The sequence below is a fragment of the Mustela nivalis genome, assembly GCF_964662115.1.
Source record: "Mustela nivalis genome assembly, chromosome: 8".
Taxonomy (NCBI): Eukaryota; Metazoa; Chordata; class Mammalia; order Carnivora; family Mustelidae; genus Mustela; species Mustela nivalis.
Genome location: NC_139027.1, coordinates 81,620,547 through 81,692,635, shown reverse-complemented (window position 1 = coordinate 81,692,635; position 72,089 = coordinate 81,620,547). Strand labels below are relative to the sequence as shown.

The window sequence follows — 72,089 nt, the reverse complement described above, 5'->3', positions numbered from 1 at the left end:
CGTTATGTTTTGAGAAAGGAAGGAGGACCTGGAATGCTCAAGCCACAGGGAAGAGGAATCCAGTGAGGCTGGAGCAGTAAGGAAGGGGAGCAGGGAGGAAGAGAAAACATAAGAAGTGTGTCACCAACTGAGGGAGACTCGACAGGGAGATCTTCCTGGCCTCTGTAAGGACTTCATTTAGCTTTTATTCTGGTTGGGACAGCGGGTGGGTCTATAGAGGCTCGAGGAGTGTGATCTAAAATCTTAACTAGGTATTAAAATCATTACTTTGGCTGATAGATTGGGAAGGGGGACTAGAGTGAAAGCAGGAGTCACAGCTGGGGACTGCAGCCATTTAGATGGCAGCCTGGGATCAAGGTGGCTGGGCGGCGATCACGAGACGTGGTTCCATTCCAGATAGAATTTGAAAGTAAACCAACAGCAGATGCCATTGGATTGAGTTTGAGTGTGAGGGTGAGAAAGAAGGAAAGGGAGCCCCTACACCGTCAGCCTGAGCCCTTGAAAGATGAAACAGGCCCCAACAAGGTAAGAGAGGCTGTAGGTAGGGAAGGTTTGGGGATGGGCTGTTTTAAATATGTTAAGTCTCAAATGTTTATTAAATATCCAAGAGGCAAGGTTGAGTAGACAGTCTGAAGCTCAGGGGAGAAGTCCAAGCCAGAGATATAAATTTAGGAGTTTATCAGCCTATTGATTTGATTTTATGTCATGAAGCTATTTTTAATTCTGGAACTTTCATTCCATTTTCTATGGTGGCTCTACCATTCTACACTCCCACCAACAGTGTGCAGGGTTTCAAATTCTGCACAGCTTTGCCAACACACGTTATCTTTTTTGTTTTTGTTGTTTTGGGTAGCATCCACCATTATAGGAGTAAGGTGATATCTCACCTCAGGTGAGATATCAAACCCAGGTGTAGGTTTGATTTGCATTTCCCTGATGATGAGTGAGATCACAGAGAAGCTCCTACCCAGGGTTCCTCGTTGAAGATGAGAAAGCTTCTTTGTTTGATCCAACATTCGTCAGGCTCCTAAACCTTCTCCTAGGCCCAGCTGTACACTTCCCTGTGAAGTAGAGTTTTAGCAAGAATATGGCTTCATTATTTACCAAGAAACCCACACCCTCAATATCTGATCACCTCAATAACTGATTACCTCAGTGTCTGACCAGGTTTGTCACTCTCCGCCCTTCCCCAAGTGATGTCTGATCCAACTCAGGCCTGCCTTTGGCAAGATTCCCATTGGATGGGCTTAGCCAGAACTCTTCCCCATAGCCCTGATGTTTCCTCTCAGTAATTTTCCACCCACTCACCCCCACCCTGTTCCTGGGCTCTAAGGCCCAACTTGCCCTTGTTGTGTGAGAGGATGAGCACCATCGCTCCCACTCTGCAAACCCGCCCTGCACTGGGCCCTCTACCTATCTCAGCGATTCTGAATAACCTGCCTTACTGTCTTGAACAAGTGCCATTCAAAAATTTTTTTCTTTAACAAAGATGGAGGAAGAGTTTCAGAGAAACCAGGAAAGGTCTTCAAAGGTTAAGGAGGGGCAAGAGATAGAAACAGAATTGGAACTTTATGGGGGCTTGGGGAGCATGAGCACCGCAGACTGCGGGAGATAGGGTGATCTGAGGTGTGTGGCATTCCAGTGATGGACTCAGGTCGAGGAAAAGGGGTGACAGGCTGAGACCCGAGGTCCCGAGACAGACAGTGGAGGTGAGGCCTTGAACTAGGGAGATGAGAAAGGGGGCAGCCAGGCACCATAGGAGGCCTGGGGGCAGGGGGAGAGACAGTCTTACTCCAAACACACGGGTCCCCTTCTCACCCCCAGCAGCAGAAATCAGTGGGCCTGGGAAAGTAGTCTTATCCCAAGGGGTCACTCCTGACCCAAAAAGCTCAGGAGGCAGGAAGGCCTACAAGAACTGCCCCAGAACGCCATGCAGAAGCTTTCAGGGAACTGTCAAGTGTGGTATTTGGGGTTCAGTCCCAAATAAAGCCTCCTGTACTATCCCCTAAAGTAGTCATGCTTTCAGTCCCAGCCAGGTTACCCAGGCCAAAGGCGCAAAAAGGGGAGTGCGAGTGAAGTGTGACGCCCGCAGTGTAAGGAAGCCTAAAGAAATGGACAGGTGAGAGAAGACGGAGTTAATAGGACCCAGAAAACTGGAGATTCCCCTAGAACCAACGAATCTGTGACTCATGAGCTGAGCTGGGCTTAGTGTGTCTTGAATATAGGCCAGAAATTTGAATGCACGAGCACATCAGGGAGAGGGTGATGATGGTCAGGGGAGCTGTGAGGCACCTGCACGGCTGAGCATGGGGGGAGGGGCTGAGCACTGAAGGCCCAGCCACCCGTGCTCCCCTGGATTTCTCACAGCAGTGCCACAAATAACAAGACAACCATGAGATAGATCTCAGCAAAGCCTGGCCTTGCGACCCAGACCACAACCCTCCTTCTGCCAGGAAGGTCAGCCTCTGGAGCAACCATCTGCAAGCTTTGGTACAGGCGCTCTACACCTGTGTTTGGAAACCACTCCTCTAGCACCATGCGGAAGCTCTGGGTTGTAGTGCTTTTTTTCTTTTTTTTTTTTTTAACGTTTAAATTCAATTAATTAATATACAATGTATTATCAGTTTCAGAGGGAGAGGTCGGTGATTCCACAGTCTTATATAACACCCAACATTCATTACCTCATGTGCCCTTCTGAATATCCATCACTCTGAGTTATGTTCTTATTAAGAGCAATTAAATGTCATTACATCCCCATAAATGTCTAAGAGTGAATTGTGTCTAGGCCCTGGGCTAGCTTTCAGGGAACTAATTGTGGGTGTGGTGACAATGACAGACGTTAGCCTAGACCTGGGACAGCGAAGCCGCCCAGGGTTCAAGATGTGGGCCACGACAGGGCAGGGTGGGGGTGAGGGGCAGGAGAGCTTGGCCCCTGTTGCGGGGGGAGGGGTACTGAGGAAGGCCACCCAAAAGCCCACATGTGCTGGCAGGATGCTGTAGACAGGCACGAGGCCATGGCCACACGAATGGCCAGCAGCAGGACAGGCCTAGCTGCAGGAGCAAGGTCAGGGCCTTCAAGGATCTACCCAGAGCCGTGACAGAAGCCAGAAGCTGAGAAACAAGGCAAAGGCTGACGGGGTTTTGTGACTCTGGCATGTTCTTCCTGCATCTGCTTTACATTGCCACATGCACGATGAAGCATCAGGTATCAAGAAGGCTGAGAATATGACTCCCTTGAAACGTTTTGGAGAGCCTCCCAGGCCCAGAGGCTTGTGATATGATGTGATGAGAAGCCGCCTCCGTCTCTGAGCCCACGTAGGCTGCTTGCTTTTCATGACCCCATCCTGAGACAAATCACCCAGAAGTCCCCTTGAACATCACACGCTCTATTCTCCTGTTCTATTAACCACTATTAGCTATCGCTGGCAGCAAGCTCGTTGTACGACAAAGGCTGTACTAACTAACCCCTTAGCTTCATTATCTCCTTTATCGCACAGGAGAAAACATTATCCTGATTTGTAGATCCAAAACCTGCGCTTAATATAGTGAAATAATGGTGGGGGTCACGGGCACGGGGAAGGAGGCAGCAGGGGCTGAAAACTCCGGTCTCCTCAGCTCACACCCTTTCTTGTTATTGTGATAAAACAGACATAACGTAAAAGTTACCATTTTGGCCATTCTGGGGTGTACGGTTCAGTGGTATTGAGTCCTTTCATGCTACTGTATAACCATCACCATTCTCCATCTCCCAAATTTGCTGGGCTCCAGGCTCTGGACCCATCAGAAATACCTTCCTGTTCCCCTCCCCAGCCACCAACAACCCTGTTCTACCTCTGTCTCTATGCCTCTGAGGTTTCTAGGTCCCTCACAGAAGTGGGGTCATACACTTCTTGTCCTTTTGTGACTGGCTTATGTCACTTGGCATTAAGTCCCAAGGGAAAGCAGAACCATAGCCACGGGTGGTTTTAATCCCATAAACCCAACATTTTGGCACGGTGCCTCTCTGTTGACTTAAGCAAGAGACAGTGTTCTGGTTACATTGTGACTATATTTGAAAATAGGGCCTTTAAAGGGATAATGAAGGTTGAATGAGGTCATGTGGTCGGGCCCTCTCCCAATAGAACTGATGTCACTGTTAGAAGAGAGACATCGGGGATGGGTGCACGTGGAGGAGAAGCTATGTGAGGGTATGAGGGTACCATGGGAAGGCTGCCATCAGCAAGCCACGGAGAAAGGCTTTCCAGAGAAACCAAAGCTGCCAGCATCCCGGGGATCTTGGCCTTGTGGCCCCCAGGGCTATCAGAAAATGTCTGTTGTTGAGACCACCCAGGCTGCAGAATTTTGTGACAGCAGCCCGAGCTGACTAATGTGAACGTGGCTGGCTGTACTTGCAGACACACGGTACCAGGTCACACAGTGGCCTCCTCTAACTGGCAGCAGTCCCTCCTCCATCTGACTTGTGGGCATGGAGCACAGTGGTTACCGGAGTCTACATGTATGCCTCATACCAAGAAAGATGTGGTTTCTAAGCCTGCCCAGGAGCTGGCAGGGGACGACCTTTCAACATGTTACGTTTCCAACACTGCACCTGGTCCCCATGGCCACGGTTTCAGTGGCTCCAAGAGGTTTGTTTTCACCAGGGGCTACACGTTCCCATGGCCTGCAGCACCACAGAGACATCAGGGCTTCACCAACTCTAAGAATGAGTCCCCTCCAGCCTCTGGGACACCAGGAGGGGCCACCAAAAAAACAAAAACAAAAACAAAAACACCTCACAAAGAAAGTCATGTGTCAGGAGAAATGAGCCTCCACTTCCTGAAAGGAAAGTTACTCATCTGCTTCATAAAATTATAAAAGTCTTTGACCTCAGATTCAAGTAATTGTCCTACACTTTCTAATACTCTGTGATTGAAATTGTCACTTTCTGATACCATCATCTGTGTGTCATTTGCTTTTCAGCAAAATGAGTAGAATTTTTTTTTTTTTTTTGGTTCTGAAACCTATAAATTCTAAGACAGCCTACAGATGGTCTGGAGAATCTGGTGGCCCTGAGAGAATTTTCTGGAGGGTAGAGAGAGCTGGGGGTAGAAGTGTGTATTCAGGGAGCAGGAGAGAAAGCCAGAGATCCTGCCCAGAGAAGGTACCACGAGAACTAAGCAATTGCTAGGAGAGGCTCATCAGGGGCCACCCAGGAAATTCAATGAGGAAGATGACACCCCACAAGCGGTCTTGGAAATGGATGATCCAACACAGGGAAACTGAGTAAGAGTGAGAACACCCATTACTGAAAATGAAATTCATGAATTGTCATGAAAGAAGAAAATATCAGTCATGCCACGAGGCCACGGGTTTCCAGACTGATGTTGCAGCCGGAAGCCAAAGAGGGTCGAGGCAGAGATTCCAGCAAGGTCTTCAGGCTTCAAAGACGAGAAGAGAAATAGGGGCTGGTTTCAGGGAGTAGGGAGGAGGCTAAAGAGAATAGCTGGGTGTGTGATCGGAGAATAGAAACTAAAGGTGAACTAAAAATCAAAAGGGAAAATCTTCCTGCAAAAAGATCAAGCCAGTGGCAGCAACCACGGCCCCTAAAAAGGGTGCTCACAGAACTGGGGTGACAGAGGGTTTCACTTGTGGCCAAGCTACAGGAGGCCCTATGGCCTGGATCAATGCCAACCCAAGGTCACTTGTACTAGGAAGGCTCAGCCCAAGTAGCAGGACTCGTCTGTGCCTGTCATGGGTTGTGCTGTGGTCGGTAGACCAGCTGGAGAAAAGGAAACCAACAAATAGGAGAAAGTGAAAAATCTCTGTGTTCCCTGGGCAAGATCTCTGCCTCTGTAATCATTTGAGAGTGATAATGGGGAAGCTCATGGACATCAACAGCAAAGGAACTCTGCCGTCGGCAGTGGACCTGGGGTGGGGTTCCCATCTGGTCATGCCTCTTCCTGCCCCCTAATCCTGTTTTCTCTGCTGGTTACTGAGTAAAAGTGGTGGCCCTTGTGTTACGACACACAAGTGCCCTGGAAACACAACAGTCAGAGAAACACAGGCTTCTCTGTACCAACCAGACAAAAGCAGTGGCTCTTCTCCCAGCATCCACATGGCCACATTGCCCAGCTGCAGTGGGAGGCCTGCCACGGTGTGCATCGACCCTTCTCTCCCCTCTACCCCCCCGCACCCCCGAGCCTGTTTCCCTTGTGTTCTCCCATAGCATCTTGCCAGATACGCACTTTGGCTTAAAAATCCATCCTGGAGTCTCTCCACTGGTCCTGTTTCCCAGCCACAGAGGAAAGGGACACCATCCGATGGGCCATCACTGTCTGTCTTCCCCAACGCCAAATTTCCGGAATCATCAACCATGTCCTCCCTCCTCCCCACTACTCCTCCTTCCTGAGAAAGATGACTTTTTCTCCCCCCCACCCCCCAGCTATCACCACCCTTTGTGTGTTTTCCCCTTGTGTAATCTCTCAATCTCCCCAGCCCTGAGTGCCATCTTACCTCTTAACGGCTTCTGCCTTGTCTCATTTTCCTGTGTCTACGGGCACCCCCCCCCACACTCTCTACAGGTGGTGTGGACTCCCCCCGCCCTAACGAAAGCCTTCCCTTACATTCACTTTCCTCTGCTACTGCTGCCCTCTGCCTCTCCTTCTTTCCTGCCCAAGTGCTTGCTTAAGCCCTGGCCCAGCCTTCACCACCCCCCACTGCACACCCACTCCATAACCCTTAGATTCTGATTTCTGCAGTCTTACGTGAATGGCTAATTAAAAGGTAACTGAAAGACCTTTCAAGTGGCATGTTCTCAATTTTCATCTACCTTCCACGGGGACTATTTGACACTGTGACCACTTCCTCTTCGAAACTCCAACTCACAACCCCACTCCCTTCTTGCCCTCCCTCCCACCGCTGATGGCTCTTTTTGGATTCCCACTCTGGTCCCTCTCTCCCCCTACAGCTCAAATGCAGGCATGGTCTCAAGATCTGCCATCACTTCTCTCTCCAGGAACTCTTGTGGATTCCCACAGCTGCAATCATCAGCACATCCAGGTGGACCATTGTCTCAGCCCCCTCCTTGCTTCATCTTACTGGCAAATTCTCGCATGCCACCCACGCAATATGCATTGTGCTCACCCACTTCTTTTAGTACTCGCTGACATTACCCTGATTCAGGCCTTCTCATCTCACCAGCACTACTGCAATGGCTTCCTCATTACTCTCCATGTTAGCTGTCATCTTAGTGCAATTTAGTTTCCTTCTAGAAAACAGGTTCACACAGCCCATAGAAGGTGTCCAAATTAATTGCTTAAGAGTCTTCACTCTGGTGCATGTCCCTGCTCCAAAAGAGCTGCAAGACTATGAAGAAATTATTTGCCTTCTTTGAACCTCACAGTGTTGTTGTAGGAACAGTTGCTAGGGTTGTACACTGCGACAAGTGTGCCCAGATGCTGAAACAAGTTGAATCTAAAATCCAACTCATGATCCAATCACCAAATCAGTGGCCTAGGCTGAGTTTCAGTCTGGTCAGAGTTGGAAGAAGACTTTGCCTAATTTCCCCAATGCTTCAGTTAGGATTGCACTTACCAGATTTCTTCTGCAATACACATATATTTCTGCTGCTACTTGATACTCAGAATCAAATCTTTTATTTTTCCCAAGTATACCAAGTACTTGAACAGCCCAGAGTATATCTCCATCATCTCCATAACAATTTGTTCCCCAATTGTGCACCTGGGGAAAAGCTCATTCTCTAATATCGCTCAGTCTGGGAAGGCTCTGTGCATCCCACCAAGTTGGAACCCTCTCTTTAGTCCACATCCTGGTAACACAGTTACTGAGGACTATGTCACTCTGGCTTGGATTTTGCTTTTGGTTGGAAATCTATCTCCTCCACTTGTTTTTGATGATCTGACAGCAAAACCCAGAGCAGAACCCATTCACATTTGTTGTGGTTAGCTCAGTATTCCTGACAAACATGAATTTGTAGTTAAGCCCTATTGGGTTATATCTGGAAAACAAAAGGATAGAGCAGAGTTGAAGGAGTAACATCTATATTTCGAAGGGGCCAGGATAGAGAATGACTTTATTTTATTTTTAATTTTTTTATAGATTTTATTTATTTATTTATCTGACAGACAGAGATTACAAGTAGGCAGAGAGGCAGGCAGAGAAAGAGGGGGAAGCGGGTTCCCTGCTGAGCAGAAAGCCCGATACAGGGCTCGATCCCAGGGTGCGAGGATCAGGACCCGAGCCAAAGGCAAAGGCTTTAACCCACTGAGCCACCCAGGTGCCCCTAGAGAATGATTTTAAAATAGCTTTTTAAATTAAAGCAATCAAGCACAATGGCCCTAAGTAAATTAGAAAAAACACAGATATGCACAACAAAATAAAAGTCACTCTTAATCCCACCAGCCACAGATGACCATTGTCCTTATTTTGCTCTGTAATTTTATAAATGTTATTACATACTGATGATTTACTTTAAAAATGAGATTTATGTATTACCTACTTCTTTACTAAGTATATCATAAGTGTTTTTTGACGATATAAAATATTTCCTATGGAAATAGCATTTTTAATGTCTATATAGTATCCTGCTGGGTAATTGTACCATAATTTATTTAAATACTCCCCAAGTAGATAGTCTTTCATTTTTCTCTATTTTATGTAATACTGCAGTCTACATCCTTGTCCCTAACTATTGAATACAACATAAATTTTCTCTTAAGAATAAATGCCTGGGGCACCTGGGCAGCTTAGTCCTTAGGTGTCTGTCTTCAGCTCGGGTCATGATCCCAGGGTCCTGGGATGGAGCCCTACATCGGCCTCCCTGCTCTGTAGGAAGCCTGCTTCTCCCTCTCCCACTTCCCCATCTTATGTTCCCTCTCTGGCTGTCTCTCTCTCTGTCAAATAAATAATAAAAAAAAAAAAAAAGGAAGAAAGAAAGAATGAATGCCTAGAAATTGAATTGAATCACTGGGTCAAAGGTCAAGTACATGTTTAAGTACATGCTTTTGACATTTGTAACTAAACTGGCTTAGAGAATCACCATACCCACCTCATCTTCCCATTTGAGATCAGTGACTTGTCAATTTCACCACCCTCACCAAAATGGTTGTTTCCCATTACAGAGTTTTAAAGCTGAAAATAACCTAAGAGATGATCCACCACGAGGGTCTCCCCTGTCTGACACTGGAATCCCTGGGGACCAGGCAGGCATGACCTATTTAGTAAGCTCACCAGGTGATTCTGTGCAGCCAAGTTTGAGAACCACTAAGTCCAAACCCCATGTTCTCAGGTTTGAGGAAACTAAGCATCAGAGAAAGTGTGTTTAAGTTGACCCATCGATGAAACAAAAATGAAAACGTACCCAAAAGACAAAGAAAAAGAAAGTGATACTTTTAGATGATGATCACTTGTAGGTAATTATGGATAAGAGAAGCGGTAGTCCCTAGGAGTTCATATTAGAAATCTCATTCTAAGTCTGCAGACCATTTAAGAACATAGAGTAGAAGGAACACTAATCTCTCTCCCATTCCATGGAGAAACGATTCTCACAAAATCCATTCATCATGATTGGCTCATTTTAAAATCCACATTTTTGTAAGTGTATTCTTAAAAGAAAGGGAGGAAAGGAGTATTGACTCCCATAGTTAAACTCTGCATGAATTTATTTTTTACAAAATAAGTAAAGTTTACTTTTATAAAACTCCAACAAGTGAATTTGTTTGTGAAAAGACAAAGAAAAAAAAGACCAAAAATCCATTTTTAAACAAAAATCAATCCTGATAGTATAACTCAAGTCACTATTTCTTTGTTGGGAAAACAAAACAAAACAAAACTGTGCACTTGCAAGTAAAAACACTTCTGGGGATTGGGGGGCGGGGGAAGTACTGTAGCTTCGTGGCTTTAAGAATCTTCAGTCAATGGCAGAGGACACGATTGGATTTTGTATTTATTTTAGGTCACATTTAACTTAAGTTGAAGAAGAACTCTAAATGGTGTAATGTATTCATTGCTGCAGATGTGAGCACATGGAGTATTGCATATGCGTACGTGTGTGTAGGAGTGTGTGTGTGTGTGTGTGTGTGTGTGTGTGTTTGCTGGGCAGCAGAAGCTGAGGAATCGTGCCTGACACGCACTGTCTTTAAGACTCTCTGCCTTAGCAACTGTGACCACTGGCTGCTCCCAGTTACCACTTTACAAGAAAGTGATTGTAGCACCTTTTTTTTTTTTTTTTTTTTTTCTGAGAAGGGAAACATTCTCAGAAAGGAAAGAAAAGGTCTTTTTGCTTTGTTATTCTCTGTTCTCAGGAGACACACAGCTTGTGGTTTTGAAAGTCTGAGTGACCTGTCGCCAGATCCACCTTACCACTCCTGCTGGTGAAATGGAAACAGATCTGTCTTGGGTACTGATCAACTGGTGAGCAACTTGGCAATGAGCGCCCCCACCCCCGCATTGCCAGGAGTGGCACCAGACATGCCCGGAACCCCGAAGAGCTTTGGCTACAGAATGGGGAGGGAGAGTGGGTTCACCTCTCGCTCTGCAGGCAGGACTCTCACTTCCCTTCAGCTTCCAAGGGAGACCAAGAACAGCAATGTTCCCGGAAGCCATTCTGCTCGCAGGAGCAATCTGGCTAAAAGACAAAGCAGCTAAGCGTTTAGAGAAACCAGAACACCTTTGTCCAGGAGATGATCTTTTTCTGTTTTTGGAGCGTTATGATAAACCTTGGGCACATTGGGGTCATTAGGTGACGACACCCAGAGGACCCTCCCCAGGCGATTCTGAGGGCTTCTCAACCTCAGCTCTACTGACGTTGGGGCCTGGGAATTCTTTGTTGCAGGTGCTGTCCTGGGCATCATAGGGTGCCCAGCAGCATCCCTGATCCCTCTACTCATGGTTAGGTGCAGAGAGCATCAGAAGGGGGCACTTGCGAAAGGCACAGAGAACAGAACGGCTGTCTGCCGTCTTACGAGGAGAGCAGGCTGGCTGGCTCTCACACCAAGAACAGGCGTGGTGGGACAGACTACCATGTCCCGGGCTCGTGTTCTCATCCCCCAGACATGTCCACGGGTAGGCATGATTCTGTCTACAGATCAGAAAACAAAGGCTAATTGTTAAGGTCACCCAGACACTGTATCACCAGGTTGGGATCTGAACGGAGTCACACACGCTCCTTCTGTCACTATCACAAGGAACCGAACTCATGATCAACTGTGGAATTTTCAACAGAGCAAGGTAAAATGGGGTCGCATGAGAAAGGGCCAGATTATCAAAATGAGCAACTGGATTTTTTAAATGCAAGAGATATTTTTCTCACTGATTTTGGACACTTTATCATAAGCAGTGGATACTGGCTTTGAGCCAGAATGTCAATTTTATGGGGGGAAAATGTCCAGGGATAATTAAAAAGGCTGAGGCAGTATGAAAGGATAAGAGAGTCCTAGCAAAGCACCTAGTTATGTCCCAGTTAGAAGCTGAAAGATATAAACATGAAATTTTTAGAAGAGGGAAAAATAGAAATTCAGTGGATATTTTCTTTTAATGTAATAAATGGCCCCACCAGAGGGACATTCAACCAGAAATTAAACTTGGGTGTTTGTGCAAGGAATAGTGTTCTTCACTGAGAGTCATTTCTCCTACATCATAATGTAAGGTAAGATAAGAAATCACTTGGGATTCCCTGTAAGGCCGTACTCATTTAGAAAGTCCTATCACGTTTCACACACTGACAGTGTCTTCCCTTAGAAGAGCAGATGCTCTTCAACAGACAAATGGATAAGGAAGATGTGGTCCATACATACAATAGAGTATTATGCCTCCATCAGAAAGGATGAATACCCAACTTTTGTATCAACATGGACAGGACTGGAGGAGATTATACTGAGTGAAATAAGTCAAGCAGAGAGAGTCAATTATCATATGGTTTCACTTACTTGTGGAGGCTAAGGAATAACATGGAGGACATTGGGAGAAGGAGAGGAGAAGTGAGTTGGGGGAAACTGGAGGGGGAGATGAATCATGAGAGACTGTGGACTCCAAGAAACAAACAGAGGATTTGGGAATGGAGGGGTGGGGGGTTGGGTGAGTCTAGTGGTAGGTACTAAGGAGGGCACGTATTGCATGGAGCACTGGGTGTAGTACATAAACAATGAATCTTAGAACATGAAAAAATAAAAAGAAAGAAAGAAAGAAAGAAAACCCAGTAGGTCCCAGGAAAAGAGGACCTGCTTTCCTGGGGGAGAAAGGGTGACCCCGTATGGGAGAAGGAGTCACGGCCCAAGAGACCAGAGCAGGTGGCAGCCGTGGTCCACAGAGTGGCCTGCACAAGGAGGACACATGCTGCAGTGCCCACCGGAGAGGCCAGGACAGTGATCACAGCATCCCCCGCAGTATTCTGGATTTGGCCTGCAGGAGCCACTCTGTTCACATGGGGAGCACCACACCTCCCTGCAAAACTGTCCCTGTGCCTTCCACCAGCCAGTCCCACTCCAGCCACCTTGTACTTACACCAGACCCCAAATGCCAGTTTTTGTAGCCCAAACCTTCATCATCTCATGCCCCGGAGGCAACGCACCCCCCCCCCCCGCCCGCCGTCCCTGAGCAGTGAAGAGCATGGATAACAGACATGAAAAGTGAGGGTCCCCTTCTCCTTTGCCTTTTGGCAATGGGTATCCTAACTGCACTTGAACGTGTATCCCAGCGATGTTTCCCTGGACATGATAATTCACACTTGACAACTGTCAGTGAAGTGATCTGAGAATGTGTTAATTGGGCACTAACATTGTCATAGAAAAGCTATCATCTTGCTTCTAATGCCACAGGAATGACGACGATAATTGCCAAGAGATTATCTAACACTATATGAACAAATATTCTGGTCAGGATGCAACAAAGCCAGAAATAATTAACAATGTTACCTGCAAACAAACTGAACCACTGAAGAAAAAGAAAGGCAACCCTCTTGGTCAAAATGAAAATCAAAACTCAAAAATCCCCAAGTGAATACCATCATACCCAGAAAAATGTCACATATCAAATTTCTGGAATGCAGCCAAAGTAGGAAAGCGAACAGAAGTTTGGTAACCTGTATACCTCTTGTATGCATGGGAGATACGAGGAAACTGAGTAAAACTCCCTGAAATGGGTCAATGAATGCCATCTCCAGCTAAAGTTGGAAGAAAGATGTTGGGGGCTGGGTGGGGGGGAAGTGGGGGTGCAGTTAGGGGGAAGAGCACAGTAAGCAAGGGTAGGTTGCTAGGCAGATTTAAATAGGGTGTCTTCCCCAATGGTGAGTGTTTCTGATGATTTAGAGTCATCCTTTCTTCCTGGTAAAGAGAGGGAAACGTATAAAGGAACATTCCCCTGATGAATGCAAGTATTTCATACAAAAGGGTAACTTCTACTGTGTTCAGCGTTTCTCTCGTTTCTTAAAAAGACAGCTCAAAATAATCTTTGTGCCCAAGAAGCACATTTTGGCGGGGGGGATATGCTATAACACTTCAATCCTTAGATTTTAAACTAGTTTATTGATCTCAACTCAAAATACCTTTAAACACAAAATGGTTCTATTACTAGGGATATTTAACACTTATAGTTTTGCTCCTCAGTCTGATTCCATCAGTCTGCTTAAAAATGAGCACAGAGAAACTTAAAATTCAGAAACTTTTGAAAGTCTTCATAAGTCGGTCCTCTGTTGAGGTTGCTAAGGCACAGTGGGTTCCTGAAAGTGACCTTCACTACATTTTCTTGTTTTATTGCTCAAAATATTCTGTGACCCCTGCCCTTCTGCTAATCTCTAGCATCAGTGATCCAAATCTCCTTCTGACCTTTCTGGTCTTCAACGGTTTCCTCTGAACTTCCCCCCAAGGAGTACCTCGTGATTCTTTCTTCTCTGCTTGTCGACTATATTTTTTATTTTCTCTTGTTTTAAGAGGGACACCGAAACAGTGAGCTCTGTGGTTTGTAACCACTGAAAAAATCAGCTGTTTTGTTCAGGAGGGACCGGGAGTAAACAAACTTACCTCTTTACCTAAAATTCACACATGGTAAGGGTGGTGAGTGGGTTAGCAAATGCGGGCTTCCTGGCCAGGACACAAGTGTATGTCATCAGCAGAATTTTCTTGTCATGTTTCTACAATCTGTTCTGCATGTCTTCAGCAGCGGTGCGAGACAAAGTGAGAGAGAGAGAGAGAAAAAAGACAGACAGACAGACAGACTTGGCCATGCATTGATAGTTCCAGCTCATGATTCTAGCTAAAATAAGAGGCACAATTCTTACAACTGTCCCAGAAGGCCCCTCCTATGGGCTCCCCTCTTTCAAACAATCAGACCAAAACCCATCGCACCAAGCCCCCCGCCACAATCAGAACTGGTCTCACTATGGAAACGTTAACTGTTGCATGATTCACATCTAACCCCATCTCTGTGGAGGGATTCAGGCAGCTTATGGGCAGAAAACACTTTGCTTCTTCCCTTCTAAGTTCGTCAGCTGATGTAATAATGATATTGACATAAGACTGATTAAAAGGAGAAAAGCAAATTTAATTTTCTATGTGCAGGGGCCCCATAAAAATATGAGAACTGAAGAAGTGATCAAAGCGAACAGCTTTTATACCGTTTAGACCAACAATCCTCTGCGAAGAACAGAGAAGACAAAGGCGTTTGAGCCTGGAGTGATATAGGGAGGAAGTAACAAGGTTTGTCTGTGTGGCTTTCTCTGCTGTGAATTCCCTGTCTCTGGTGACAAGGATCCCTTTCTACCCTCGTTGTACAGAGAAGGGGTAACATTCACATGGGAAATAGATTTCCTGCTTTCAGGGGGACAAAGGAAGGTTGAGTGTCCTCCTTACACTGGCTGTTTCTCAAATATCATTAATTCAAAATAATCAATATGTCGACATTGGCGTACTTGGGGATGCTATATTCTTCTCTCCTTTAGTAGTCTTTAAACTAGCTCTCAGAGGGCGAAAAGAGAGAGAGAGACTTCTTTTCATTGGGATGTGTCAAATATAAAAAGGAAAATCTAGAAGTGTCCCCCCACCCCTTGTCCCAGTCGGTACCAAGATGGGCTATGCTTACAATCAAGGCATTCTACTTTGGGACAGATGAAGGTAGAGAGGCGCACGTAATGGCAGTCCTTCCTTACACCAGCATGTGCCTGTGCTCAGCCCTAACTTTTGTGGTTGCTTGGCTTGTTCCTATAAGAAATTTGTTGTGACCTGAAGCATTATTTCAACAATCCAAATATACCATTCTCCACTCTCCCTCACTAGCCCACCGGCCCCCAGAAAGACCCGCTCATAACTAGCCAGTCTACTCCAAGCAGCTCCATTGGAAGCAGGGAATCAGCCCTCACTGTTTCATTGAACCCCAAGATTTGTGGAGGGAGGGGAGAGTCAGGGAGGAGTAGAGAAACATGACATTGTTGGTTCAACTTTAATTTCATTTTACTGATTATTAAAAGCATGTATTTCACTTGGTTACACAAAATAGATAAATAAAAAGTTGCTTCAGATCCATTGGGTCATTTTATAATTTAAACTAAACCACGTTCATCATAGAACCCCCACACTTACTTAATATGTCTCTTTAATCTCTTTTCTAAGGGGAGAAAGTTGCAACATTATTCTAGAGAAATATCTGCATTGTTTATGGTTGATCTTGATCAGAACGGAAATCTAAAGGGAAAAGAATGTTGAATGTTGAATGTTCTTTCAACTCCAAGAAACAGAAACCCAACTTAAGCAGAAAGGAGAAAGGGTTAACTCCTGAACTTGAGAATTCCCAGGGAATTCAGGCACAGCCGGGATCTAAGGTCGCCAAAAATGTCATGGAGCTCTCTTATTCCTTCTAGCTCTTCTTCTCCTTCTCTGATTGTGTTGCTCTGTCTAGCTCTTTGTTTTTGGCGTGATTCTTTCTTGATTCTGTCAAATTTTAAGGTCATGGAAAGAAAAAAAAATGCTACTGGCAAATCTACTTCCAAGAAAGAGAGGTGTTACAGTCGGGGGCACAGCGAATGAGACAGAAGCATACACTTTCCCCCACTTAGTCCAGCTGAAAAGATTCTTGCATGGTTCTGGCTTACCCATCCTGAGGCACAAGGCCATGGTTGAATTATGTGCAAACCATACCATGTTAGGACAGATCAAGCCTGGATCCTGGACCATGGGATCCACATGTATACAAGAAGTAGTTTCCTAATGGAATCAAAAGAAGACATGTGGATCAGACCCAAAGAGTATGGATCAGACCCAGGTCCACAAACCAGGACCCTGTCAAGGAATAAGCAAAAACAGGAAGAAAACCATCACTTAGAGCCATGATGACATACTGAATTTTGGAGTCAGCTAACTCTGTATCAAATAGTATTGTATATTTGGGAAAGTTACTCCATCCAACTCCCTGAATCTCAACTGATGTATCCACCAAATGGACCTCAGAAGGGTGGTGTGAGGACGTGTATGCTCAGTGCCTGGCACATGGTATATGCTCAACAAAATGTTAATCCCTACAGTCATCAGAAATACAACCGGAAATACCTTGTGTCATTCCCTGTGACATGTTGCCATGTTTGTGCAAAACACCTACATTCAGTCACCCTTGTCTTGCTTTCTCCTGGTTTCAAAGAGCATATACCCTGCTTCAAGTGTGGTACCCATTATTACCCTTTCCCCCAGTGGCCCACATTAAATGTCAGCTCTTTGTTCTTTTCCTGTAACAAAGCTTCCATGTTATATCTCTATTTTTTTTTTTGAAATTTTTATTTGACAGAGATAAAGGGAGAGAGCACAAGCAGGGGGAGCCACAGAGGCAGAGGGAGAAGCAGGCTCTCTGCTTAGCAGGGATCCTAATGTGGGACTCCATCCCAGGAGCCTGGGATCATGACCCAAGCTAAAGGCAGACACCCAACCAACTGAGCCACCCAAGCATATCTCTGTATCTCTGTTCTGTGTCTCTGTTCTGTCTCAGCTAGCCATCACACTGTAACGCAATCAGAATTTACCTCTGTGAGTGTGTAAGTGGAGTTGTTGGAGGTATTTGCATTAAAAACAAAGCAAAACAAAACTCTTCTCTTGCTGGTATTGTGTTGATATTGCATATAACTTTTTTTTTTTTTCATTTAACTCCAGAAAGGTATGTGGTATAGAACTGTTTTTGGAGTAACACAGGGTTCTGAAATCCATAAAACATTACTAAGTAGGCAATCACCTATGCAGAAAGCCAGATCTAATTGAGACACAGGGTTACATAACAGTTATAAAGAACCATTCAAGTCAATAACAAGCATAGAACCAAAGGTTTCTGATGTCCGGTGACAGGCTGTTCTGAAAAGCTTGAGCCCACAATGACATAGGATAATCAAAAGATCCTGCCTTAGAGTTCAAGGAGAATAAGATTACACTAAGCTCACAACTAATATTACCCTTTGTTTTGTTTCATCAGCACACTATAGGACAGCAAGAACCACAAAGAGTCAGGCCAATTGCAAGTTTTCATTAAGGTGAAATGTATATAGAGAGTTTACATTCTTTAGTAGGCAAGTCTGTGGACTAAGTACCTTTGCATCATTGTACAACCCATCCCGCCATCCATCGTGAAAACTTCTTCATCTTCCCCAGCTGAAACTCTGCACACACTTAGATCTAGCTTAATAATAAATGTTTCATGTGTGAAAACACATAGAATAAGACCATGAACACAAATGCACCTGCCACTCAGCTTCCCCAAATTACAGTTTCTCACATTTATTCCAGATCTCCTCCTCCTCTTTATTCTTTATTTTTAAGAAATGGAACATTTGTGGATGCAACCAGATACCATGTGGTCCACTCAGGCCCATTTCACAATCTTCCACCCCCAAGGTAGCCACCAGGTCCATAATTTCATTACATTTGTGCATAGCCATAAATAACACATAGTACTGTTTTGTGTGTTATTGTATCTTTACTATGTCTAACTGGTAAATCTATGGTAGGTATCCTTCTGCAGCTTTCCACCAACATTGCTTTGAAGACTCTTAACTCTAGGAAACAAACTGAGGGTTGCTGGAGGGGAGTAGGTTGGGGGGATGGGGTAACTGGGTGATGGGCATTAAGGAGGGGAGGGTATGGTATATGATGAGCACTGGATGTTACATGCAACTAATGATTAACTGAATTCTACATCTGAAACTGATGATGTACTATATGTTGGCTAATGGAATTTAAATTTTTAAAAAGGGGAAAAATGCTTTGAATTTTACCCATGCCAGAACTCCCCCCAAATCTGGCTTTGACTCTCATGGCCCTTTCATCTCCTTTCTTGTCCCAGTACTGATTTGTAGGTGTGTAGGGTCAGAGTCCAGTGAAGAGGAGGGGAAGAGAAGCCATCTCAAGCACTGTGCTTCCCTGGGTGAGACCATGCAGAGCACTGGATCAAGGGACCTCACTCTCATATCATGGGATGCCAACCATGTTACCTAAAATCTTCCGTTCTTTCTCATCTGAAGATATGGGAACAGAGAACCCAAGCAAGATTTTTTGTCTGGTTCCTCATTTTCAGCTGAAGATGAGACTGAGAATGTGCTTCATTCCCCATAACTGAAATATAAACAGCTTGAGCCAAAGGCCCACGGAGAAGGACAGCACAGAGGAATCGATCCAGATGCCTCATCACCCCAGCACCTCACCCCTTCCCAAAGAACAACCATTCCACGCGTGGAGAGAGGTCAGGGGATGGAATTTCTACTCCTGCTGTGTCTGCCTGTCTGGCAGATTGTGAGCACCTGGTAGGCAGGACGCGAAAGGCTCACCATTCACCCACCTTAGGCCCGTGGGCGATGAGCAAGGACAGCATTTCAGATGCCCCAAGGAGGTGACTGCCACCACATGCAGCCAGAGATGTAGACATCTTTCATTTCTCTCACTGCTCTAACTAGGGTCGGAGAGACAGAGCCAGGGGACAGGGGCATGACAGCACCCCGTGCCCACCTTCACTCCAGCCACCCAGGGCTGGTCTCCCAACTCCCCTGAGAAAACAAAAGGAAAAGATAGGCTTTGAATCAAATGACTGACATTTTAATATAGACTAGAGCGGCATCCAAAAAGTGACTATGAAGCTATAAAACCTACCCAAATTATCATTAAGATACCTCATGGGAAAGGGGGCCCAGCATGGGAGGGGGGGAATATATATTTGTACCACACTTGTTGAGCTCAATGACCTGGGTACCCCTGTCTCCCACCAACTGGGATGATTGGGATGATAAAGTGAGATTTCATTTTACACTTTTCCTTCCCTGATGAGACATGTCTAGAAAAGCCTTACAGCAAAATACATTCCGTTCAATCCTATAAGAAGCCCAAGGCTGCCTATTTCTGAGGCAGGGAGGAATGCCTATCTACTCTCCACCAGAGATTTTTCTTTAAACCTCTACTGAGGTATAATTAACAAAGAAAACTTTAAGATATTTAAAGCATACATGATGATTTGTAATACACTGTGAAAGGATTTCTACCATTGAGTTAACCAACACATCCATCACCTCACATATGAATTGATTTTTTTTGGATGAGGACCTTTAAGTTGTAATCTCTTAGCAAATTTCTATTATACAATGTGACATTATCTACTATGGTCACCTGTTATACATTAGATACTCATAAGTTATTCATCTTTTTAAAAATTATTATTTTATTAAATTTTCCATCATGATAAGTGTACTTTTTAAAATTATTATTATTATTATTTTATTTAAATCCAGTTAATGAACATCTAATGTATTGTTGGTTTCACACATAGAGGTCACTATTGATTTGTATTGCTTTCTGTCACAGCAGTTCTATTCGAAAGTCTTTGAAATAGAGGAAAAAAATGTCAGGGCGCCCTCTGCAGGAAACTTGGCGCAACTGCGGGCGCCTCCTAGGCAACCTCTGGCCTCACCTGGGTTTATGGGTTTGAGACATCCCTGCTGCTCAATCACAGGGGCCTTAAAGGACTTCCAGGAACCCAAGCAAAGCACAACTTTTGGATTCTCTGTCTTGGACCACACCCTTGATATACGTGACAGGTCCAGCCCCAATGCTGGGCTTCCCTCCTGTGCTCCCCGGAGCCCACTGCCCAAAGTCCTGAAGGAATACCAGCTACTGAAATCTGCTTCCCATTTGGTATTCATCCTTTAAACCCCAATCTCAAAGTATAGATACAAGTAAATTCAGTTCAGATTATCCTTACTCTGCTTGAAAGCCATTATGTAGATTCCGAACTTGGACAGGAAGGAGACCGCTCCAATCCGATCCAATGTCACTGATGTTCCTGGACCCCATGTTCCCATTACTCATTCATTTGGCAGACCCCTGGGAGGGCACAGTGGGGCCTGGCACCATACAGGGTGGGGGGGGGGGTGCTCAACTCCAGACAAGACAAAGGCTGTACCCGCTGGGACCCAAATTGACTCTTGTCAGAGTTGAGAGATATGACCCTTTATTTTCACCTTGAATAAGATGCACAAAGCCGGTCTATCATTCAAAGTCCTCTGTGCAGATTTTCAAACCTAGCTGGTAATGCTTGAAACAGAAAAGTTGGAAAACTGAGTAGGGAACTGATTTCAAGCATGGAGGTCAGGGGCAAATTCCTAGCTCTTGTCCACCCACCCTCAATAAGATATTTGATTTTGTTGGTTTATTCCAAAAAAGGACATTGAGGGTCTTCTAAAAAGACCTTCTCAGCTTCAAACATCTCTTCCCAAGAATATCTGTGCCCTGGGGCACCTGGCTGGCTCAGTTGGAAGAGCATGCTGCTCTTGATCTTGGGGTCGTGAGTTCAACCCCCACACTGGGTACAGAGATTACTAAAAAAAGTAAATAAACTTTAAAAAAACAAAAAAAAAAAAAAACAAGAATATCTGTGCCCTGTCAGTTGTGGAATAGGAAAAGAAATCAAGGGGATGACATCGAAGCAGGGCCAAGACCAGCCTAAAGCCCCAAACCCTCTCTTAGTTTGAGGGGATCTCAGCCTCCTCAGAGGGAATCATCTCTCCACAGGCACACAGGCACCTGCCTGCCTCAATCCTGGTCTCTGTCCTCTTCCTCCCTGGGAAGAGAGGTCTGCCCCCCGGGCCTTTAATACAAGAGACCCCAAAACACAACACCAGCCTCTCTTGCCCTGGGTGGATTTTGTCAACAATGTTGCTGAACTTACTTACTCCATCAGAGAAGTTAGTAAGATTCAGTGGGAGCCTGGATGTTTCTCTCTTTCCATGTGGAGTCTGGACTTGTCCTCACCCCTGTAGTGTGGCCCTTCAGGTTTTTAAGATGTCCACAGTGGGATCGAGCGGTAGCAGAGCCCAAACCTGCAGGAGTGCCGCAGCCACCCTGTTGAAACCCTGCTGGAGAAGATGCCCTGGTAGGGGTCCGGGGCCTGAGCATGCTCTCCCAACAGGAGCACTAGAGGGAGACAGGCCTGGGAATTACACGACCACACCCCAGCATGGAGACGTGTGTTCCTGGGCCCTACCAGATCAAAAACAAGCCCCCCTCATCCTGTCAATCATTTCTTTGAAATGCGCAAAAATGAAATGGGTAAAAATATGTTTCCCATTGTCGTTAACAAAATAGGAACTCAAACATGAACCTCAAATTCTTCACTGACACACCTTAGACTATTTCCTTTTCTGGCATCTTCAATCAACATGCTGTGAATCACAACTAGTACAAGCTCTCTGGAGGGGAATTTGGAAGGGTGTACCAGATGTCTTAATCTGGAAATTCTATTTCTAGTAGTTTATTCAAGGCAAATCATCAGATGAATGCACCACGTTTGCCAAAGTTATGAATTGGAAATAACCTAAACATTCATAAATCGAGGATTAAATAAAGTACAATACTTCCACCCCACCAGTGAAACACTATGCTACCATTAAAGAGATATATGGTGACTATAGTTAATAACACGGTATTGCATATTTGAAAGTTGCTAAAATAGCTGATCCTAAAAGTTCTCATCACAAGAAAAAAAATCGTAACCATGTGTGGTGACAAATGCTGGCTTATTATGGTGGTCATTTTATACTATACATATATCAAATCATTATATTGTACACTGGAAACTAAAGAATGTTGTATGTTAATTATACCTCAATAAAAAATGTGGCTTATAACTATATTGGCTTGTAACTATTTCCATGTTATATTGCTGTGTTGGTATACTTATATTTAATGGACAACAATTACCTATGTACTGCAAGATCAAATCTTTGTAAATATTCATATATACTCTAAAACACTAATAAATACTGTTTTAAAATAATTTCCTATCTTACAAGTTTTTCCAGTGAGCAGAGTCGAGAAAAGAAAAAGCCGTCTATATTTTCAAAACAAAAGGCCTCCTTCCCTAGCTTTATCCTACCTTATAGAAGACTCCGTCTCTTTTTTCATAGGCAAATTTACTCAAGAGTCTGAGAGTTAGGGGTTGGTTTTTTTTTATTTTTTAATTCACTTCTTAATTTTTTATTTATTGATTTTTTTTGGGGGGGGGAGACAATATGAGAGCATGAGTGGAGGGGGACAGTGCAGGGAGAGGGAGAGAAGAGAGAAAATCTCAAGCAAACTCCCCACAGAGTGTGGGGCCCGTCTCAGGGCTCGATCTCACAACGCTGAGATTGTGACCTGAGCCGACATCAAAAGTTGGACGCTTAATCCATTGAGCCATCCAGGCCATCCTGGGCTTTTGTTTTGTTTTGTTTTGTTTTGTTTTTAAATCATCTTTTTTCTTTTTAAAGATTTTATTTATTTATTTGACAGAGAGAGATCACAAATAGGCAGAGAGAGAGAGGAGGAACCAGGCTCCCCGCAGAGCAGAGAGCCCGATGTGGGACTCGATCCCAGGACCCTGAGATCACGACCCGAGCCGAACTACTTTATTTTTCGAACTTATTTTGGAGAAAATTTTAAACATATACAAAAATAGAGGAAATAGTATACTGGACCCCACGAACCTCATTCACAGCCATCTTGTTTCATCAGTTCTCCCATGCTCTCTACCCCTCCCTGCACTGGATTATTTTGAGACAAATCTCAGACATCATGGTGTTTAATCTGTCAGTGTATCACTTCTTTTTTTTTAAATTTTTTATTTTTTATAAACATATAATATATTTTTATCCCCAGGGGTACAGGTCTGTGAATTGCCAGGTTTACACACTTCACAGCACTCACCATAGCACATACCCTCCCCAAAGTCCATACCCACCCCCCTTCTCTCAGCCCCCCTCCCCCCAGCAACCCTCAGTTTGTTTTGTGAGATTAAGAGTCACTTATGGTGGGCGCCTGGGTGGCTCAGTGGGTTAAGCCGCTGCCTTCAGCTCAGGTCATGATCTCAGGGTCCTGGGATCGAGTCCCACATCGGGCTCTCTGCTCAGCCGGGAGCCTGCTTCCCTCTCTCTCTCTGCCTGCCTCTCTGTCTACTTGTGATCTCTCTCTGTCAAATAAATAAATAAAATCTTTAAAAAAAAAAAAAAAAAAAAACAGAGTCACTTATGGTTTGTCTCCCTCCCAATCCCATCTTGTTTCATTTATTCTTCTCTTACCCCCTTAAGCCCCCATGTTGCATCTCCTAGATGTCCATCAACAGATGAATGGATAAATAAGATGTGGTGTATATACACAATGGAATACTATGCAGCCATCAAAAGAAATGAAATCTTGCCATTTGCGACAACGTGGATGGAACTAGAGCGTATCATGCTTAGTGAAATAAGTCAGTGTATCACTTCTAAAACACAAGGACTCTTCTGGAAACATAACAATGCTACCATGATCATGCAAAAACAACAACAACAACAACAACAAACAAAAAAAACAGTAATGCTCCAAAATCATCAAACAGCCAATCGGTGATAAATTTCCCTGGGACCATCTCTTACAACTGTGTTACCCTGGGTGGGTTACCTAATCTCTTACATCTTTAATTTCATTATTTTAAAAAAGAGAAAATATAGGCTACTTGAGAGTATCAACTGAGACAATATATTTAAAGAGGTTAGCATGGGATCTGGAACATTCTAACCATTAACTAGTAGCACTGGATGATTTGTGATGTTAGACACTTTGTCACTCACTAGGCCTTTACGTAAATTAGCTCTTACGTTGTACATTTCCTGTTCATTTGCTTTGGTCCTTTTTCTATTGGGCACTAAGGTTATCAGTCTTTAACTTCATACTTCTGCCCAGCTTTTCAGTTTATTCCATGCCTTTATTTAAGTTATGATTACATAGTAAAGTATGTCAATCTTTTGGGACGCCTGGGTGGCTCAGTCAGTTAAGTGGCTGCCTTCTGCTCAGGTCATGGTCCTGGCATCCTGGGATCAAATCCCACATCAGTGGGAGCCTACTTCTCCTTCTGCCTGCCACTCCCCTTGTTTGTACTCTCTCTCACTTTGGCATATAAATAAATAAAATCTTTTTTTTTAATGTCAATCTTTCTTTTGTTTTGACTCAATATAAGATACACCTATATTTTCTAGTATTTTATGATTTCCTTTTTTTTTTAATTTGGCACATATAAACTTTGAGAAACACTTTTTAAATGAGTCCTGTAATCTATTGTTTAGAACACATACACAAAATGTAATCATTCTCAAACTCATGAGCTTACATTTTTTTTTTTATAGAATCAGGTCTTTCTTAAGGTAGAACTTCTCTATAAATCAGCGCTCTAAGGTATATAATATAATTTGGGCTTACCATATTCACAGCAATACCAAAAACCAGTTCTTGTCTAGGGCTCAAAATGCTTTTTACAGATACTGACAACCACTCTGCCAAGGAAGTACTATTCTCACCTGGATTCTGGGGCTGAAACAATGCGGCTGAGGGAACAGAGAGCTTAGATCCCTTGAACTCATATTCTGCTTCTCTTTCCTCCTCTGCAAAGCGGATCAATGCATGTAAAGCACGTAGAAGAATCTCTGAAAAGTTTTAAGTACTCCGCAAATGCTGACTAGCATCGTCACCACTGCAAGCATTAATGCAGTAATGACAATAGTAAATGCAAAATACTAATTATAGTAAAAATGACAGTATAGTAAAAACAAGATTATTATTACAGTATAATAAGAGCCAATGTTCACTGAAGTCTTACTGGTGCCAATAAGCGTTTTACTTGCTGGTTTTCCTACAGCGAGGGTACTTCTATTATCCCCTTTTTACACATAAAGAAACTGAGGCAGAGAGTTTGTGACTTGCTTTGAGAAAATCACCTGTTTGGCAACTGTATTCAGTTAGTGAGTTGTGACTGCAGTCCAAGTCGTCTGAGGTCAAGGCCCTCTTTCTGGAACCACCACACTGAGACCTGCGGCTTGTGGACACAGAAAAAGGAGGACCTCCTGGCCTCCCTCACAATTCTTGGGCAGATTGCAGTAGTCTCAAAAGCCCAAGGGGTAGGAGCACAGTGGCAAAGAAAATGGCCCTACCTCAACCCTTCCCACGGCCTCAGAAGAAAAGACATTCTTGGCCTTAAGTTAAAACCGTCCAAAAGCCAAAGGTGTTCCCTTGCACGTACACCTGTGAACACCCCTTTCTGCCTGGGAGGGCGGGTTGGGTAAGGGGCGGGCTGAAGGGCATTGCCTCGGCCGCCAGCAGAGGGCGCAGTGGCGCCGTGAGGGGTCCGGACACCAGCGTTGTCTCTTTTATTTTATTTTATTTTATTTTATTTTATTTTGTTTTGTTTTGTTTTTTTGCCAGGTTAAGTCTTGAACTTCATTTTCTCCTGTGTCTCGTGAGAGGAAATGTTTTTCTCTTTCTCAGTGTTTGTCACCCACAGGGCTGCTTTCTTTTCCTCTTGATGTCATCTTTTTACACAGGCAGGAAATTATCTCCATTTAAAACTGCTGTTGGGGAGATTTCCGCTGTCCTGTGGTCATTTGACATAACAAACAAAGCTAATTGACCTGGAAGTTAGATAATCAAAGAAGAGCCATAATAAGTTCCTGATAAAGGCTTGTTGATTCAACAAAGCAGAATGTCTTGACTGACTGGGTCACCAGCAGTATGCAAAACTGGTGCTGTGTTTTTCAAATTGTTTTGGAAACAGAGAAGTTGGTCATGAAACAGGTTGGTGGGCTGTGAACCGCATTTTGAAAAATTGAGCCAGACTAGAACAAAATAGCATTGAGCCCATAACAAGAAATGCGATTTCTTTTCCATTCCTCCTGTGTGTGTATGTGTGTGTCTATACTGAGCTGCAATGTAATTTATCCTGTGTAGTTCCCAGTTTTCAAAATATGAATGCCTTTGGTAGCAAATGCCAGCACTTCACCCATAACCTCAGTCTGAGGACTCTAAGTTCGGCACTCCTGGCCTGACTTGCAGGTGGTTCCATATAGGGTGGGGGGAGACTAAGGTGTGGGTCTTCGGGCTGGCCACATTTGATAGATGTGTTGAAAATCATCCATAGCACGTGCAACCCTCACACCTTATAAATGTTTTCATTATCTAGAAAGATGCTAACCAGAGTGGTAGTGGTGATGATTAGGGAGAAGGCAAGTACCTCCCGCTGATGTACTTCTCTTGTACACAAAGAGAAGGTGGGAAATAGGGAGTAATAAAGGGCAGAGAGAAATGAGGGTGTGACCACAAAACCATCACGATGAAACCTTTGGTCTCCAGGGTTCTCCAGGTAAGTCAAGAGATAGCATGAATCAATCAAATAAAACGGTAGGTGTCAGTGACTCAGATTAAAAAGCAATACAGCTACTGAGTAAGAGGGAAAAAAGTTACTATGCATCGTTCTCACGTATTTCTACAACTATGATCACAGTCTGGGATTCACCCAATCTTTCAGGTGACACAACCTCCGGGGGAGTGCCATCAAGTTACAGATATTTGAATGGTGATAAACTGGTTACTTGGTTGTTGTAGAAAAGGGTTTTTCATCTCTAGATTCATAAAAATATCATTTTCATAGGAGTTCTAAACAAATAAAATTATGAATTATATTTCAAAATTGAGAATGAAGTTTACTTGATGGACTTCTGAGATTTCCAAGATTTGCAGCTGAATGTCTCCTTGTTGACAGAGGGGAAGGGGGACATGCTGTTCGGGTACAGGCTTCCGTGTAAGACTGAGGCCACCATGGCCCATGGTGATGCTCTACCAGCTCTCACCATGGCCGGCTATCCCCCATGACTGAGCTGCCGGAGTCCCCACACCAGCCCCACCACACAGCAAGAAACTGATGTCTTATTGGAAAGAAGAAACAGAGCAAAACACAGCATATGTGGGCAAAACATTTTGGTACAATGTCTTACAGCTGGGTGTCTCCCTTGACAATTCTGGGCCTGAATTGGAAAAGATGTGCTTTCTCCTCTTCTGAGGTGATAGGAGATGAGGGCCGAGTCATCTCCTGAGGAAGACAAGAAAACCTCCATCTTATAGACCAAGCCATCTGATGGTATATCCCTACAGATTCCAGTCTGTTTTGTTCTCCTTTCTCTTTCTATAAAATCTTGTCTGTCCTTGCAGATGTCAGCCGTGTTCCTAGGAATTAGTCAATGGTAGGCAGGCCAGACCATCTAAGTTAGGCTGTGGCAACTGCCATTAATAAGAGAGCCCCTGAAGAAAGGTGGCTCTGAAGGACAAGACCCAGGGCTACAAGGTCTAATTTCCCTTCTTTGGGGGAGAATCTCTCTCTCTCTCTTTCTCTGAGGACTACGGTTTGACTTTTATTAAGAGAAATGGCAGCACCCCTTCGAAGCTACCTGGGTATGGAGGGGAGAAGGGTTCCCATCCATCAAGGGCACCATCTGAGATGTGTAGCCTCCAGCCATTCAGACTAGATGTTCTATAGCTGTGAAAGCCACGGTCACATCCAGTCACTTATTCTAAACACCATGGATTTGTCTGCAATAGTCTTTATTCTAAGAGGGAAACCAGGGAGGAATTTTCCACTTTCTTAATTTTCCAGACACGGCCCTGGAGAAACCAACTAAATGAAGCATGTGTTGAAGGGAAGTTTATGAAACTATGAATCAAGATCAAGAGCCAAGGAAAGGTTAGCAGACCGGGCCACAGCCAGCAGCTCTCTGAGGCTCTGTGGGGTTCAGCAGGGGTTGAAGACAGTGAGGGTCTATGCCCCCCCAGTCCCCATGTAGGTCAGACAACTCCTTGTTGCTCTGTGAGGTTGCCAAGCACTTTCACATGTGTCTTCATCTTGGCTGACCTTCGGGGGAAAGACCAGACCTTCCTGGACCGTTTATTTGATATGACTCAGTCTTCACCCAGGACTTTCTCACGGGCAGACTCACGGTATTTGAGGGGAGAAACCAAAGGAAGTGGGTTCTGGTGCTGACTCAGTCATCATAGGAAGGTGAGCCAAAAGGTAACTGAGGGGTTCAACATCTGTATTTTATCTTTTCTCTAACCCGTTCACCTCTCACCCCTGCCCCCGGGTCAGTCCTGCCCCCTCAGGTTATCCCAAGAGACCTGGAGCCCACCCCTAAGGAATGGGGATAAGGCCCCATTTACCTCACCAAGCTCTGCTGGGGAGACATGAGAGAATTGGTGGTGGCCTTCAGTTTCCATATAATCTGCCTTTTTTCCTGTTATCCATGGACATCTAAGCTTTCTTTCGTTTCCATGCTTACACATGAGTCCATCAGCTGGCAAACTGCCACTTCAGGGACAATTCAATTACTTATATTTTTACCACATTGTATCTCTTTATTCCATAAAAACTCATGGAAACTCACAATGGAATTGCTCAAACTAGTAAACCAGTGACAACAAAATTGACAATGAGATGGGTATCACCAGGATTCAAATTGGCAAATATTTAGTATGACGCTTAATGCTCCTTGGTCTCCAGCAGCTTAATTATGGGTCTTAATGCTGAGATTAAATGCTAAAGAACACCTACAAAACAGTGGAAAGGCACATTTCAGGGACTGTGTTATGAATAAAACAGAGGGAGCTCAGGGGAACTCCAGCACCCCTTTCCTGAAATCTCCGTTAGGAATCAGCCCATTCTCCAACATGAGCCATTAATTATTTCTCCATTTTTGGCCAAGGGCTAGCTACACAAATTCTACTCCAAGCCCTTCTCTCCAACCACCACCACCCCAACCAAAGAGTGCCTGTTGGCCCCTGCTACAGAAATTCTGGAAGGCTCTGAGGGAAGCAGTCGCATTTCAGGAGTGTTTGGATGGAATCATGGCAAGAAGTGAACAATCCCCAGTAGGGATTCCAAGCAGGGTGCTTGGAATCACAGCGGCTGAGTGTCTGAGGGAGAAGGGAACACAGTCTGAGAGGTGGTAGGACTCGCTGGAGGCCGGGGAAGGGGTAACAGCGCTGTTCTCCAGAGACCTAAGAGAGGGATGGTATTGTCGATTGGATCTCCCAGTTCAGGTACTTCCTTTGGTTCTGGCCTGGGCTACTGTGTGGTAGCCCAGGACCAGGTTTCAAAACTCCTTGAGCCCCCCAGATCAAGACCAAATAGCAAGCAAGGACAATAACCGAAGGTTCCATGGGAGCAGATATCCCTGTGTGGATACCCAGGGGATGGGGAAGCCTAGGGGTCCCTGCGTAAGTGGAAGAGGACACCGGCCAGCAGACCGGACAGGATTGTTTGGAAGGTTAGTCCAGCCAAGAGCCCAAAGCACAGGGCATAGTCATAGACCCCATCAATGCCAGTACAGAGCAACCCATCTCCAGGGATGTATGTGTGTGTGTGTGTGTGTGTGTGTGTGTGTGTGTGTGACTTTAAGAATCTAGTAGAAAATTTAGGAATCTCCAAAAACCATGAGCTGTCTACTGCAAAACATTCAGTGCCTATGGATTTTTTCCCCCTTTCAATTACACTTTTGTCCCTGAATATCATGGCCAGAGTTCTATCAAGTGTGTGAAACCTGTCCATAAATAATATCCACTTATCATCCCCACGCTCACATGTGTTATATGCTTTTTCCCGTGTCATCCCCAGATAATGACAAGCTCAGAGAGGCTAACTGGCTTCTCAAAGGCCCCACAAGAAAAACTTGTGTTGAGTTTCAAACACAAGCTCTTCACCACCAGGCAGAGCCCTGGACCCCCAGGTTCCCAAGTGGTAGTGAGGCTCCAGGAAAGAAGTAGAATTCAGTGAAGTTCAATGTTTTGTGATCGATGTGATAAAGCTGTCCCAGGAAAGGACATAGCCTCCTTCATTGACCTCTCTCATCTAAAACCTCCAGCCATTCAGAAAGATCCATTCAAGAAAGGTAAAGCTTACTGAAGAACTTCTTAATCCTGAATGTCAAATTTCCTACGAACCTAAAAATCCTACAGCTTTGCTTACTGGTGGGTAGAAACAAGACAGAACAAAGCATAAATGTGTGTGTTCCTAAAAAGTCCCAGAGTCAATCAAGGTAAATCACTCAGAAGCCCTAACTATGTATTGCTAGAAGTCCATTCCCAGGTTTCTAGAAGTTAATTCCAAAGAGTGGCTGGTGTCACAGGACAGAGAGGGTAAGAAAAGTTGCCATAGCATAAACCACAGCACAGTGAGAAGATGGAGGCATCTGTCCCAGCTCTGCCACCGAGTATCGAACGTCTTCAGTTTACTCCCTTCACTCTTCCAGGCCCTCTCTGACTAGGATGTGTTTCCCAGTCTTTTTCACATCATGGCACACACACACATAAGGCCTATAGCTCCAGACACACCATGAGGAAACATTTCAGGAGTCACTGTCGTCACCTGTGAACAAGTAAGGCAGTCCTGGGCTAGATGATGACTAGAATACCACAAAAATCCCAAGTCTGTGTTCCTTTCCAAACAACTTCCAGGAGGATCCCCAGAATGGCTCACTCAGCATGTTTATCATTGGACCTCTAAATAGAATTGTGTAAAATTCGGAGATCATATCCAGTAAGGACAAAAATAAAAGTCCCTCTAGGAAAAGGGTCCTTTTGTCAGGGCCTGGGGACCTTTTTGTGTAAAATGCCTTTGAGGAACTTGAAAAATTCTGTCAACATTCTCAAACTGCACCCAAAATTTTGTGTGTACATACATTTTTTTCTAGGGAGATATCCACATTTTTCCTCAAATTATCAGAAAGAGCCACTGTTTAAAAGAACAGAACTTATCAGGATAAGACAAGTCTTATCCATCTTTGAAAACATGTGGCCCTATTGTACAAATCTTGATTCAGAGCACATGGTCTGTCTTGAGGAGCATATATACATGCCTGAGAACATCAGCCCTTTGTCCAAATACGTGAAAGGCCAGAACCCTCGAGAAAAGGAGCCTCCTATATAGGACATGAAGCAATAACAATAAAATTACAATGTGCTGATATAATTCATTGCTATTGCCCTAATAATACTCCTTTACATATTTTTAAGCAAAAAGAAGCATAGGGCACATGTTGGAGGTGAGGGAAGTTTCTGACAAAAAAATCAATCCAACTAAGAAATTCACCAACAGCGCTGGCCTCCCAGTAGTCCTAGGTTTTCAGAAAATACCTTTGCCCCGATGGATTGGTTTTCTTTTTTCTGACAGCCTCAACTTGTGCTGTGTGGATACATCATTTATAAAAGTTAGTCACTGGAACTGTACACTTACCAATGGTCGCAGTGGTAAATTTTGCATGACATATATTTTACCACAATTTTAGAAAATCTTTAGGGGCTCCTGGGTGACTCAATTGTTAAGCCTCTGCTCTTGGCTCAGGTCATGAACTCAGGGTCCTGCAATGGAGCCCCACATCGGGCTCTCTGCTCAGCAGGAAGCCTGCTTCTCTCTCTGTCCCTCCCCCTGCTTGAGTTCTCTCTCTCGCTGTCTCTCTCTGTCAAATAAATAAATAAAATCTTTTAAAAAAAATCTTTAAAGAGCAAATGTTAAATAAAATAGAGTGGCCTCATGTTAAGTGAGAACCAGCATATGATGACAAAGAAATGTGTCATGTGGGGCACCTGGGTGGCTCAGTGGGTAAAAGCCTCTGCCTTCAGCTCAGGTCATGATCTCAGGGTCCTGGGATCCAGCCCCACATCAGGCTCTCTGTTCAGCAGGGAGCCTGCTTCCCCCTCCACCCCACCTGCCTCTCTGCCTACTTGTGATCTCTGTTTGTCAAATAAATACATAAAATCTTTAAACAAAAAAAAAGAAAGAAAGAAATGTGTCATCTTGACCCAATGTTGGGTCACCTTGGAGCATAGATGCTAGAAGACTGGAGTAGGCTCTTTATCATCTCAGAGCCCACCAGACACTCCATCTATCTGCAGCCTGTGAAGGCCACCTGTTCCCGCTCTCTGCTCCTGCCCATACATTCCGCTCTTTTCTGCAGGCTAGGCTTCCTGTTCTCCCAATTCACCCCTCCTCCTCCCCAGTCCTCCTCCCCTGTCCTGCCCACTGGCTGACCCCCATCCAGTCCCCATGGACTCTTCACTAGGGCCATGCCTTAGACTGCTTGGGGCACTATTGTGAGATACCATAGGCTAAACAAAGGAAATTTATTTCTCACAGTGATGGAGGCAAGAAGTCTGAGAACAGGTGCCCTCGTGGTCAGGTGGGGAAATTCTTTCAGGTAACAGACTTCTTGCTGTGTCTTCACATGGCCGAAGTGGCAAGGGATTTCTTGGGCTATCTCCCATGAGAGTACTAATCCTATTCAGGAGGTCTCCTGAATAGGTCTCCTCTGACCCAATCACCTCCAGATGGCCCTACCTCCCAATACCATGACATTGGGTGTTAGGTTGGGTGTTAGGACGGCAACATGTGAATTGGGGCAACATAAACATTCTGACCCCAGCAGGCCACTTGTTAGGACTTGATGTCCTCAACCATGGAATGAGAGTGTTGTACTCTATCTCAGCTCCTCAGGTCAGGGTCTTTGAAAGTAGTGATGAATTTCCAGCTAAATTTTAGCATCAAAAATCCTTGTGCCTTGTTAAATCATAAATGCACCTATGATGAGGGGATGCGGGCTAACCTAAAGATTTCTTTGTTTTATGTGGACTAGAATTGCATCATCTCGGTGTGCTAATTGTGTCTCTCATGCTGCTCAAAATCCCAGCCTTCAGAGGCCAGCTGGAGAAAGAAATGAAGTGTTACTTATTTTGATTGGAGAGATCAAGTCTTTCAAGGCTGGGGCCCAAGAGGAGGGTGATTAATGGGCAATCCCAGTGGGGCCACACTTGGTCCCCACTGGTCTGTGTGACCACTACATGGCTTCCAGTATCCATGTGCTAAGATTATGGTCAAGAAAAATTGCAGTTCTTGCCAGCCCTCTCCAAGCCCACAGATTGCCTCCTGCCATCCCCTAACTTCTGTCTCTGGCCCCACAGATGCCACACCATGCACCTAACTTCTTGACATCTCACCTGCCAGTCTACAGTCTCCATGTCCCATTCCCCAGGGGCTCTGTGTATGGGGAGTGCCCATTAGAGTCCATAAGTGAATGAAGGCCTTCTGGAAGGGTGACATCTCTCCCTAAAGAGGGAGCTCTGACCCAAACAAGCAACAGACAGAGGTCCTGCCACAACAAGGACACAACGGCAAGCTTCAAGCCGACGGCTAAATGCCAGGCATCCATGCCATCTGTGAACCACCTCACACCAACAATGCCATCACAGGTGACCAACCCCATGTCGGGCCCCCACTAGCCAACCAGGAGGGGTCAGGACATGTGCTTCAGCGGCTGGGCGGAAGAAGATGGTGGAGGCCTTTTGGGTGGCATGTGGTACCTCACTTTTTTCCAGAACTTGGTCTTGGCACACTGTGACTGTTCTGTGAGGTCCCCACTCCACTGGATGGCCCCGTGCTTCTGCTTGATGTACTGAATTGACTGCGGCATGGCCGTGTAGTCCTTGACCTTCTCTAGTTCAATCAGGATGACCTTCATGCCATCCTGGATGAGTGCATTGTAGACTGCAATTTGTTCTTCCGACATGTTCTTTAACATGTCAAAGCTCAGGGATTCCGGAACTAAGACAATAATCAGCCTCCGGCATAGCTTGATGTTTTCATCGATGACGTTGGCCACTGCTGGAAATAAAGAAGACGCAGACTATTGCATGAGTGAAAGAGCCTAGATTCATCTCTGAGAATATTAGAAATGGGTCCTGGAAGGACAACATGGATTTTAAAATAAATGTCACTTAGGAATGGATAACAAAAGTGGTTTTGTTTTGCTTTTTTAACTTTTATCATATCCTCTGTGAAACCTTCCTGATTTTCCCTGAAAAAAATTGGTACTTTGTGTTCATAAGTTGTATTTTTTTGGTAGTTGGTTGCTGCGAGGTCACTTACCTCAGCTCACTGGCTGCACCCACAGACTGTGACCTACTCAGAAAAAGGGTTTTATCGTACCTAACTTTTGTCACCAACTTCACTGAAGGACTAGTATATACTAGATGATAAACACATTTTTTTAAATAAATATATTTTAAAGGGACAGGAAAAGTGTAGATAGATCAAATGCTGTATTAATCTTTGTTTGTGTTTTCTTCTTGTGCTATAGCTAGCTAAATGCCCAGGATTTATAGGACTAACTTCAAATTAGTAATACTGCCTGATGATTTCTTGGGGGTAGTTCTGGAAATATCCAGCTATGGATGAAACTTGGCCTTTTTTAGCAATAAATAGTAACTTTTATATCCTCCTGATTCTTAGAATATAAAAATAGACTGTGACCTCCCCAAGGTCATGTTCTTCTTCTCTTCAGTTTATTTTTCCATTGCTTGTGCCTAGAATATTACCCGTCATATCGCAGGTGCTCAATAAATATTTGCTGAATAAGTGAGTGAAAGAATATGCTTATGAAATCTGAAGTCTTCCCCATGTTTACGGCAAGCACTAAATCAGATTCTCACTTCCTCATGGAGGCTGATCTTATAACTTGAAAAGATGTGGGCTGAGATGTGGTTTCTCCCACCATAGAGATAAGAAACTTAAAAATCCAAAGTACTTGGCCACCTCCCCAAACAACGCAGAGTGGGCCGCTACCAAATGCTCTAATGTATTCCTCTTGGCTTCCTCTTGACCAAGGAAGGAGGTTTATTTCAAATTTTAGCCATTTGTTGTATAGCATCCCAAGAAAGAAAACATGTAGGTCAAGAGGGAAACTTTATCTGTCAGATGTCTAACATGCGCTAAGCTCCATACGGGTCTCCACTCAGATTTTATCTCACTTCATTCTCTCTCCCGAGTCAGGGAAGCCCTCTGTTCCTCATTTGACAGATGAGACTGTTGAAGCTCAGAGATGTCACCTACAGTGCCCAAAGCTACACTCTTGTTCGATGGGAGACATAAATAAATAAATTCTATTTTATTTATGTAGGAGAAACCTGGGTAGTTAAGGTTTATAAAATCATCTTTAAATATGAGCTGGTTTACATATTTGAACTGATGGAGGATACTCAGCAGTTAGTCTCACAGACGTGAGGGCAAATGACCTCTTTCTACCATGTGGTCTCTTGGCCAAGGCTGGCATTGGTCAGCTGTTCATGTTACTCATAGTGAGAGTCACATTATTTCAACCAGGAATCCCAGTTATCCTGTAACAGGAATGAGCCCCAGAGAGAAGAGAGAGAACTGGTCTTAACTTGGCTCACAGACTGTGGGCTGAGGAGGTGCGAGACTCTCCGTGGTTCCATGGGGGAAGGTGAGCAGAGTCTCCCAAGCCCTCCCCACCCCCATTTGTGAAGTGAAGGAAAAGAGACTTCCCTTTCCTTTCTACCTGTGGCTTTGAAACCTCACTTAAAACATACCTTGTCCAGGAAATTCATCCCTGCCAAATATAAATAATTTATATCCACACTGCCTCTCCAGCACCTCAGGCAGAATCTTCCACACCAGTGTGTCTACCTCATGGCTCTGGATTTCTCTTTGAGGTTTAGGGTATAAGACATAGGCATCATAGATCTTGCCATCTGAAAAGGAAATGGGATAAACTCATGGAATTATTCGTACCAAATTCTCTTAGGTTAACAGGAGCAAAAATCTGGCTTGCTCCCATGAGGTCCTTTTCCCTTAGGTTCAATGACGTCAGAGTGATCAGCTGGCTCTCTTGGTGCCAACGTTGTGATACTAGGCTTCTCATTCTCTCAACACTTTAAATATTTCGCTTCATACTCTTTCACTTGCATAGGTTCTGAGGACAAGCTGAACGCAATTCACATCTTTGTTTCACGATAGGTAAATTGTCCCCCCCACCCCTGGCTTCTTTTAGGATTTTTTTCCTTATCTTGGATTTTCTGTAATTTGAAAATGATACCCCTAGGCTTTTGTTTGTTCATCCTGCTTGGTATTCTCACAGCTTCCTGGATTGCAGTTTGGTGTCTAACATTAATCTGGGGAAATTCTCAATCACTAGTGTTTCAGATACTTGCCTTCCTTTCTTTCTTTTCCTTTGGTATTCCCACTACATATATGTTACATTTTCGGTGGTTGAGCCACACTCATTGGATACTTCATTCTTTTTTTTTCCTCCAGACTTTGTTCCTTTTGCTTTACAGTTTTGGAGGTTTCTAGTGTGATAGCCTCAAGCCCAGAGATTCTCTGTTCAGCCATGTCCACTCCACTAACAAGCCCATCACAGGCAGTCTTCATTTTTGTTACAGTTTTGTGGGGTTGTTTTTTTTTTTCCTAATGGCTAGCTTTGTTTTTAGTCCTTTTTAAGATTTCATCTCTCTGCTTACATCGCCCATCTGTTGTTGCATGCTGTCTGCTTTTATGCATTAGATCCCTTGGCACACTAATCAGGGATGATTTAAATTCCCAGCCCGGTAATTCCGATATCCCTGCCATTTCTGGCTCTGATGTTTGCTCTGTCTCTTCAAATTGTGCATTTGCCTTTTAATATGTCTTATATTTTTCTCTGAAGCTGGATGGAATGTACCAGTAAAAGAAAGTGCTATAAACTGGCTGTTAGTAACATGATGGTGAGGTGTGGAGGGAGGGATGTGTTCTACGGTCCTGTGATTAGATCTTTTAGTGACTCTGGACTATGAACTTTGCGAACATTTCTCAGTCATTTATCCCCGCTTAGATGCGGCAGGATGGCCTGACTGGGCTGGAGTTGGGTACTTCCTTCTGTGCAGGTCAGTTAGGCTCTGATAATACCCTAGCAGGTAAGGCTTTCATTAACTAGTTCATCCTGAGGGCAAGCCTTGTTAATAAGAACAGAGTGCTCTAGGATATTTCAGAATGATTTTTCTCCTCCCCCTGCTGGAAGCACAAAGAAATTTTTTCTTAGATATTTACAGTAAGAACCAGGTCAGGCTTCTAGAGGGAAAACTCACAAAAGTGTGGGTTTCCACCCCTTATGACTAGGTCTCCTGAAGAATTTAAGTCTCAGATTTGTCCACATTGAACCTTCAATGATTTGTCAGTTACAGTTGCTACTCCCAACACATTGGCACTGACCTAAGAGGAAGATGGTCCTTTCCCCCTTATATAAGAATCATTTCTCCAAGATCACACAGCCCCAATTCCAACCTGACTCCTTTGACTTAAGATCACCAGTCCCCATGGTGAAAATGAGAATTGAAAGCAGGAGCTTCCATCAATGTCACTCGGAATGGGTCCTGTGCAATGGTGAACTGCCATAACTGCATAAGGCAAAATGGGTCCAGCCTCTCGTGATTCAGACTCACTAGTGAATTTCGTCACTGCAATTGCATATGGCATTATAGAGACCAGGCCTCTGAGTAGACTCCAGGAATCTGTTGTACAGTATGGGGACGTCCCACACAACAGCATATTTCATCATCACCAAATGAGCTAAGCATCTATTGAGCAACCAACCGCAAGTAACAGTCACTGTGCTCACCCCTGAGCAGATGAACAAGACACAGGATCTAACTGGAAAGACCATTCAGAGACTTGGAAATAAAAACATGAGGTGCTACAAGATAACATGGCAGAATGAACAGGAGAGACGGAAAGAAATCAAACTTCCATAGCCTGGAGCTCTTGCGGAAAATTCATAAAGGATGGAGGGCAGTTCCTGGATTTTAAATGGTTTAGAAAAAAATGAAGTGGAAGGTAAAGAGGCCAAGAAGGGGGAGAGCTTGACAAGGGCATGGAAGGGGGATGCTTATGTTCTACTCAGGGGTCATGTGAATGAGTAAGAAGCTCTAGCAGAGATAGAAGGTTCTAGTGAACATCTGATTAGAAAATGTGATTTTTTTGAGCCCCAAGCTATTAGGAAATTCACAGCCAACCTAAGGGGACCCAAGAAGAAGGCTGTCTTTTATTCCCTGTTCATGGGATTTTGTTTGAGTGAACAGACTTGAAAAGAAAGGTGGCTCTGAGCCCAAAGAAAGAATACTTGTATACTTCAAGTTTTCATCTAAATAATAGTACAAACGGTCCCCAACTTAGGAGGGTTCGGTTTATGATTTTTTTGACTCTATGATGGTACAAAAGCAATACATATTCAGGAGAAACCATACTTTGAATTTTGAATTTTGATCTTTTTCAGGCTAGTGATATGTGGTCCTATCCTCTCTTTGATGCTGGGCAAGGTAAAACGACACAGCTCCAAGTCAGCCATGCAATCCTCAGGTTCAACAGTCCATATACTAACAACCATCTGTACCCACATACAATGCGGTTTTCCACCTTCAGGACAGTATTCAATCACATTAGACAGTCAACCTTGATTGTAACACAGACTTTGTGTTAGATGATTCTGCCCAACTGTAGGTTAATATAAGTATCGAGCACATTAAAAGTAGGCTGTGATGTTCCGTGGGTTACATGCATCGAATGCATTTTAAAATCATGATATTTTTAACTTATGACAGGTTTATCAGGCTACAACCCCATTGTAAATCAAGGAAGAGCTGTAGTTAAAATGTATCCAGAACTTTAGAGTTTACATGTAGCCTTTTCTCATTTTATAAATCTCATACCAACAGATAAGAGACAGAGGCGGTCTCTCTCAGTAGTTGCCAAATGTCTGAATGAAATTGAATTTTATAGAGGCTCAAAGATGTTCTATCTAGATGGGGGAGAGAGAAGTTTTAGATCGTGAGCCAATCAGCTTTTTAATAAACTGGGGTCATAAAGCAAGTACCAAAGGGATGATGAATTTGTGTCTGGAGTCTGCAGAAACCCAACCCAGCTAAATCTCCTTCTGCAACGTCTTCAACGTTACTAGTCTAAACCACCACTCCGTAAGTGGGTATTTTTCTGAATTAAATTTGTTGTCATACTCTTGACTTTCTATAGCCAGAGGCTATATGAAAAAATATATATATTAAGATTTCATAAAGGCTTTATTTTTAAACATTTTAGAAAGAATGTAAATTTCCTTAAAATCTTGATAATATTTCATCCTTTTATGATAAAAGATTGGTTGGGTTGGTACTCTTCTCACCACATAGCAGACATCCTGAATGAATACAGTGATTTTTGTCTATAAATCTGTGTTTATCACCACCTCTGTCAGAAACCCTGCCACTCATGTCTCTCTTCTCTCAGGCTCTTTCTCCTTCTTCCTGCTCATTAAAAAACAATACAAAACAAAAACCTATGTTTGCTAAGTGAATTCTCTCTTTTGACAGTGTTCCATGTTCCCTGCTTTTCAAAGAAAAGAGAGGTGCAGACTCAGAGACAAAAGAGAGTTGGTAGTGAGCAACTCTCACACATTTTAGAAGGTAAAAATATAAAATGCTACCCTCTTTTTGGTCTTTTTTTTTTCTTTCTAAGCTTTTGAGTAGAAATGTTACCTTGGTGGCTCATTCTTAAAATGCAGTGGGTTCTCATAACTTTCAAATTATCAATCTATCATTTATTCGCCAATATAGCAAAAAAAAAAAAAAATCAAGCTTGAGGCCATTTTTCTTTTACCGTCAACCTGTGGTTTTGAAGGGCGCTCTCAGACAACTTCCTGCCAGCTTTGGCTGTCATAGTCACGGTGAGGGTCACATTGGTATCCTCGGATTATGGGAAAGAACGCTGAGACAGACAAGGCTATGTTATGTCTCTGGCCTTTGAGCAGCTAAGTGGCCAGCCTTGATTCAAACCCAAGTCTACCACTCCCTCTGGTGTGGCTGAGATGAGAATTGGGTGGAGGAAACATCACAAAGTATATCCCTGATTAGTCCTGTGCAAGTGTGTCAGATTGCATTTTTTAAGAAACTAGCCCTAGCCATATTTCCAGTTCCACAGGCTCTTTCAGAACTGACCACACCCCCGATAAAGAGGTAGAATCCATTTCCACTCCCTTAAAATTGACTAGGACTCTGTACCTGCCTTGACAGATAGAATGTTGTAGAACTGACTCTAAAAATTCAGGGTCTGAGTCATAAGAGAAAGAATGGGTTTTCCTGGCTCTCCTGTTCTTGAAACACTAGCCCCTGGAAACCAACACTAGCCCCTGGAAACCAGTCGCCGTGCTGTGGGGAAGTTCAAAGTAGCCCACACAAGAGAGACCACACGGAGAGGCCACTGGGGAGAGAAACTGAGGTCACCAACTAATAGCCAAAATCAAAAGGCAGTCCTCAAGCGGGGTGCCCAGACATTGTGGAGGTGGCACAGGCCATTCCTGCAGTGCCTGTTCACATCCTGACCCAAAGAACCCATCAGCAAAATAAATGGCTGCTCTATGCTACAAAGTTTTGAGGTAATTTGCTTCCCAGCCATAGTAACTGTAACAGCAATTGGGAAGGTAACAATGGGCAATAGATTAAGATGAGTCTGACATGCCCCACCCCCCCCCCAACTGTCTATCTCACCCAGAAAACTATAGAAATGTAGACCTACTGGTAAGTTTTTAAGGAAAGGGCCTGCTGGCAGATATCCCACAGTCTCCCTCTATATAGTGGATAAACCTAGATAGTTCATCTAGGTTCTGGCCAAGCTCCTTTTTTCTCCTGAGGATATTCAGCCCTAATTTTGATGCTGAAATGTCTGCATGTGCCTCTGTGGGCCATTGGCAGAAACACAAGAGTTTATGGGCAAGTATTCATGTTTATGAAAGATTGCTAATTCCTTAATTCCTTTTATGTTATTGCTAAATTTCAAACCTAATCAAACTGGACCCAATGAAAAATCAGACAGAATCAATCTGGCCTTCACATAAGTGCTTTGACATAATTTTATGAGGTTTGGCCTTTTAGCCCTAACATGGAAGACACTAGAAGAAAAGTCACATTCAACATGCTACCACTTTTACCACAGGAATGTTGCCATAGATAAGATTCATTATATTACACCCTTTAAATATGAGGACTCCCCACAAAAACTCTACCTCCGAAAACAGACCCAGAAGAAGCCACATGCTCTCATAAGCAATTGAAGAGTATTTGTGAACAACACACAATGCATCTTGTCATTGCTTTTGCCTTTACTTCTAAAGCCAACTCATCTTCAAAAAGTGCCCAAGACAGAGGACATGAACAGACATTTCTGCAAAGAAGACATCCAGATGGCCAACAGACACATGAAAAAGTGCTCCATATCACTCGGCATCAGGGAAATACAAATCAAAACCACAATGAGATATCACCTCACACCAGTCAGAATGGCTAAAATCAACAAGTCAGGAAATGACAGATGCTGGCGAGGATGCGGAGAAAGGGGAACCCTCCTACACTGTTGGTGGGAATGCAAGCTGGTGCAGCCACTTTGGAAAACAGCATGGAGGTTCCTCAAAATGTTGAAAATAGAACTGCCCTATGACCCAGCAATTGCACTATTGGGTATTTACCCTAAAGATACAAATGTAGTGATCCAAAGGGGCTCATGCACCCGAATGTTTATAGCAGCAATGTCCACAATAGCCAAACTATGGAAAGAACCTAGATGTCCATCAACAGATGAATGGATCAAGAAGATGTGGTATATATACACAATGGAATACTATGCAGCCATCAAAAGAAATGAAATCTTGCCATTTGCAACAACATGGATGGAACTAGAGCGTATCATGCTTAGCGAAATAAGTCAAGCAGAGAAAGACAACTATCATATGATCTCCCTGATATGAGGAAGTGGTGATGCAACATGGAGGCTTAAGTGGGTAGGAGAAGAATCAATGAAACAAGATGGGATTGGGAGGGAGACAAACCATAAGTGACTCTTAATCTCACAAAACAAACTGAGGGTTGCTGGGGGGAGGGGGTTTGGGAGAAGGGGGTGGGATTATGGACATTGGGGAGGGTATGTGCTTTGGTGAGTGCTGTGAAGTGTGTAAACCTGGTGATTCACAGACCTGTACCCCTGGGGATAAAAATATATGTTTATAAAAAATAAAAAAATAAAAAAAAAAGTGCCCAAGATTTGTCATCAGTTCTACCCCCAAGCTTTATTTTACCATTGTACCTTCTGTTCACTGTACCTATTTTGTTTTTGTTTTTAACTGTTGTGTTCTACATGTATATTCTCCACAAACCTATTTGGAAGGTGGTGAGACCTACGCAAATCTCTCTAGATGTATAAACTAACACTTACATTTTTGTACATGCATGCACACCTGGAAGGAGAATTTTTAAAGTCACTCCGATAATTTACTAGAGAATATACAGAACCCATGGACTAGGGCTGGCGATAACTCAATAAAACTGAGCTATACCCACCACCTGTTACTCATGTTATAAAGCCTAACTCATCCAGCTGGGATAATAATTTATCACAAGAAGGACACAATTTATCTATTTCTTCATTCCTATTGCCACCCCTTACTCCACAAGCTCCCCCCATAACTCAGAAAATATCCCCCAGGGACACAATGCTGGAAGAAATACCAAACTGGGACAAATCTTAAGTCTCATCACAAGCTCATTGCCAAAGCCAACACTCAGAGAGGAATTTATAGGGGTCGTTCTCATAGATGGAACTGTAGAGATTAGACATTTAGTCAGAAATTATACAAGCACTTATCTGAATTAAGAAAAATAAGGAGGAGGGGCGCCTGGGTGGCTTAGTCCTTAAGTGTTTGCCTTCGGTTCAGGTCATGAACCGCATCAGGCTCCTTGCTTGGCAGGAAGCCTGCTTCTCTCTCTCCCACTCCCTGTGCTGTGTCCCCTCTCTTGCTATGTCTCTCTCTGTCAAATAAATAAATAAAATCTTGGAAGGAAGGAAGGAAGGAAGGAAGGAAGGCAGGCAGGCAAGCAGGAAAGAAAGAAAGAAGGAAAGAAAGAAAGAGGAGCCCTGGCCGACTGAGCTCCAATGCCCAAACTCTCAGCCGGAATTTGGGATGGAGCCCGGTCTCCGCAGAGGGTGGGGCTCCCTAAGTCTGTCATCTGCTCAGCTCCCCCTGCTCTGGGTGAGTCACTATTCCTTTTTTCTCTTCCTGCTAAACTCGACCTCACCAGCAGGCAGCTACACCAGCCCTGGGTTCTCATGCCCCTGGGAGTCCCAGTGAGTCAGGGAGTGAGACACGCACCAGGACCAGAGATATGGGAACACCACTGAAGTGTCCCCAATGTCCCTTCAGTCAGTAAACAGAGAGCAGGCGGGCCACTCATGTGTGTGTGTCAGAAAAGACAAGTGGGGGCATGCAGGTCTCCTCCATCACATTCATAGGTGGGAGCATATGCACAGGGTGGCCCTGTGGGGACCACAGCCCCGAAGAGAGAACCCACATCCAGCCGAAGGGCCTCTGGACTGGAGGGGATTTCAGCGGCATTGGACAGGCACAGTCAGGTCTCCCTGACTGGATTTGGCTCTCAAGAAAGAACATGCTGCTTTCTACACTGCCCCAGGACTAACCGTTTTGAATTCGGAAATTTAGCTTAGAATAAAGTCTGAGTTAGGACAGCTGTTTTCTCAAACTGATGGGCAACAACTTGTGCTGCATGCTTTATATGCTTTATATATCCCTGAATTCCCACTCCAGTCCTCATCGCTCGTCTCTGGACCTGAGTGGCATAGATGTACATATTTCTGTGCACGTGAAGCACAGGGACTTCTCTCCGCCATGTGTTAATTTCCCATCCAATCAGGGGACATTACAGCAGACTATTACTTTTTTCCAAGGCCTTAATAGATCACAACGATTCTAAGACAACAAGAAAATAGCACAGAATTTTAAAAACACACTTTTGCGGGGTTAGAGTTTTGGAGGTGGGGGTGCCTGGGCGGTTTAGTCAGTTAAGAATCCGACTCCTGATCTCAGTTCAGATCTTGATCTCAGAGTCATGAGTTCAAGTCCCGAACTGGGCTCCAGGCTGAGCTTGAAACCTACTTATAAAATGCAAATAGAAAGGAAAAAAACACCACAATGGTGGGAAGTACCTGTTCCTCAGAGTTTCAGGATCACACCGAGGCATTTGTGTGTTGAGATGGATTGGCAGGACGGGAGCTCCACAGACCAGACTGAAACCTGGGGCGCAGTGGCCGAGGCAGCTGGCTTTGGCCTTCGGACTCCAAGGTGCCCCCTGGGCCCCAGGTCCTTGCTCAGTGCCGTCCTGGACGTTAACTCAGTTATTCCTATGACACTGTGAGGGCAGGCTCTGAACATTTCCTCTCCGTCCCCACTTCCTCCCTTCCCCCCTTCCTTCCTCCCCTCCTCCCTCCTTTCTCTCCTTCCCTCCTTGCTTCTTTTTTTCTCTCATTCTATAGCCAAGAAAGAGAAGAACATTCAACACTTCCTAAGATCACATGGGACTAAGTGGAGAACCAGATGCAAACCCAGGGCTCTCCCCAGCCTTGCGAGTCAGCCACTTAAACCTTTCTAGAAAGAGCTCCTGCCACAGGCAGCTCATCTCCCTCCATAATGTCAACTTTGCTCATGCCCCGCCCACCCCACCCCGCCCTTGCGTTGAAGATGCAGTGCGGGTGGGAAGCCCTCTGTCGCTCTAGGAGAAGCCGTCCTCTTTGGAAAATAGCAGTAGGTGCGAGAGCTCTCCAAAATGGTCACAGTGGGGCCCAGAAGTTGATGTGCTTCTCCCGAGCAAAGATTTGCTCTGTCACAACCAGGCTGCAAGCCTCATTCGACTGAACAATGCCTGTGGCCATGAACCAATGGTTTCCCTGAAGCATGAGACATTCCAGGGAGAGCCCTTCCTCCCAATTTGCCAACAACATTATAAAGGCAAGCTAGTAAAATAGAATGAAGTGTATTTACAATGGTTATACAGATGAGCGGAAGCCAAGGAGGAGGCAATCTGCCGTGGTTGCCCGCACTTACCTTCTTTGCTCCCGGGAGAATGGAAAGCGCTTCGATACCAGAGTACAATGTCGATCTTAAAAATGCTGTAGAGGTACATGACAGACGCTGTTGCCCCTACCAAGGCGAAAAGTCCTCCTATCAAGTAAGCTTGAACATTCGGAGCTACAGACGACAGCAAATAAAGATATAAATAATCCAATAATAATGATAATACAAATGCCAAATGGACACATGCTAGAGGTCGATGAGGATTCTGCTTAAGTATTTTCTTACAGTTAAATATAATAGGTACATGGGAGTAGAATAATCTGGTGGAGCCTGTGAATTTCAGGAAGGAAACGTGCTCTTAAGAACCTGGGGAGGGAAATTCTGCAGAAGTCTGGCTCCTCGTGGTGGCCACAGCTGAGCTTGAGGGCATGAGGACTGCTCTCAAAACACACACGCTGCCAGGTCTCACTTAGCCAACACTACTAGACTCTCCCGATGTACAGCCTTGAACATGCTTATTGGAAGACCTTCCCCAATGGTTCTGTGGCACAATCCTGATTGTTCCACTGTCATAACTGCTTTCACAGGCACTCAAAATTGACAGCACGATGCCTGTCATACATAAAGAGCCATCAGCTGTCTCCCCTGAAAACCTTTGTTGTCTCCCTGAGATTGGCCGAGAGCCAAACTTCCCCCCTTATCCTCCCTGTGCCAACAAGGTCTGCACCAGGGGCCTGCTTGCAAGGCACAGTCTGGGAAAGGGCAGAAAGGGTGTCTACCCCTGCTCTGCTTTGCAAACACAGGGCAGAGCAATTATGGCAAAAGCAGTGGGTGGGAGATGATCAAGAAGGAGAACCTGTTCTCCTGGAATGTCAAGTCCCTGCAAACAGGCTCAGGCTCCTACACATCCCAGAAGAGGAACAGCACAGCTTTCTCCCTTGCCACCGCCCAAGACCAGTGATGGCACAGAAGGAGGCTCTGGGAAGGAGAGAATTTGGAAAGAGGAAGAGGGACAGAAGAACAGAGGAAGAGAAAGTCTCTCCATTCTTAGAACCCACCGCATACACCACTTCCTTTTTCAGTCCCTCCCTGGTGTTCTAGTCTCCACAAGAAGGTGTGTATGCATATATGTGTGTATAGGGGGGCAGGGGGTAGAAGGGAAAATTCTCTTTTCTTGTGTTCAAATGTGTTCAAAGAGCACAATCATTTTTTTTTAAATACTCCCTAAAGAGCTTATCACGACCTGCCCTAGGTCACACCATGTTGCAAACAGTTTGAGATCAAAGACACCCCATGCACTACTATATGTCTTTAAATAAATGTCACGATAAAGCACAATAACTAAAATGCATTCTGGGTCAACTGAAATAGCAATCCATTGATTAAGTCGCAGCACAGTCAAGTGGATCTTCCCTGATCTGATCCTGACCACATGTTTGAGCCTCTAGCTTCTAACTCTTAGATGGATCCACACTTTCCTCCCATCCTTCCACTTCTCTCTGTCCTTCCCCAGCTCTTGGAACAACAATGCCACCTTCCCCTTTGCAGGGACCCAGGTCTGGAAAGCTATAATGTATAGACTTCAGAGATCTTGGTACTGCAATGGTCACAGTAAGAAGACCGTGCCGTGCAATATTTATGAGAGTCATAAAGTCCCTGGTAATAGACAGGAGTGACAGCCCAATATTCTTGAGTTGGTCACTCATTGCCTTCAGGAACACTGACCTCCCCTCTGCTCTAGAAATGAGATCAAAACCATCAAATGCCAAACGAGAAATTAATGCTGAGTTTCCCTACTGAATATTGCTTTACTACAAGGAGACACTTGTCTCCTTGTCATCATTTTGAACCCTCTGAACAGTGTGTATTCCTCAGAACCATTACCTGGGAGTTTTAAAATAAAATATGCTGCGGACACTCCAGCATGACAGACAAAAGGATGGCCGTAATCTTCCATTTTCACTTCCAAGAAAGTTATGTTCACTGTGTAAAATATATCTTTCTGGGAAAAAATGTGAGACCTGTAAAAGAAAGGAGCTAATCATTTATACATGAGTCCTAGTTCCCCAGTATAGCGTATCATCTTCAGTCTAGAGAATAAAATTCTCTCTCCAGAGAACACTTTGGGCTATCACGTTACCCTGAGAATGCTTCATGGACTAGCTAGGTGAGGTGCATGGATGGTGGCCATTCCGGACTTGCATTTTCTTCTGGACAGGGACAGACAGCATCCTCAGCCTTCCAGAGACTTCCCCTGGTCATCTCCACTTAGGCTAACTTACCTACTCTACATGGGCCCAACACCAGTTCTTCCATCCCTTGGACTAGTGAGTCTTGCTTGATGCCACCCCAATTAGACCACAACAAATTGGGTTTCTACCACACAATTAGTTCATGATTAAGTCCTGTTTCCCCCGCAAGAGTCCCTGTGCTGCTGCCCACTTTGCTACTGAAGCCTTGAGGATCCATGGGTCATGATATAACGAAATAAGAATGAGGCTGGTTTTAAGGACTAGCTGAGAGAAATTGATTTTGTTGCGTGAAGCCCATACTTGATGTTTTGCCTCATGTGTGTAACTAGGACGTGAGAAGGTTGATAACGTGGGCCTCACACTTCTCTGAACCAGAAGCTCGGCCCTGCACAGCACTAAGGAGATCTTTGAGAGACAAAGCCAAAGAGGGTTGAGGAGTCATTGAGGAGCATCTATAAAAGTAGAACTCGCAACAAAATAACTTAAGTGAGGAAATTCTTGTCAGCTTTTAGGGAAGCCAGAAAAACACAACACTCACTCAAATCCTTCTCTGATGCGTCTGGATTCATTATAATAATCATCCACCAACATGTTATTGACTCTCCAGCACCGGAGATTTGTATTATCCCTTGTGTCTGTGATATTGCAGTCCACAATAAGAGGGGAGCCTATTAAAAAAATTCATAAATGTTACATGAAAAGCCTACCAAAAAGTGGTCACCTAAACAATATCCTGAATATCATTTGGTTATCAAAAATTCACCCCGGAGGTCAATGCTCCTCTACTTTATTCTCTCCCTGGACAGAGATCACAGGCACAAGGACACTCTAGAATGTCTATTTTGTAAAGAGATATCCATGTGTGGCCAAATATCACCAGCTTGGGACACAGACACTACCACCAGTCTTAGGAAACTTAGCAAAGAACTTTACAAAGTATTTCACACACATCATCTCCTTCAGTCTTCTCACCTTCAAACATTCCTACGATCAGGAAAGAGGAGGCTTTACAGATAAGAACACTGAAGTTCAGATTAACTGGTGACTGGCCAAAGGTCACATGTGAGAGAAAGAAACTTCCCCAATCGTGACCCCTCTTTGACCCCATCACACACAGTCACGAATTATATTTAATAGTTTTTTTTAAAGATTTTATTTATTTATTTGACAGATAGAGATCACAAGTAGGCAGAGAGGCAGGCAGAGAGAGAGAGAGGAGGAAGCAGGAGCCTGATGCGGGGCTCCATCCCAGGACCCCGAGATCATGACCTGAGCTGAAGGCAGAGGCTTTAACCCACTGAGCCACCCAGGCATTCCTATATTTAATAGTTTTATATTTTTATTTAATTTTTATATTTATTGGTTTTCTATTTTTATTTTGTTTTGCTCCCTGAGCCTAATACCTTCCATCTATTTACACAAAAAATTATTTCTACACAATCTATGTTTCTTTATTCTAGGTGGAATTAAGTGTTTTTTTTTTGTTTGTTTGTTTTTTTAAATCATGAACTACAACCCATGTAGAGTAAAAAGTAGAGGACATAAATGCAAAGCACTCATCCATACCTCTTTGACCCCATCAGGAAACAGTAGATTGGCCGGAAATCCAGAAGACTTCCCCATGCCCGCCCCTTGTCTACTTTATCTAACACTTCCGCATTCACACTTGAACTGTAGCTTCTGTTGCCCCACGTTTTGTTTGTGATGCTCATCTGTGCTGTTGCATGTAGCTCTACTCCACTCAGTGAAGAGAATACACTAGTGCATCTCTATTTCTTGTCCTGCTGCTCCACACACACCTACATCGCTGTAGTGTTTGCCTCAGTGTGAAGACTGCTGTGAGTTCCCCACTGCACACCTCCTGGGGCCCCAGTACACACCTGTCCTGTATACACGCCTGTGTCTGTGACGGTACACATGCTCATCTACTGGCAAAATCAGTAGATCGTAGGTGATGCATATCTTCGACTTTAAAAGAGATGCCACATGGTTTTCCAGCGCGGCTGCACTGATTTACGCTCCCACCAGCAGTGTAGACGAGCACGTGTAAGAGGGAGGACTCAGCAGTATGTGGTGTTGTCAGTTTATTTTCGCCAGCTCGGTGTGTGTTGTGACCTCACACCTTGGATTGAATTTGCGCTGCTCTAGATGGCACCTGCTCCACCACGTTTTTAGACCTACGTTGGCCATGTTGGTGCCCTCTGTTGTAAACTGTCACAGCGGTCTGCTTCACCTTCTGGTAGGTGGACTTGTCTTTCAATAAATGTAAGTTCCTATGTTTGCTGTAGTCATACTTGTCAAATTCTACCTCAAGACTAGCATTGAGGGGTGCCTGGGTGGCCCAGTGGGTTAAAGCCTCTGACTTCGGCTCAGGTAGTGATCTCAGGGTCCTGAGATTGAGCCCCGCATCTGGCTCTCTGCTCAGTGGGGAGCCTATTTCCTCCTCTCTCTTGGTCTGTTTCTCTGCCTACCTGTGATCTCTCTCTGTCAAATAAATAAATAAAATCTTTAAAAAAAAGACTAGTCATTGACTAATATGTCTTTATTTTTTTAATCTTTCCTTACCCCAAATCATGAAGGATTTTTTCCTAGAAATGCATCATTCTGACTTCCATACTTAGATCTACAACTCACTTGAAATTATTTTTATAAACAGTGTAAGAAAGGGGTCAAGTTTTTATTTTATTCCATATCTTGTCCCATTGTCAAGTCCCACTTGTTGAAGAGATCACACCTCTCCTAGTACAGTGTCAGCCTCACCAAAATCAAGGGCATAATATGGCAGATTTATTTCTGGGCCTTCAGTTCTAACCCACTGTCTACCTTGTATCAGAACTATACTCTCTAAACCATGGTAGCTTTTTATTAAATCTTGAAATCGGGAGGTACAAATCCCTCAGCTAGTTATTTTTCATTAAAAGTGTCTTGACTATTATTCAGTCTTTACTTTTCCATACCAACATTATAATTAACTTATCAAATTCAGCAAAAACTAAACTCTGTTTGGCTTACCCTCAAAACAAAGGAAATGTGTTTAATAGTTCAGTCTTGAGCGTGTTGTTTCTTCTATAGGCTTCTAAAGATTGATTTTTAAAAATCAGATTAAGGGCATTCCCTTACATTCCTAGTTTTAGAAGAGTGTTTTCTTTTTAAATAATAAATTCCTAGTTCAGGTGATCTAAATGACTTTTCAGTATCTATAAGTGTATTATTTTTTCTCCTTTGGTTTGTTATGTAAAATAAAAAAGGATGACTTACATAATATGAGGCAAGTTAGCATTGTTTCACATAAACCCACTGAACCATAGTGTATCACTCTTTGGTATGCTGCTAAAATAGATTTGCTAAGAATGGGGGTGCCAGGTGGTGGGTATTATGGAGGGCACGTATTGCATGGAGCACTGGGTTTGGTACATAAACAATGAATTCTGTTACACTGAAAATTAAAAAAAAAAAAAGAATGTGCTTAAATTTTTTCATCTGTGTTGATGAATGAGATTGGCCTGAAATTTCCTTTATAACGATGTCCTTGTTGGATCCAAGTGTCAAAATTTTCCTGACCTAATAAAATGAGTTAACAACTGTTTCTTCTTTTTCTACTCTGATAAACTATTTAAATCTGTTGGAGTTCTTTATTAAATGTTTCGTAGAGTTCACCAGTAAAGCCAGGTGGATCTAGAATTTGGTTCAAGACAAGATTTTTTATTTCTAGTCATATGCCAATTTTGAAATCTGTATCTTTTTGTGCCAGATCCTATGTGCTGGTTTTTATGGAAACAGCCCATTTCTTTTTAGATTTTCAAATTGTTTGGCACTAGGTTTTCCAGAGTGTTCTTTTATGACCTTTCTCATGTGTATATGATCTATGGTGATGGTCTCTTTTTCCTTCAGATCGTGCCTTCTCTCTTTTCTTAATCATTCAGGGGCTTAGCAATCATGTTCCACTTTTCAGAAAACTAACTTCTTTCCTGTTAATCCCTCAATTGTATGCTCATTTACTATTACACTATTGTCTGGGATTACCGCTCCCCTTGTTTCTCACATTTTGTTGGATTCATTTTGCTTCTCCTTTTCTGTCTTCAGGGGTGAGCTTGCATCTCATGGATATTTCGACTAGCTTCCTTTCCTAATTCAGGCTATTAAGCGTGATCTGATCAAATTTTTGTATCCCACCAGTCTTGGTGTAAACTTTTCATGAGTATTCATTGTCAAAATATATTCTGATTTCTACTTCTGTCCATAAGCTATCTAGAGAGTTTTTTTATTCTTGCTTTCTATAACATCTAGCTTTACAGTCCAATATACAGTTGATTTTATTAAACATTTCTTTTTTCTTTTTAAAGATTTTATTAATTTATTTGAGAGACAGGAAGCATAAGCTGGAGGTGTTGGCAGAGGGAGAGGAAGGAACAGAGCAGGGAACCCCATGTGAGGCTCCATCCCAGGACCCTGGGATCATGACCTGAACTGAAGGCAGGCACTTAACCAACTGAGCCACCCAGGCCTCCCTTTCTTAAACATTTCATTTTGCTTAGAAAGAATATGTAATCCGTAGCAGCTGGGCTCGAAGTTCTATGATATGAACATTAGGCCATTTGTTGGGCACATTTTTTTTGTTGTGATAGGGTGCTCTGCTTGCTTTGTTCTACCAGAAGCTACCTTGCAAATGTCATTATTATTATTCCATTATTAGTGTGGACTTAATCCTAAACTGGCTATGTCTTTCTGCATGTATAAACACACATGCACAAACACATACTTTTAAGGCCATGCTATTATGTATCTACAGGTTCATTATTGAACTTTTAGTCATTATGAAGGATCTCTGTTCACCTCTAATAGTAGATTCTACCTTCAGATCTACTTTGATATTAATATAATTATACCAACATTATCTTGGTTAGTGTTTATACCATATATCATTTTCTACTCTTTTCTCTTCCAGCATCTTGTAAACAGCCCAGAGTTCTGATTTGTTCTTTCAAATCCAGTATGACAATCTTTATTTGGAGTGTTTAGTCCATCCTGAAATTGGTGATCTGATCAAATTTTTGTATCCCACCAGTCTTGGTGTAAACTTTTCATGAGTATTCATTGTCAAAATATATTCTGATTTCTACTTCTGTCCATAAGCTATCTAGAGAGCTATATATATATTATATATATAATATATATATATATATAATTATTTTTTTTGTAGCATCTGTCCTATATCTGTCATTTCCCTCTTGCTGTCTTTTGACTCCTTCTTTTGGATTTCCTCTTACCTTCCTCTTGATTATTTTTTAATTATTCCATATAATGCTCTATCTTTGAAATTATTATTATTTTAGGGTTACCCTAAATATTAAAACAGAGATCCTTGAACTTATCAAAGTCTGACATTATTGATTATTTCTATCCTCTTCTAAGAGAATGTAAAGTCTTAGGATGCAATTGCTTTTAGCCTTTTCCCAACAGACAGGCAAAGGCAGTTGTGAATTCTAATTCCATATATATTTTAAATTCCATGAACAGTCATCATCATTGCCTCATAGAGTCAAGATTCATTTGGATTTACTCACTTATTTTTGCCAACATTTGCTCCTTCCTTCCCTCCTCCATAGCTGATTCACAATCTAGAAACATTTCCTCCTGCTTCAAGAATACTGTAGTAGCTCATCTGGCGTAAGACTGTGCTCAACAAATTTTGTCATTTTTAGTTTGTCATATTTTCATGAACTATAAAATTAGCAGCGCTTTTTTTTTTCAGCAGACAACCTCCACTCTTTCCATCAAAAATTCAAACAGTGGGCTTACTGTTGCGCATAGAGGATGGGTTTTTTTTTTTTTTTCCTCCTCTCCTAACTTTTAAGATATTTTTCCTTTGTTTTGGGTTTTCTGCAGTTTCACTTTGGTATTTCAAGGTATAGGTTTGCCTTTATTTGTCCTGATGAGTCTCCTTAGCTTACAGCATCTTTGAATTAATGTGTCTATCAGTTTGGAATATTCTCAGATTATCACCTGAATAATACTGTCTCTGCTCCCATTTTCTCTTTTCTCTTTCTTTGGGGATTGCAATTACATACATGTTAGCTCTGTGTATCCTCTCTCTCTCTAACCTCTGTATTTCTTAGTCTTCTGTCTCTCTGTGCTTAATCCTAGGTATTTTTTTCCTGACCTATATTTTCGTTCAGTAACTTTTTTCAGGTGTCTCATAAGCTTCTAAACCTTTTATTGAGGGACACCTGGGTGGCTCAGTTGGTTAAGCAGCTGTCTTCAGCTCAGGTCATGATCCCAGCATTCTGGGATCCAGTCCCACATTCGGCTCCTTGCTCAGCAGGGAGCCTGCTTCTCCCTCTGTCACTCTGTCTGTCTGTGCACTCGCTCTCTCTCTCTCTCTCTCTGACAAATAAATAAATAAAATCTTAAATCCTTTATTGAGTTTTGGTTATTATATTTATCAATTCTGATATATGATTTGTTCTTTTTCAAATCTGATATGGTCATTTTTTAAAAGTCTACAGTTGTCTTTTGAAAGTTGCGATCATGTCTTTTCCTTCCTTAAACATGGTAGGCACAATATCTATCTCTCTATCTGTCTGTCTCTATCTGGGGCCCTGGGGATCTGTTTCTGTTGTATGAGGTTTACCATCTAGAATATACTGAGTCAAGACTTATCTGTGAAGGTTCTGAACACATATTGGCATTTCCTTCTACAAAGCTGATACCAGTCCATTCATTTTTTACCTACTTAGTAACTATTTCTTGAGCATCTGCTTTGTTCTAGAAACTGTTCTGAGCACTAGTGATATAGGAAGGAAAAAAACAAACAAAATGACAGCTCCTAAGGAGCATTCAAATAGAATTAGAGATACCAAGACAAAATATGTGGGGTAGTGATAAGTACTTTACTGAAAACAGAGCTCAGGAAATAGAGCATGATGGTGAGTGAGGTGTGCTTTGTTTTTGTTTTTTAAGATGTTACCTATTTCTTTGAGAGCAAGAAAGAGAGAATGAAAAGGGTGAGGGACAGAGAGAGAAGTAGGTTCCCCACTCAGCTTAATGTGGGGCCCAATCCCAGGACCCCAAGATCATGACCTGAACAGAAGTCAGGCGCTTAACCATCTGAGCCACCCAAACACCCCTGAAGGGTGCTGTTTTAATGTGGTGGTCAAGTGAGATGACATTCATTGGAGACCCAATGGAAGTGAAGGAAGGGACCATGGAGCTGTGTGGGGAAGAGCAATTCAAGCAGAGGGAAATGCATATGCAAAGTCCCTGAGGTGGAGATGTGCTTGAGATATTCAAGGAACCGCAGTTATATCAGGGCGATCAAGTGTGAACTTATCAGTGTGAGGACTGGCAAGGGGAAGTCAGCCGTGGAGGGCCATGTTGGGAATGCAGGGACTGTTGAATTTTATTTTGGGTGAGATGGAAAACCATTGAGGAGCTTTAAACACAAATGTTTTAAAGGGATCGCTTATATTTGTGGCTGGTAATGTATTAGAACACCCTTTATGTTATACTTGCTAATATTTGGTATTTACATGTTTTAATCCTTACCAATTTCTAAGATACATATCATTGTTTTCATGTCCATTTCTTTTATTTCAGATGAATGCATTTTCATACTCTGTTAGTCTTCTTTTTTTCCTTCTGTGAATTATTCATTTACCTCATTTGGATTATTCTAAGTCCTTGATTTGTTGATATTTTTGTACAGAAATGGTATTACCTGTTTTGTGATGTCTCTGTCCCAAACATTCTCTCTTAATTTGTCATTCACACTTTAACTTTATCATTTTTACTATATACAGACATTTACAGTTTCTATGTGAGTATAATTTTTAATATTCTGTTATTTCTTCCACTGATTTTATGCATAGAAAGTACATCATTCTGAGGTTAGGTATAAATTTATCTCAGTTTTAAATGGTACTTCTGTGAGTATATTTTTATACTCATCAAAATGTATTTTTACGTCTGAGGTAAAGAATGAACTACATATGAACTACATATGGGTGGCTCAGTGGGTTGAGCCACTGGCTTCGGCTCAGGTCATGATCTCAGGGTCCTGAGATCGAGTCCCGCATCGGGCTCTCTGCTCAGCAGGGAGCCTGCTCCCTTCTCTCTCTCTCTGCCTGCCTCTCTGCCTACTTGTGATCTCTCTCTGTCAAATAAATAAATAAAATCTTTAAAAGTTACACTCACACTACACATACACTATGTCTCTCCTTCCCTACATATTTTTAAATGCCACAAATCTCCTTTACTAAGTTGTTGTATATTCTAGGATATGTTTATTGTTTTCCATTATGTTACTTTAATCTTTCTATTTGTATACAAATACCAGTATTTACATATTGTTGCTTTATAATTAAACATACTTAACCATTTACTAGAAAAGAACTCTCTTTATTTTTCTATTCAATTATTTTCCTGCTAAATTTTTCCAACATTTTTTGATGTGAATTTTTAAAATGCTTCATCAAGTTTCAGAACATTCAATGAAATTTAACTGGTTTTATTTTAAACATATATATTAATCTGCCCTTAGTGATTTCAATGGCTTCAATAATTTTACTCACCTAGTTGTACTTCAATTGAATTGTTTTTTGGATAAATGATTTTAGGAATTCTTCCTGCATATCCATTTGTTTCTGCTAAAAAATCATATGCACATGAAATTGCATTAGAATCATGTATGATACATTTCCAACTATTTATCCAGTTATAGTGTAAAGAAAACGTGGCACTGAGCAGGTCTTACCTAAACATGAGCCAAGGAAAGAACAAAACTCCTGACATGATAAGCTACTGCCTCATAAATGCATATTTTAAAACCAGAAATTAAATTGCTGAGCAAAAACCCTAAAACCACGGCTCCCAGGAGATTTCGCTTCACCATTCTATATTTGATATAAATGTAAACTGATGAGATCGTGTAATCAAATCTTACTACCTAAAAATCCAATTACAGTTTATAAGCAGTGGCTCTAAGCCAAGCTCTGGTCTAGGTCCCAGTTAGAGAGAGAGAATGATCCTAATGTTTTATCTTTGGTCCCACTGCTCCAACCTCCATCCCTGCTCTTCCATAGTCTTTAAATCTTGTCCTCTTTTGTTCTTGGGTTCTCCCATTCCTTCACCCCACTGTGAGACTGTCTTCCCTCATACTGACTTCCCAGCCCTTTGTTTCTCTCCACTTATTCCCTTCCCCATTTGCTGATTACTTCTCTACCCTCGTGACCTTGCATGACCTCCCCAACTCAACGTTGCTCCCATCCACCTGCCTATTTCCCGTTATTCACACATACCATGGTCCGTTTTGCTACAGGGCTCCCTCAGTCAGGAAAAATCTTTCCCACTCCGTCACTCAGTTAATGTGTCCTGTCAGCACCACTATTATCAAGAAGCTTTCCCTGACCCTCAGTCTTCTCAACAGGTCCTTGTCTGTTCGATCTCATACTTACCACTCGCTCATGGCATTCATCTCTTTGGTAATCACACATCTCACTAGCCGACTATCTGATTTATCTCTGCCTCCCTTCCCTGCTCAGACTTCAAAGCTCAGTCAGAGCGGTGGTCATGGGTGCTTCCTCCTTTTCATGCTCTCTCCACAAACCACAGGACCTGGCCTTATTAGGCACTTAGTAGAAAGCCACTAAATTACTGCCCAAAGGGGGCGCCTGACTGGCTCAGTGGATTAAAGCCTCTGCCTCCAGCTCAGGTCATGATCCCAGGGTCCTGGGATCGAGCCCCGCATCGGGCTCTCTGCTTGGCGGGGGGCCTGCTTCTCTACCTACTTGTGATCTCTGTCAAAAAAATAAATAAAATCTTAAAAAAAAAAAAAAAAAAAGAATCACTGCTGCCCAAAAAGCCATCTCATGCAAAGCCAAGAGGAAGCCAAGGCAATGGCTACGAGCTTACTTACCGATATTCACGGTGATGCTGTTTAAAACAGTGTACTGTCTCCCTGTGTGTGTCAGTCGGGCTTGACATGCATAGCTCCCTCCATCCTCTGCCGAAACATTGCTCACTGAAAGCTTCATTTCCCAGGAAATAAACCGTTCTCCTTTAATCTCTTCACAGTCCTAAATACAAATATATATATATATATACATATATATATATGTATATATATATATACACACACACACACACACACACACACACAAATTAAATCAAAGAGTATTTTGGTGTATCAGTTACATTGTTACATTTCTGGTTAACAGCACCCTATGAACATGGGGAGAGGCAAGAAACATGTGATCTCTAGACCTCAGGTAATTTATACTCTAACTGAAAATGATATCTATACCTATAGGTATCAATTGGTAGATTGATAGATATCTACATATATGACGAGTATGTTAGAGGCTATTGTGCACGCTGTCAATATAAAGTCTAATGGAAGTTGAGAGGAAAGAGGCCTACTGGAACTAGAAGGCAGACCACATGGAGGAGGATTGTGTAGGCCCACAGAGGAGCGAAGTAGGAGGGTGTGAACAGGCAGGAATGCCCTCCACCCACAGGGGCCCATAGCTCCCAGTAAAGCACTATCTCATGACATCAAGCCCCTATACCAAGACTGCAAGCCCAGGTGATTAATGAGCTCTTCCACTGTGTTCCAGGCCCAAATACACCTTCTCCACCTATCAGGTTGGACTTAACAGAGGTCCAAAATAATTCTTCGAGAACATTCTGCTTGGAGGCCTGAACAACAGTCACAGTATGCTGGCTAGGCTTATGGGCAGACGTCACCTAACTCATTACATCACCGATGCTGCCATAACATCAACTAGAACAACCTTACACCAAACCAGCCCGAGGCTTGGTTGGTCTCAGGTATGCCTTTCTCACTTGTCATCCTTGGCAACCACCCCCAGGGCAGGCCTCCCTGTCCACCGGCAGGACACTGTCACAAGCTCACGTTCTCAGGCTTCTCCCGTCTCACAGACCCCCTCCTAAACTCTCTCAAAACGTTTCCCCTTTCTTTGGAAAGTGCTGCTCTATAGAGTAAGTTTTTGGATTACTGAGTCCATGTACTCATTCAAGCATTCAGGTTCCTGCTCTTTGCTAGGCTGTGAGAAGCGCTGTCAGGTGAATGTAGTCACTGTCCTTAGAAAGCTCACAATCCTACTGTAGAGGACCAACTTACAACCCCGGTGAAGATTTAACTACCCATGTGCCCAGCTGTCTTGTCCCTGAGTCAGCTGTAGCTAGCTCAGCATCAGAGCCCATTCTTCACAAAAGGGAAACTCAATCATGCCAGAATGAGCATTTGTTTATTTACAATACGAATTTCTAGAAGTCTCACATTATTCTTCATTTGGGAAACCCAGTTATAATTGGGCAACTGCTTACCAAGTAAAATGGGAATTACCAGCGAGAGTCAGATGGGTGAAGGCATCAGATTCCAATAACATGGTGCCCCCTTCTTGAGAGTAGGGACAAACAAACAGCACTGGGTCCTCGGACGATGACAACTTCTTCTCTGGAGAGAGCTTGGATAGGAGCAATCCCCAGGCCTCCCTTTCTATGTTCCATTATTGACCAGTCCCCCTCCGATCAACTCATTCTTTCTTTCAAGGTGTACAAACATTTAATCATATTAAAATGTAGCCCTGGTAGCTTAAGAGTTATTTTGTCCCATCAACCATGGCCTGAGCCGAGAACAAAAGTCAGACACCCAATCGACGGAGTCACCCAGAAGCCCCTGAGCATTATTTTAAAAATAAAAATCCCTGAACCCCGCCCATGGATAATCTGATTCAATGAGTAGAGGACAAGCCCAAAAAAGTACATTAAAAAAAAAAATCCATTGATCTTAATGTTGAGGTAGTAACAAAGTTAGTCCTAAAAATCCACCTCTCTACAGATGTCAAGTGCTTTTAAATCTTTGACCATGACAGGTCCAGGCCAGGAGGAAAAATATTCCAGAAGAGTCCTATTGTCAAGAGGGTCCTGATGCTGGTGTCAGGAGGTAATGGTTGCAAGGCTGTAAGGTGGAAAACAGGATGCTTCAGGAAGAGTCTACAGAAGCCACAGAGAGGAACTGAGACACACCATATCCTGAGAAGGCTAGAGCAGGACTTGGAAAATGGGTAATATCACAGTCAGAGCCAACTGAGATGGAGGGGACTGTGGCCTGGCAACCAATACCCTTTGAACAGAACAGAGATACTGTGAGGGGATTTTTTTTTCCCCAAATAGGCTTCATGCTCAATGTGGGGCTTGAAATCACAACCCTGAGATCAAGAGTCACATGCTCCACCAACTGAGCCAGCCAGGAGCTCCCTGAAGCAGGATTATTGTTAATAATTAAATTGTAGGGGCGCCTGGGTGGTTCAGTGGGTTAAGCCTCTGCCTTTGGCTCAGGTCATGATCTCAGGACCCTGGGATCAAGTCCTGCATCAGGCTCTCTGTTCAGCGGGGAGCCTGCTTCCCCCAACTCCCGCCTGCCTCTCTCTCTACTTGTGATCTCTCTCTCTGTCAAATAAATAAATAAAATCTTAGAAAAAATAATTAAATTGTAGTCAGAGCCAATGTTAATAAGAGGATCATGAGAGAGAGTACGCAGAGTGTTGATTATACTTGCTGACACACATTAAATGAATAACTGCGTAATTTTTCCATTAGCCCAATAGTTGATACACAAAATGAAAAACACTGGAGGTAGAAAGAACCTGGAAGCCATCCATCTAGTCAGCAGAAACTTCCTGAACTAAGGCTAAAACCTAAGGACCAGGTATTAGCCTTGCAAGTGGAAAAGGCATGGGGGTAGCTTTAAACTCTATAGAGATGAACATTTCATTAATGGAATAGTAGGTGTTCAGAACTACCACCAATTATTCTGAAGGTGATGGCTGACAGACTAAGACAGTGCTTTTGACAAACCTATGCATGTAGGGGACAAAAGCTAGAGTCAGGGCTTGACAATGAAGAACATCCCCATCCAATTCTCAAGTTGTCGGCTGGGATGTGAAATGGCCATGTGGTTTCATTGAACCACTAAAATCACGGCTCTAAAAAATGACTGAACCAATCTTCACTTCAAAGGATGATTCTCACAAGTTTACTACTGAGCCAAGCAAGCCAGACACAAAAAGCTTCATACAATAGGACTCAATTTCAATAAAGTCCATAAACTGGCAAAACTAATCTATGCTATTACAAGTCAGGGAATTCGGGAGGCATAGTTTTTGGTAGATGGCAGAAGCGACTAAGCAGGGTCGGGCCTGGTTAGTACTTGGATGGAAGATGGCAGAAGCGAGCCTTCCGAGGCGCGGGTGGTAGTTTCATTCTTGACCTTGATCGTTGGAAGGAGTAGCCAAAAGGTGTGTTCACATTCTGATAATCAATCGAGCTTGTCCAATTATACTTCATGCCTTTTTATACATACACTATACTTCAATGAAAACTGTTCATGCATTCCCAACATTGGTACCCAGGATATACAAATACATAAAATCTCCTGTAAGTCAGTAATGAAATGGTAAGAAAAAATAAATTAACAGGGCAAAAGATAGGAGTCAGAAGTTCAGAGGAGGATTCAAACGGTCAACAAACGTATGAAAAATTTGGTCCACCTCCTTAATGATGAAGGAAGAGCAAACTAAAACAACAATTAGGGAACAATTGTACCCACCAGACAGATTTTAAAAATATAAGTCTTATAGTACAAAGTCCCACATGAGGTTTTAGGGAGCCCAGAATATTGCACAGGAGAATAAAAACTAGTATAAAATTTTTTAGAGTAACTTGAGAGCATCAATAAAACTGAATATCTTATTCATATACATACTCTACAACGTAACAGTTATAAAGCTAATCAGCATGTAGCCTAAAAAATTCACACACTGGCAAACGTGGGTTAAAAGAGAGGGATAAGTGGCACCTGGGCTGCTCAGTCAGTTAAACAGCAGCCGACTCATTTTGGCTCAGGTCATGATCTCGTGGTCCTGGGGTTAAGCCCCATTTGGGCTCCATACTGAGCAAGGAGGCTGTTTGAGGATTCTTCTTCTCACCTTCTGCCCCTTTCCCCATGCATGCACACATATGCACTCTCTCTCTCAAATAAATAAATCTTAAAAAAAAAAAAAAGAAAAAACGGAATAAGGACATTCATTGCCACGGTCCTCATGAGACAGAAAAGTAGAAACAAAATAAATGAACATGAAGCATATAATAGAAAGGATGAACAAGGCCAAACTTGATTCTTTGGGAAAAAAAATAATAGAATGGACAACTCTCTTATGAGACTAGTCAAGTGAGGAGTGAGAGAGAAATACATCATAACAGGGATTAAAAGAAGAACCTCAGGGAGCCTGTGTGGCTCAGTGGGTTAAACCTCTGCCTTCGGTCAGGTCATGATCCCAGGGTCCTGGGATTGAGCCCCACATCGGGCTCTTTGCTTGGCAGGGAGCCTGCTTCCCCCTCTCTCTGCCTGCCTCTCTGCTTACTTGTGATCTCTGTCTGTCAAATAAATAAATAAAATCTTAAAAAAAAAAAAAAAGAAGAAGAACCTCACCACAGAATTTAGACACGAAAAGAGCAAAGATGATAAGCAGTTGTGTACCAATACGAGTATCTGAAATATTTAAGGATATGAATGATTTCCTACAAAAAAAGGAATCTTACAAAAATATCTTCAGGAAGAAATAAGAAACTGGCATAAGGCTATCTCCATTAAAGAATCTGAATCAGCAGCTAAAAAGCTTTCCACAGAGAAAACTCACGACCCAGATGGTTGGACCGGCAAGTGCTGACAGGCAGAGAGTTACAGGAAAACTAATCCCATCTTAAATAAGCAGCCAGTGCCCCCTCTGTGTCTAGGATTACGTCTTAGACATTATCATCTGCCAGGACAGCTAAGAAAAGAGAGTGCTGGATGGCGTAGAAAGGTGAGTTTAGGATTCCCTGTTTGCGTAAAAATGGAAGGACAAGGGTATGGTTTCATTTGCTTGTATAGCATTATACAGAGATAATGCAGAGAAGGCAAGTTTGCATTCTAAGAAATTAATTAATCTGTTCAGGGGAAAAAAAATAAAAAAGGATACTGGAAGTAGCCTGAAAATGATTATTGTAGGGAGACGGTGAATCCAAGTGACAAAATATTATAAAGCTGTAATAACTATTAATTTTAAAAACAATAATTAGAGGGTAAAATTATCAGTAACCACTGGCAAACAAATCTGTCTCAGGTACACAAACCTCTTCACTAATACTGCCCGAAAAGAGCCAACTTCAACTAAAAAGCAGGTAAGTTTTAAAGAAAAAGAAAAATATCAAAAGGAAAACTATTTGGTTTTTTACCTTATACCACTTCAGTGAATCCAAAACACAACTCTGTGGGAAGTTCAGATGACAGGTAAGGCTGTTGTCCCTTCCTTCGTGAAGTATTTGTATTTGTTTGTATTCATCTGATAAAATCAGCTGGCTGTTTCCAGAAATACCACACCAGTCTTTTCTTAACACAGTGAGGTTAACGTGTATTCTGTGACAGGTGTCTGTGCCGCTGTAGGAAAAGGGTAAATTGGAAACCTCATGAACTCAAATAACCACCAGATCATCCAAAGGTGTTCACCTTCACATCTTGCCAAATCATCATCAAGACACTGAGTAAAGGGGCACCTGGGTGCCTCAGTGGGTTAAAAAGCCTCTGCCTTCGGCTCAGGTCATGATCTCGGGGTCCTGGGATTGAGCCCCACATCGGGCTCTCTGCTTGGTGGGTTTTCTGCTCAGCAGAGAGCCTCCTTCCTCCTCTCTCTCCTCTGCCTGCCTCTCTGCTCACTTGTGATCTCTATCTGTCAAATAAATAAATAAATAAAATCTTTAAAAAAAGAAAGAAAAGACACTGAGTAAAGGGTCTGCCCCAGCCCAGGCAGGCTGCGGCTCACAAATCACTAATTACAAAAGGAAAAAAAAAAAATGTTTCTGTTGCAGAAACGCTGGACCACACCTTGGCCAAGGGATCAGGCTGAACAGCACCAGTGAGGGGCAAATGGATACCACAAGCCTTGGGGAGCATTGTCTGCAGAGAACACAAACCACTTATGTGGTATTCTAGTCCAGAAGGCTCAACCTCAACCTACGCCTGAAGAAATACCTGACAAACCCAAATCGAGGGCTAGTATATAAAATAATTACAAGTATTCCTTAAAAAATGTCAACGTCGTGAAGAACAGACTGAGGAACTATTCCAGATAAAAAGAGACTGAAAAGGTATGACAGCCAAATGCAATTCAGGAGGCTGGATGCGACCCTCCCCGGAAAGAAAAAAAAAATGTATAAAGAAAAATCGAGACAATGGACAAAAATTAGCATATGAATGGGGAATTAGATAAAAATATCACGTGGTGGTTGAATTTCTGGAGTAGGCTAACTCTTCTGTGATTCTATAAGAGACTATCCTTGTGTTTTTTTTTTTAATTTTTTATTTCTTTTCAGCGTAACAGTATTCATTGTTTTTGCACCACACCCAGTGCTCCATGCAATCCGTGCCCTCTCTAATACCCACCACTTGGCACCCCAACCTCTCACCTCCCGCCCCTCCAAAACCCTCAGATTGTTTTTCAGAGTCCATAGTCTCTCATGGTTCACCTCCCCTTCCAATTTCCCTCAACTCCCTTCTCCTCTCCATCTCCCCTTGTTGATAGCAAATAGAACATTGAATTATTCAGGTTAAAGGAACATGAGGCATATTGCTCAAAATTTGGAGGAAACACCGAAAACCATAATATTGTATGTAAATATACACAGAGGTGACCCTTGACCAATTCAGGCATTAGGGCCACTGGCTCTCTTGCACTCTTGAAAATCGCATATGACTTTTGACTCCCCTGAAACTGAACTCCTAATAGCCTACTCTTGGCAAGAAACTTTACTGATTACATGAACAGTGGATTAACACATATTCTAAATCTTATGTGTAGCATATACTGTATTCTTAAATAAAGTAGGCTAGAGGAAAAAAAGTTAAGAAAACCACAAGGAAGAGAAAATACATTTATAGTAATGTATTTATCAAAAAATATCTGTGTATAAGTGGACATGTGCACTTCAAATCCATGTTGCTCAGGAGTCAGTCACATACGGAGGGAGAGAGTGAGAGAGAATTCTAAGGTAAATGTGGCAAAATGTTAAATCATGGGCAATCTAGATAAAGGGTATCTAAATGGGGGATAAATGGGGTTTCTTTATACTATTTTTGTAAATTTTGTATGAATTTGAAATTACTTCCAAGTAAAAATATGCAGTTGACTAAGTATGTTTCATCTCTGTATGTTAAAGATTTTTGAGAATTCACATTTATTTTATGACAGAAAGCATCTATGTCTACCTTCTATGAAAGGTTATCTTTCCCGGTTTATAACTCCCAGATTTATCTCCCAGATTTATCTGGGAGTTATAAACCGGGAAAGATAACCTTTCATAGAAGGTAGACATAGACACAGGCCACTGTCTTTGGTGGGACTAATACGCTTTCTGGCTCACCGCAGCCCCCACCAGGCTCAACAGTCTCCCACCAGACCTGTGCCACTCCCCTACACTACTTCCCAGCACAGGGCTCAGCATGGAGGCAAAAACACAGCTGATGCTGATGCTGAATCACCATTAGGTCCCTATCACAGAGCCCTTACAAAAAGGGCTCAAAGGAGGTTTATTCCTATCTGGCTGTGCCACCAGTTATACACACATCCCAAATTCCAATTAAGAAGGTAGTAGTAATACTGGGAGAAACAGGTTTTTAAGCTGGTCTGGCCTGTGACCTCATGACGGAGGTTTCCTCACTGGAAACCATCTGGTAACAATTAGAGAACTATTATTTATTCTTCTCATTGAATTTTCTACATTTATTAAGAATTTTCCTAAAAGAATTATATATGTATACAGTTATATACGGTATTATATTTTCACATATATACATTAAATATTTTATATATATTTATATAAAACATTATATATTTTTATATACATATATCATGTAGAGATATATCAGAGAGAAAGAGAGCTCTATTTTAAATGAGAAACTTACTTTATAACACATTGGTAGATCCCAGAGTCCTCCTGTGTCAGGGGGAGAAACAAAATCCAGTTTTGCTCCTGGTGAATTCTAGACTGTGTGTTTTTGGATACTGGGATTTTGCTAGGATATTTATACCATGTTACATGTGCTTTCCCAGATGTTAGTGGTGGGTGTGTACAGTCAAAAGCAAAAGGTTGGCCTGCTGAAGGTGCCTCATTTTGCAGACTAACATCCTTGCATGCATCTAGGGAAAGAAAGGGGAGAAATCATGAAAGAGAACTCTAGCATTATTGATTATTAGTTTTAACAAATGCCTCTTTAAGGGGTGCCTGGGTGGCTCAGATGGTTAAGTGTCTGCCTGCCTTCAGCTGGGGTCCTGGGATAGAGCCCTGCATTGAGCCCTGCATCAGGATCCCTGCTAGGCCGGAGGCCTGCTTCCCCCCTCTCTCTGTCTGCCTCTACTTACTTGTGATCTCTCTCTCTGTGTCAAATAAATACATAAAATCCTTTTTAAAAATGCCTCTTTAATTTTCTAGCCAGTTTAAAATTTTACTGGAGAATCTCCTGCGTGGGAGTTTGGTAAATCTTCTGCTATTTGAAGACATAATTGGAAGTCCTTCAAATGTGTTCATGAAACACACCGACTTGTCCTCCCCATTTGGAACGATTTCTCTCCATCCATTCTCTTCTAAGACCCCGGATCCCCTTCATCCTTTTCCTTCAGAGTGAACATTCCTATTCTGAGCCTTCCTTGTCCCGTTTCTTTCTGCTTTGTACCCCGGTATTTCACTCCGTCTTCACAAAAAGGTGTAAGTATACCATCCCAAAAAAGGACTGCTTAAAAAAAAAAAAAAAAAATCTTCTCATTTTAAAGTTCGTTGCTACGGAATTGCACTGAAGAAACTGTGTTTCTTCTTGGAAGAAATGCTATGTTGATCGTTTCTGTGTTTTAACCCTGGGTCATAAAATGACCTTTTGTTATACAAAATGGTGTTATTTCCACAGGAGCATTTTGACTCCAGACTTCCAAATTTGCCTATTCCTCCACCCCCACCCCTCCAAAGTCACCTCAAAACTCAAAGGTGACCTGGAGGCTGAGCGTCAGAAGCTGGGAACTGAAACTTGCCCTTTCATCATTCGGAGGGAATTCTGTCTGGTCCCTTGGGGTAAGTTTTAACCACAAGGCTCTGGTGTCCTGAGATCCCCTGGCGGGGGAGGGATCCGCACCGGGTTGAGGGGCGGAGTAGGGGGACTCTCTCAGAGCCACAGGGAGGTAGGTTAGGAGAGGGTAGCCTCTGAGGCCCAAGGACAGCGGAACCTAGAACCTACCTGCTCGGACAAAGGGTGGAAGAGCGAAGGACAGTCCGCAGAGCAGCAAGGCCAGCATCCCCCTGTTGGGTTACGAGGAAGAGAGAAGGTGGGCGGGAATGGGGTACGGCGGGAGCGGCGACAATGAATCTCAGGAGATCCTAACCCAGGCCTCTGGACTTCCCTTCTTCGTGGGGAGCCCCCCACCTCTGGCCCCACATTAACCCGACGTGCCCACAAAGACTCCCTCCTCCCCGCCCGACCTGCAGAATTCCGTCTGGAGAGGGATTCGCGGGAGGGGTTAAGAGCCCCCGGGGTCAGATAGGGTAGTGGCTGCAGCAAAGAGACCCCCAGCCCCGAGGTACGCCTTCTCCGCCATCGGGCAGCGAGGCGGGGTCTGCGTCCTGCGCGCGGTGGGAGACACGCCACCCACCCCCCGGATCCCCACCTGCACGTAGTCGCGCGTAGACTCCCCTGCGAGTCCCTAGCCTCGGAGTTCCTCCCGGCCCGGCAGTCCAAACGGAACCCCCGCCACCCGCTCACCTGGGAGAAGCCAGCTCAGGCCGACCTGCCAAAGGTCGGCAGGAAAAGAGAAAGGAAGCAGGAACGCCGCGGGACCGGCTGGTAGACGGAAGCTGCGCACCTTCGCCCAGAGACGGAACCCGCTCCCCCAAGGTCGCCCAGCCGGTCCGGGGCGGCCCCGGAGTCCTGATCTCTGGCCTCCGGATCTGTCGCATACTTGTTTGTCAGCCACCTCTTTCCCTCCACACCTTTCCGATGGTCGGCGCCCCACCCGCTTGGCTCAGTCGCACACTCCCAACCGGTGCCTACCTGCCCGACGGGCCTGGAGCGCGCAGGATCCCGCGGAGAGTGGAGAATCCTGTGAACAGGCACTGAACCCAGGCGTGGCGTTTCCATACCAGGCTACTTCCTTGCCACCGTGGGCAGGAACGGTGGCATCACACTAAGAAGTGGGTTTAAAGACGTGTTTCCTGATTTTCTGGCAGCTAACGAGTCTTTCATGGGCCGGCCTGTCTTCTTAAATCTATTCCGAATTGTCCCCGTAAAGCAGTTCTTTCCTTTCGAAGCCCCATTTGAGCAGGAATTCTATGCTCTGCTTGGCTTATATGGAATGTCCCCAAAGTGGAATAGCTTCCATCCCAGTGGCTTCCAAGGAATAGCCTTTATCTACCTGATTGGTGTGGTCAACTTCTGTAAAGCAGACATCCCAGCGGGATCCTGAACCACCTGGAACAGGAGGTCTGGTCCTGTCTGAAATTTCCAAATAAGATAATATCAACCAGGACTGTTGCGCTGGCCATCAGGAAACACCCCCAAAGAGATCCCCGAGGGGGCTCTGGGACTTAGAAAATATAGATAAAATGCCAGCTCCATTCAGCAGATTCCTGGCCAACCTCTATCTGGTGGTAGTTGTAGTTTTAGAAACAGAGGCAGAAGCGGGACAGGAACAGGACAGAAGGAGTTCAGCATCTGCATTAACAGTAGCACTTTCTGGGATGGCCAGAGGCCAGGGGATGGTTTGCACATTTCTACGATGTTACACATTACTAAGGATACCAAAGTGCTTGTTTACGTGGGTTACATCTGCCAATAGTTACTACATTTGAAAGTAAACTGAAGAGCTTGTAAAACATTTATGTTCTTACTTATTTGTAATAACAGCAATAAACTTAACATAAATGTTACCGTAAATAGCATATGGTTTATGAAAAATATCCAAACTTCCCAAGGAATAAACCTAACCAAAGAGGCTAAGAATCTATACTCAGAAAACAATAAAGTACTCATGAAAGAAATTGAGGAAGACACAAAGAAATGGAAAATGTTCCATGCTCATGGATTGGAAGAACAAATATTGTGAAAATGTCTATTCTACCTAAAGCAATCTACACATTTAATGCAATCCCTATCAAAATCCCATCCATTTAAAAAAAAAATAGAACAAACAATCCTAAAATTTATATGGAACCAGAAAAGACCTCAAATAGCCAAAGGAATATTGAAAAAAAAAAGCCAAAGTTGGTGGCATCACAATTCCAGACTTCAAGCTCTATTACAAAGCTGTCATCATCAAGACAACATGGTACTGACACAAAAACAGACACATAGATCAATGGAACAGAATAGAGAGCCCAGAAATAGACCCTCAACTCTATGGTCAACTAATCCTTGACAAAGCAGGAAAGAATGTCCAATGGAAAAAAGACAGCTTCTTCAATAAATGGTTTGGGAAAATTGGACAGCCACATGCAGAAAAATGAAATTGGACCATTTCCTATACCACACATAAAAATAGACTCAAAATGAATGAAGGACCCCAATGTGAGAAAGGAATCCATCAAAATCCTTGAGGAGAACACAGGCTGCAACCTCTTCAACCTCAGCTGCAGCAACTTCTTCCTAGGAACATCACCAAAGGCAACAGAAGCAAGGGCAAAAATGAACTATTGGGATTTCATCAAGACCAAAACAATATTATTGAGAAAAGTTATATTGTTCTACATACTATCCCCTACCCCTACTTAGTGTTTCAAATCTCTTTGATGTGTAACCTGAGAGAAGACAGCTGAACTCTCAGACCTTTTCCTGTATCAAATCTCTTAGGATAGAACCTGCCAGGCAGCGTCTGAAAATGTCCACTATACTCAGGTGAGAGAATGAGAATTAAAAAGACAAATAAGATCTGAATATTATCATGAAAATCATTTTGATTTCACAGATCTTGGGGGCATCCTTTGGGCTCACACTCCGAGGACCGCTTTGTTAAGTTATGAAAGGAGATCTTTATTTCTCCTAACATCAGCATTAAATGAGGTTCCTCTGCATGTGCACATTTTGCCAGGTTTGTGTCTTCCCCCATAACAAAACAAAGGTGTTACAATGGAAGCTGTCAATTTATACCCATATAGAACTATTGTTACAAGCAGTATTAGAAGTTATTTCCAAATTTTTCTTAATTTTTTTTCAAGAAGGCTGTATTCTTTTTTTTTTTTAAGATTTTATTTATTTACTTGAGAGAGAGACAGTGAGAGAGAGCATGAATGAGGAGAAGGTCAGAGAGAGAAGCAGACTCCCCATGGAGCTGGGAGCCCGATGCGGGACTCGATCCCGGGACTCCAGGATCATGACCTGAGCCGAAGGCAGTCATCCAACCAACTGAGCCACCCAGGCGTCCCAAATTTTTCTTAATTTTCATTATCTGTTTCAGTTTCTACCTTATGAACAAATGTGGATCATATCTTGCTTTTTTATAGTTTGAGTATAGGCACGAATGCCAAGTCCAATCAGTATAGTTGCCCCAAAGCTTATGAAGTTTTGAGGGGGTCACCCAGCCCCCTGGCAGCACCTCTTATGGGACATTTCTGGTATTTCCCTTTTGCAGGTGAGGCTCTGGACCAGAAACTGACACTTCGAGGGATGGGTTCTATGCCAAGTGTGTTTCCTGATACAGGGAAAACAAAGCACATGGCTTTGAAGGCAGAGCTCATGTGAGGTGGGGGTGGGCAGGATTATAAACTTTACAATTAAAAACAACAGAAAACCAAAATATTTACTGCAGGCTCTCAATTACCTTAAAAGTTTGGAGAAGTCTGATAACATTGTTTACTAATGAGAAAAGGGGAGGAAGAAATTCAAACAATTTATTTATGGAGCTTCTAAGCTGGCTTTGTTCCAACCCTGAGAAAATTGTTTTTTTGTGCAGGAACTTCCTGAATTCAATCACTTTATTCTTCTCTGATTTTCACATTTAAAATTTTCCTTTTAAATGGGCATCATGCAATAGTTAACAGCTAAGTAATTCAAATCAAGTCCTAGGTCATGTGATCAAGACCCAGCTTCAGAAACCACGATGACCAAGTTTCCTGTATAGGTGTCTCTCCCTATTATCCTATTTAATGCTTACCATTCTGGTGTGTGTGTGTGTGTGTGTGTGTGTGTGTGTGTGTGCGCGTGCGCGCGCGCGCATGTGTCCCTTAAGCAATATAAAGTATGATAAGTAAATATTTTGAGTTGTTCTGGTTCATGCAAGGTCACTACTGTATGACTTACCATTGTATGAATGTACTGCGATTTATGTATCTGTCTCCTTTGGACATTGTTTCCAATTCATATTTGCTCTTAAAAATAGTGTAGTGGTCGGGTGTTGTGGTCAGGCGCCAGTCAGTTAAGTGTCAGACTCTTGATTTTGGCTTACATCATGATCTCAGGGTTGTGAGATGAAGCCCGAAGACAGACTCTGCACTGAGCAGGGAACCTGCTTGAGATTCCCTCTCTCTCCCTCTCCCTGTTCATGCACTGCCCCCGCCTCTTCCCCCTCCCCCCTTCGTCTAGGTGAAAAAAAAAATAGTGCTGTGTAAATATTTTTGTAATGTTCTTTTGTGCGGATTTTTGGGAGGTTCTCCAGAGAGTAAAATTGCAGTGTCTTTGGGTAGGTGCATCTTTGTATTAGAAAAATCCCACATTAACATCCTTTAGAGGATAGGAGTTTCATCCTTTCATTTGGTAATGTCAGAAGGACTTTGCCTCCTTGCCAGTTTTGTTAGCCCAATGATGTAGAAGCTATCTTGTGACCTTGTGACTTGATTTTACATTTCTCTAATTCCTAGGAAGATGGGACACCTCTGTCTCTCTTCATTATCCATGCATGTGTCTTTCTGTGAATTGCTTGTGTGTGTCGCCCTTTTACCCACCTGGTTGCTTGTCAGTTTTTCATCTTGTCAGTTTGCAGATAGCTCATTGAGTCCTACCTCTAGTGCCTCCTGTAGTTGATTGCCTTCAAAGGGAAGCACAAATGTATCTCGTTGCCCTCTTCCTGACCGGGAAGTCAAACACCAGAGGTGCCCCTTATCTATAAAATAGGGATGATTAGAGGTCATTTGTGAAAACCTCCTTGCAGAGTGTCTGACAGCAACAGAAACTTGATGAGCGAGGATACGGTTTATTCTCATCCTCCCACTGACCCATCCTCCTCACAGTCTTTTCCAGTTGCAGACATTTTTGCAATGGGAACATTTTTGGAAGTTTTATGCTGTTAGGCAGAAGCCATGGGCAATGGACTCTTTCCAATTGTTTTGTTTTGTTGTTGTGATTGTTTTCTCAAGTGAAAGAATTCCTCCAAGGATTCATCGCCTCATCCTGAGAGCAGGTGTGAAACAACAGTCTCTGGGCGAGGGAGGCATTGCTGAGTTCAGGTTGGTTGAATTTTACCCTCAATCTAGTTGCTCACACAAGGCTGTGTTGCATATATGGAAGAGTAGCAGGACGGTGATTTGTGGCGAAGGTCTCACCTATGAATGTACATTTTACATAACGGACAGTGGCTTTTCTGTGTTCTAGTTAAATATCTAATGATTTCCCACTGAACCAAACCTGCATGTAAAGTTCTCCAGGGATAATGAAGCAGAAATATGTTCTCGTGTAACAGGAAAATGCTCAGAAACCCAGATTA

General features: G+C 43.3%; 1 protein-coding gene across 1 annotated transcript; it reads right to left on the bottom strand.

The window, feature by feature from the left end:
- Positions 1-32,430: 32,430 nt before the first annotated feature.
- IL1RL2 (interleukin 1 receptor like 2) lies at positions 32,431-67,423 on the bottom strand. The gene is made up of 11 exons (XM_082747139.1): positions 67,163-67,423; positions 66,641-66,702; positions 65,321-65,555; positions 62,599-62,800; positions 57,215-57,374; positions 55,872-55,946; positions 47,840-47,969; positions 46,934-47,070; positions 45,080-45,223; positions 35,706-35,867; positions 32,431-33,981 (listed from the first exon to the last, which is right to left on the bottom strand). The coding sequence occupies exons 1-11, from the start codon at positions 67,354-67,356 to the stop codon at positions 33,614-33,616; spliced, it is 1,869 nt and encodes a 622-aa protein (XP_082603265.1). The 5' UTR covers positions 67,357-67,423; the 3' UTR covers positions 32,431-33,613.
- Between the last annotated feature and the right edge of the window lie 4,666 nt (positions 67,424-72,089).

Coding starts and splice junctions, on each gene's coding strand:
- IL1RL2 (XM_082747139.1), bottom strand. CDS start 67,356: ATGCGACAGATCCGGAGGCCAGAGATCAGGACTCCGGGGCCGCCCCGG. Junction 55,947..57,214: donor CAGCATCACCGTGAATATCG/GTAAGTAAGCTC, acceptor ATGATTTTTTAG/CAGAAACAAATGGATATGCA. Junction 45,224..46,933: donor TTTTATTTTAAAACTCCCAG/GTAATGGTTCTG, acceptor TGTCGTCTGTAG/CTCCGAATGTTCAAGCTTAC.